This window comes from Pyrgilauda ruficollis, unplaced genomic scaffold (assembly GCF_017590135.1).
Source record: "Pyrgilauda ruficollis isolate IOZ18807 unplaced genomic scaffold, ASM1759013v1 scaffold24, whole genome shotgun sequence".
NCBI classification, from domain to species: Eukaryota; Metazoa; Chordata; class Aves; order Passeriformes; family Passeridae; genus Pyrgilauda; species Pyrgilauda ruficollis.
In genome coordinates, this window is record NW_024523648.1 from 3386727 (window position 1) to 3447732 (window position 61006).

The window sequence follows — 61006 nt, forward strand, 5'->3', positions numbered from 1 at the left end:
CACATCAGACCTGGAAGATGTTTTGGTATAAACTTGACAGTAGTTTAATCTTTCCATAGTTTTAAAACTTGATGCTGCTCTTTGGGTTACCTGCTTTGCAAAGTATCTCTTCCACTGCTGAGAAACTGGCCTGAGTGCATTTATTGATTTGTCTCCTTGTATACTACATGGACACTTCACAGCAAACACTGGTTAAAGTTTTACTTTGCTTTGTTACTGGGTCCGTTGTATTTCCACAACCTGTTGGGTTTCGTAGGTGTTGTTGACATGTTGATTTATGAACTTCCTGTTTTTAACTGTTCTATACAGGAGACTCTGCCTGGTTATGAGGTGCTGAGGGGAAAAGAGCATCACGCTTGGCTGCTCACATTGCCCATTTCACTGTAAATAATGGAGACCAAGGAGGAGAAGAAGGAACGGCGACAAGGCTATTTTGCTCGGTAAGCTTACAGGGCTTATTTCAATGCTGATTAAAATACAGAACTCCTTATTCTGCCTTTTAGACAAGGCTTTGTGATTTTTCAAGTATGTATAAAAATGAAACCCGTGCTGCAGTACGTATCCAGCAAGTGCTTTCCTTGCTGTATCCCTGATGTTTAAGTGGAGATTTTTTTCTTTTGAGTAGTAAAAGATAGTTGAATTATAATTCTAATTTGTAATATTAAACTATTCTTGTCTATTCAGTTGCAAATTGCATTTGAGCTTCTGGCATCAAGTTCCTGGACAGCGTTGATGAAACCAAGCATATCTGAAACATATGTGTGTCTAAACATGAAGTTTATTTTCACATAAAGCACAGATTAAGTAGTGTTATCTCACTGGGTAAGGCTAGCTAAGAAAGAGTAAGCTGTCTAAACCATATTATCTTTACAAATAAAAGCAATGTTTTTTTTCAATAGTTTTTATCATTTTGAATTAATGATTGGTGATTTTTAAGAAATAAATGACGTTGCTTTCCTAATAACTTGTCTTTGTTAATTTAGCAAGTCTCTAAAGAACTCTGAGCTCTGATGTACAAGAAGAACCAAAGCTGACTTACTCTTGGGAGGGGATAGGAAATAGGTTTAAAAAGCATCTTTGCCACAAGGGTGTTTTCTGTTCTGTTGAAGAGGAGAGTGGTATCCTCTCTCCACTCAGTACTAAATAACTGTAGCCTTCGTGCATTACGAGCTAGATCTAGAGACATGCCTGTCACAACATTTAGAAGTATTGTGGGGAGAAGTGGCTGCTGCTTTATTGCTGTTCAGGTTCTATGTAATGGTGGCTAAAGATTGGAGGAAGTTTTAGTCATGTGTTAATGTCTGGTGACTTGCTTTCTATTTGGAGAAATGCAGTTATGTTGATGTTGGCAGAATGTTGCAGTTTGGTATTCTGAGAAGGGGAAATGGATAGTGGCACCTAAAACAGAGGAGGCATTATAAAGGATAAAGCAGAAGTAGCTAAAGGGATTGGACTAAGGAACAAGAAATTTTGTGTTAAAGAAGACTCAGTCTTTGAGACAGATGTCTGAGTAAGATGCTTTAGTGTTGAGAATGTTTTGTGTTCTTCTAAGTGCTGTCTGCTAAAAAAGTGGAAATCCTCAAGAGGCTTTCAGGAAAATCCTTGACAATTATATTTAATCTGCTTTCCTCTTGTGAATGTTCTCTTTTAAAAATTCACAGGGGCAGCATGTCTTGTATGAGCATAGGACATTGAGCAAGGTTGAAAAAAGATGGGAAATCAATCTGTAGTCTTAGCACTTAGCTGCTGTGTAACTTTGGGGAGATTACCTCTCTCTTTCCCTCCCAGCTTGCATCTTTTTTTTTTATATAGGTTGCAGGCCTTGGTTCTTCTTGTACATCAGAGCTCAGAGTTCTTTAGAGACTTGCTAAATTAACAAAGACAAGTTATTAGGAAAGTAATGTCACTTACTTCTTAAAAATCACCAATCATAAATTCCAAATGATAAAAATTATTGAAAAAACATTGCTTTTACTTACAAAGATGATATGGTTTAGCCAGCTTACTCTTTCTTAGCTAGCTAGGGGTGGTGCTCAGTGTTGGAGTGGTTGTGCTTGCAATTCTTGGAAGGGAGGTTTGAGAATCCCAAAATATGTGCTGACAAACCAGCTCCTGAATTGCAAGATCAAAATGAACATGAAATTGTCTGCATCTCTGTCCCCCAAATTTAGCATTGCTTTCAAATTTGTACTTTAAAATATTTGAAATTCCTCTGTTGAAGACACAGTCAGCCATCATATTTTTCCACTACAGATAGTTATGGTCCTAGTGCCTCTGTTTTCCCAGGTCTTCCCTCCTCCTTGTGGCAAGTGAAGCTGAAATAAAACTTTCCCCATCCATTTTTGCTTCTTACCAAATGCAATTTTACCCACTGTGTTTTGTGGTAAAGAGCTTATTTTTCACCTTGGTTGTCAGGAAACAAAAAAAGTTATTTTTTCAAACAAAATAGAAATGTCTTCACAATTTTTAAACAGTGATTTAGATTCCTTGTGTAGATGAAATGTTACGGCTCGTAGGAGTTTAACGGCAAGAAGTGAAAGTATAAGAGTAACATGAGCATAAATTTCTCTTATGCAATAGGTCCTTATTTAACTGTTACTCCTACTTAAACACTATTCTGTGTAGTTAAGTTTTCTTGCCTTATTTTCCCAAGCATGTTTTCAGGCTTTTCTGTTGCCTTCTGTGTCACTGGCTCCCAAATGGAGCAGTATCTGTGCTGTTATTCAGCAAGTCCAAAAATAAATGGCACAGTGTAATGGGTGTACAGTGGCACATCTCTGTATATTGACTCTGCTGTGACATTTGGTGCTTTTTATTGTGATTATGTATCCATGAACCCAGATAAAACCTATTTCCCTCTGCCTGTGCATCTTCCCTCTCACAGAATGGAGAGTTTTGTTTTCCCTTGGCCATTGTGTAGGCTTGAGTACAGGGGTACTTTCACCTCATAAAATGAGTAGCCATCAAATTTTTAACTTAATTTAGAAAGAAACTACCAGAAAGAGTGTTGTGTATCACATGGAAAGAATTGCCTTGGATCTAAATTGGTAGTCTTGGAAGGCTGAATGTACTGCTTGAAAGTGGAATTGGTTTGCATGTGCTGTTGCGTACTGCTGGATATATTTTGCATGTACTATTATGTGATACTGGATATCTTTGGACAAGCAGTTAGAAGATATGAGAAATCATAAGGGAAGAGTATTAATAGATTTTTGAAAGAATGAGAAAAGGGGCTCTCTCAGGTTCAAATTTTCTGTGTCTCAGCATTCATCACAGCAAGTTGCTGAGCATTTTCTATGCTTTGTACAATCCTTTGTCAAGTAGCTGTCTGTGCTGTCTTAGGGAAAATAAATAAGTGTGCTTTACTTGAAAAAATGCTGCTTTTCAACAAGTTGACCAAAATACTTGCATTAATTTTATTAATTGTTATGTCTTCAACTTGTGGTGACTTAATCTGAACAATCTGTGTGGAGATGAACTGTAAAAACCATACTTATGTTGAATGATTTCTTAATAGTTTCCAAGGGAATTATGAATTTTAGTTTTCAGTTTCTTTTTGGTCAGCACTGAGAGCTGGATTTCTGAAGCCAAAAATGAAGCACTTGTATTAGGGAAAATATTGTCGCTGGGATTTGGGTGCCTTTGTGTTTATTGAGTGTACATTGGTCTTGCTACCATCATTTTGTTGAGAAAACCACATAAATGTCTAGGACATGCTCCAAAGGCCATCCCAGTAGGCAGAGACTCCCTTTAGCTCCAGGTTTTTAATACTTTCTCAGAATCTGAAGCCAGTTGTATAGCTCGATGCTCACCTCCTCTTTCCTTATGATGCCAATATCTAAGGGAAATAAAGGAATTCACAGCATGTTTTAAGTTGATTTAGGTTCTTGGCTTAGATACCTAAATTTACATCCATACAGATGAAGGTTTGTACATTAAACCCAAGATTTAAAGAAGATAAATATAAGTGTTTACTGCAGTTGCTGTTTACTTGTTCCCAACTCCAATTTACAACTTTTTTCCCCTTCTAATTATTTTTAATATTTAAATAAAACCATACAACAAATGATGTACAGCTTTTGAGTCCCATAGCTGGTTATGACCTAACCATAACTTTTCTTTTAAGTATTTACAACAATTCCAACAGTAGGAATCATTGATACATAACTACTGAGCTGTAAACAGCTAGATTCTGGAAAGCTTAGCTGGGGAAGGCATTATGTGTAATTGTCATGTTGTTATGGTTTTTCCCTGATCCTTGCTCTTGGCAGGATGTTGGCTTGTGCAGACCCTTGGTCTGACACGCTGTGGTCATTCCCTTGGTCAGTCTTTTGCATATTGCAAGCTGTCAGATTTATAAGCATCTCATTTAGACTTTTCCTGTCTTCTGTTTTATTCCCATATTTAGTAATTGTGCCTTTCATATTTTTTATTCTTGTGGCTATTAAGACACAGTAGGATGATGAAATAAAAATGCAGTAAGCACAGAGGGACTGTGTGGAAAAGGGTCATTCATCAGTGGTGGCCATAAAAGAGTAAAACCTAGATAAGATATATATATATATATATATATGCATGCACAAAGTTACTTCCTTGAGGGGATCTCATGTGTGTGAGACGTTTTCATAAGTTTTTCTGTTAGATGTTGTTCTTGTTGGCCAGACTCATTATATTTACGTAACAGATTTCAAGTGTTGGGTGCTCTTCAACTCACTATTCCTCCAACAGCTGCCTCCTTGCAATTGTTCTAATTCTGCTGAGCCAATGTGTTGATGTTTATTCAGGCTTCCTGTAGCACCCATATTTTATTTTTTGCTTTCAGGAGGAAAAGTTTTCCACACATTGTTTTTAAACCATCATGGAGGTTTATCTTGGGTGTGAAGAATAGTCAAGCCAAGATCCTGGAGATGCTTAAATCTTTTTTAAATGGCTCTAGGAAACAATACATCATTTCAGTTCATCTGTACAATGAAAATATCTTAACTCTGCTTCCAGATATATAAACATTACCTCATAATTGAGTTACTGAAACTGAATAACAGTATTGCTTTTTATTCATATTGTTTCAGGCAATATCACGTATGCCTGAGGCATTCTATTTTGTAAAAAAAGGATGAATATATCACTACTTCAGATTTCTGGGGTGCAGTTGTTATTATTTGCTCTGTTATTTAGGGTGTATGTATGTGCAGGATAGTTGATTTGCTATAGTGGATAGCTGAAAAAAACCCATAAAATATTTTCTGAAACATACAGTGCTATGACTTACCTGCCAGGTATTCATGCTTGAGCAGTTTCAGTGTTTTTAGCAAACTTTCTATCTTCTGTGCTGTAGGTCAGTATTTTAGCTGCCCTTTGAAAGTGTTGTAGTGCAAGATGTTGAAAAATGTCTAGAATTTTGCTGACAGCATCCCTGGGACCTGTTGGGTGGAGCTTTTGGAGATTGGTCAGGTCCTTCAGATGCTTGAGAGACACTTGCTATTCATTGTTTACAAACTTTTTAGTGTATATATGTATATATACATATATATATAAATTTTTCTTTTTGTCATAGGTGTAAATCTGGAGAATGAGAGTTGGGAGGGAAATTGAACCTGCTTTTTCTGAAGTGTTGCCTGGGAAAAGTTGAACAGCTGTTTATCTTGGGAACTGTTTCCTCATCTCACATGGGTGTTGCTTTCTGGATTCCGAGGTTTCTGTGTTAGCAGTCTTGTAATTCTGTGGTGCAGGATAGAATTCAGCAAAAGGGCATGAATCACCATTTTCTGTTTAGTCTTTAAATCACGGAATTATTCCCAATGTGAGTGCTTCCTCTGGGAAACATAAACAAGATAGTGGTTTCTGCAGTCTTGGTTCTTTCCAGTGCTTTCATCCTCAAGAGTAGGATCCTCATTTAGGATTGAAGAAAAATTTTTTTACTGGTAACAGAATTAGTGAAAGTATTTAATGGGGCCCTGATGCTTTCCTCAGTCTTCTTTAAAACTTTCCAGTACCAGAAATGCTGTTTATGGAGATACAAAGCTTGTGTAAGACAGGAAGTGTGGTTAACCTCCTCACCCATTCACTTCCCCCTGCATGTGAAGTAAGGCTTGGGTAACAGTGTGGCCTCTGTATGAAGAGGCTTTTTTAGGACAGAGAAGAAAGGTGGAGTTTTGTGTTTTTCTTGATTTCTTTGAGAGCAGACTAGGCAGAGAAAAGAGTTTAGTTAATCTCCAAATGTACTGTGCCACACCAGTAATATCACAATTTTTCACCTTGCAAGATTCTTGTAAGGTTGGATTGTTAGACAGAAGCGTGCAATGACCTTAAATTTGCTTTTCCAAAGGGACCTTTGGGTGTCTCTTATCAGCCTTTAAAAAGAAACTTATTTAGCCTTCTTTATAGATCATAAGTAGTTACAGGATGGACCTTTTGATGTAGACATCTGTGCAGTTTGGATAAGAGTGGCTGTCAACATAGTTGCAATGTAATTTTTCTTCCTTCTACTTCCCTTCCCTGCAGCCTACAGCTGGGAATGCCAGGCACTGAGGGCTGTGCTGGACATTCCCGGTGGGCCATGCCATTTACCTTTTTGCTCTTGGAGGGATTTAAAGACATGTATTAAAAATTATTAAATTTGTAGGCTTTACAAGGTGCTTTCTGGATAGATGAGATACAGACTTCTTACTGTATCTGATAGAATTACCTTTTTAGATTGCACTGTTTCTGTAGCGTCTGCAGATACGGTCTTGTCCTTTCAGCTTCCCAGGTGTTCTCTTCTGTTCTTAGGTGCTTTATGTGTCTATTGCATAAAGTTCTGCTTAAACCCAGTGAACTGTTTTAAAATTAAGTCTAGCTTAAACACTGGTGGAAATGTAGCGTAATACTTGGCAGAAGTGTGGTTGCATGGTCGATTTTAAAGTGATGCTGTGTAAGATGCTACTGAAAGGAGTTGGTCAACTTCTCCTTTCTAGTTTTGCCATGTCTCTTATGGATGACAGAGCTGCCATCACTGAGCTGCTGCAGCATGAAGGCACCTTCCAGAAGCAGCCACCTAAAGAGATGTCTGATGGTATTGACTTTTTAGTGGTGCTGTTAATTGCCTTCTGCTTATGCCTTGAGAAATAGCAACGGTCTTACCTCCTTTTGTCAGCAGTCCTGGTCAGCTCTCCTGTGCTTTGTACCACGGGTAGTAGGGAGTGGGCTGTACAGTATTTTAAGGAGAACAGTTGGCATTGTGAGCTATATTAGAGTTTGCTGGATTGAAGAAAACACAGGTTGAAAAGAAGATAGACATGCACCCTCAGGGAAAGTGTTTCTGGCTCACAAATAAAATTGCCTGCCTTTGTATCTGTGGTCACTGAGGCTTTTGTCTGTATGATTTTGCCATGTGCCATGCTACATTTTGCCATGCTACATTACCCTTTTTTTTTCTGGTAAGTGTGCTGCATGTTTAAGGGGAAAGGTATGAATGATACCTGCAGGAACATGCTTTTGGAAAGAGGCAGTTTTCCCCCTCTGTCTGAGAGATTGGAAAGCACCATATAGCTAAGGGAATTCTGTTGGTAAGAGAGGAAATACTGTGGGTCCTCTGTGGGTACACTGGATACCTGTCTGCTTGTTCTGTATCTGAAGTACTAGATGCACGTTCTGTAGTTTTTGCTGTATACCTTTAGGCATTGGTGTCCCTGCTCTTGCCTCCCCAAGGAATTGAAGCTTTTTGCCTCTGCTCTGGGGCTTTGAAGAGGCTGTGTGCATATTCCTGGTGGCCTTAAGCTCCCCATGGTAAACTCTCATGCCCTCAGTGTTAATCCAGCTTCCAGACTGTGTTTGGAAGGGATTTCTTCCACCCCACCCTGCGCCTGCCAATCTGATTATGTGGAGGTGACTTGTAAGTGTAGGTTTTTGGTGTTTTTTTCTGTCCTACTCTGTAGTCTGAGCAAGGAGTGTTTCCTAGGATCATCTGAAATTTGAAGATGTATGTTACCTATGCTCTAAGTCTCTCATGTTATTCCACCGATATCTGTGGGATTTCTCCTATTGATTTATGTGAGAGAACATCCCAAGGAAGGTAGCAGGAGTGGTTAGGAATTGGGGGAGGAGGGAGATAATTGTCCTTATGCTGGAAAACCTTTGTAATGTAAATAAGCCATAAATCAGCTCTCTGGATGTCTTAATACATTGAGTATTTTCCTGTGACACAGCAGTTTCTGGCACAGAGAACTTGTCTTGTATAACACTTAATATACTGCTAATAACTTCAGACTTTTGCCACTATTTTTCTGGACTGGCTATTTTTATTTCAGTAGGTGTAAGCTTAACAGCTAGCCAATCACTGGTAAGCTTAGTTTAAATTATATTATGGTTTTGGCATAACAGTGCATTTCTGTAATGGATTTTGACTTTCAGTACTGCTTCTAGAAATAAATGGCTTGAAGGTGTCAATCACATGTTTCAATCAGACAATCTTTAAAAGTCAAATCGCCTCAAGCAGAAGATTTATCTGTATGTTCACTGTCTGTTAGGGAATTAAATGTTAAAAAGAGGATGCTTCTCTTTCCACCTGGACCACAGCAGGTGCTGCATGTTGAAGTTCTGCTTGTGTGAGGCTAAGAAGGATTTATTTGTTGTTACAAATACTGACAAATCTATTTTTTTCCCTTTTTTTTTTTTTTTTGGCAGTCCAAAACTACAGCATATGACTGGTCCCATGGACAGATGCATTTGAGCAATTTTATGCATGTGAGGAACCATACTGTTAGGTGTTACAGAACAGTGAAAGCTGCTTGTAGGAGCTGAGCTGTCCAGGCACGAGTGGTGGGAGCAGGTCCAAAGCACTGTGGCTCCAGGGAGAAGTGCCAGAGCCCCAGAGGGGAGGGGAGGCCAGGCCAGCAGCTGCCTCCCCACCTGCCATAGCAGGGGTAGGACCCAGCATGCCCGGAAGCTTTCCTTCCCAGCCCAGAAGGGAACGGACTGGTGGGCATAATGGCAGGCAGCAGGACACAGTGTCACAGAGCACCTCCCTCATCAGGCTTGGGCTGGCTGGATTTGGTAGGAGCTTGTTGTCCTTGAAAATACCAGGAGGCTGAAGACAGCTCCTGGCCTGCTTGTCCCCAGCAGCCCCCTGCTCTTGTGCAGGAGGAGGCAGCGCTCAGCCTCCGGTGTGCTGCAGCCTAGGTGCTGCTGCAGGGAGCAGAAGGGCTGCCTGCCTCACAGGGTTACATTCAGGAGCACTGTAACTTCCAGGTTTCCTCAGCTTATTGTTCTAGTTAAGCTACTGCCTCAAGTGCGGTGAGACCTCATGGACTTTCAGAGTCCAGAGAACATGGAGATAGAGCAGAGCCCCTTGTGTCTTTCCATCTTCCATCACACTGACAGAGGGCGAGGTTTAATTTTTTCTTCTTCATTTTCCCTGAAGTAATTGCTTCTTCCCCTTCCAGCCATATACATTTTGATAGCAGGTTAAAAGTTTCAGCTGAAGTGAAAATGAAAAAATATAAACTATTCAGGCAAAAATAAATCCGTAAATAATATTTGATATAAAACCCACAGAGGAGTTTTAAGAAGTAGTAATTAATACACACTTTATCTCTTATGAGTGTAATTGAGGACTGACTGCACTAATGTAATGATATGGCTGCTGAAAAATATCAGACCATGTCAAATTCTCATTTTGAGGTATATGCTTGTTAGAAGTTGCATTTGTACATGCCTGCCATGTGACTGTCCCACGCAGACAAGCTCTCCTGTCATGTCATCTTTATACCTGTGGTTAGTGGTCTTTTCACTGCAGTATTAAAAAGGTGGTGCCATATTATTTTGTACAGAAGATGATGCAGACACCTGTTCTGGGGGTAGATTGATCATGATTCTCACTTACAAAATAGCTGTTGTGTGAGACAATATCAGCCATTATTCAAAAGACTGAAACTACAGATTCCCTTTTTATTCCTCCATGACAGCGTGTCTGTGTTTCTTTTCAGAACTTTAATCCATGTAACAGTATTTTAAGTGAACTTGGACGCTTCTTCTGTGCTGCATGCCAGTTCATAGGAAGCCTGTTCAGAAAAGCCATTAAATTGCTCAATATGCAAAATAGGTTGCAAGTTGTCTGAGAACAATGAATGCAAACACAGAAATGAGATACACAGTTGGTTGGTTGAGATTTGTTTTTTAGCAATTACTCTGAAATACTTTAAATAAAAGCTTTTTTCACTCACATTGCTGTGCTTTTTGCTCTAAATTTGTTCCTGAATAGATATGTTTTCAACCTGTTTGTAGGCCTGTGCACAGCATCTCTTATACTGTGATCTCCAGAATCCTTGAGAAATATGTGGTGACATTTGGATAATTTTGGTGTTATTATGAAAGTTAGCATTTAAAGCCATCAGTTTGGCTTCCATTTAGTGTCTGTCTTTAAAAGAAAAAACCTTGGCCTTTTCTATTAATGGTATAAAGTGTGGATTTTTTGTTTGTGTTTTTATTTTTTAAACTACTTTTGTTTACAGCTGTATTAAATTGATAGTTTAATGTCATAGAGGTTGGTGCAGTGATGCAGAGCACCTTGATATTTAAATAGTAATTTGCAAAGTAACTTTCTTAAGAAAAGCAAAGGCTAATGCAAAGACAGGTACTTTAAAGTACCTGATCCAAGTCCCCTCCCTCTCTAAGATATCTCTATTATTGATCATTTAAATAAGAAAACTGTTGAATTTTTGGCTTAACTTTGGTCACTGACTTCTCAACCATAGCCACTTTTGGATCCCCCCAACCATTTTGGTCAGCAGACACTGACAGGTGACTTCACTTACTGAGTTGTGTCAACTTACTCAACATTAAGATCCTTTTTATGGAGAAAACAACACTTTCTTCTCTCTGCTGCTATTGGAGAGGAAAGAACAAAGTCACTGTTTCCTTTTTGCAGCGGGGGAAGCTGCCCATCTTCCAGCCCTTGGAGTACCAATGTTTATGAAAATTTCCTATCATCAAAGCGTCTTTTCTGGATAAGTGGGAAGAATCTGGGCATGGTGTGGTGTGTGCCTGGCTTGGCTTTCTGGCATCCTCTTTTTACTGGTCTCAAGTAACATAACAGAGGCTGTTGCTTGACAAACCCTTCCATCTCCAGTGCCTGCTTGGAGGAGCACTCTTGCCTCTGCTTACAAAAGGCTGCCTTCTTTTGTGTTGACATCATGCTAGCACAGCCAAGTGGGATCTAATGGGGAAGTGATCCAATTTTGAAAAATTTATTCATCTATTGGTATTTTTGCTGGTTATTTTACCCTTAACCTACATAGTTACCCAGATCTGGTCCCTGTGTAGCTGCAACAAATGGCTTTGTGCAAGAATGGGGGCAGTTCCTGGGGCCAGAATCAGGTGAGCAGAGGGAGAGAGCCACTTTCTTCTGCTAACAGAAGTGGCTTAAAGGTGCTTCTTTCAGCTACAGGCTTTGAAACAAGTCTCCTTTTCCTCAAATAGTGTTCAGCCATGGCAGGTTTGCTGTGCTTTTTGCCTCAGTACTGTTGCACTCACCTTTCTTGATTTCTGTAGGGGCCAGGCCTGGATGCTCAAGAATGAGGGGTGGGGGAAAAAAAGGGAATGCCTGCAGGTATCCTTCAAGAGTCTGCCCACATGTGTACAGCCTTCTAACAGTTTGCTATGTAGATTCCTTCTGAGAAAAAAAAAAATAAACAAGCCCCTGAAACCAAAACAAACCAACCAAATCACCAAAACTGAAAGACTGCCTGTCACTGTGTTCTCCGTGGCCCTGCCATGATGAATTTTCATATTGGCTCTTTGTATCTTTTTACATCTTTGGCAAACCATATGTCTAAACGATTGATTTTTATCTGCATTTCACTTTTATCTGAATGTAATTCTTGAAAGAATTTAATTTGGTATCTTTGGTACTTCTCATATAAGAAGTACTAAGATAGCACTCCTCGAGGGTTTTTTTCCTGGAGGTGCGTTCCAGCTACATTACTGCTGCATGATGTGTGGCACACTTCCTGTGGGTTTTGCTGTAAATGACCATTGATTTTCACCTACTGTTTTATTGCTTCCTTGCAGATGTTTATTGCCATTTGAGTCACTGAGCACTACATTTCTTTCTTTTTTTCAGTCAGTTTAATCAATACTAAAGCTGCTTTCTGTTATCAGGAAATTTTGTTACATAGGTGATCTGAGAAAGTGGGTGTGGAGCAACCACTGTATGGAGCAGCACACATCCCCCAGAGCTGTCCATGTACTCTGTTGTTGCCTTTGGGATTGTTCTCAGTTCTTGCATTTTGTTTCCCTATGTTAATTAAATATTAATTTTAAAGAGCCTTCCTCTTTTTTCATGGAATTTGAGTTTTATGAAGAGTGCTCAGTTGAGGCAGGGAGTGAAAAGTTTATCAAAGCTTTGGAGAAACTTGAGATACTTCAGCCAGCTTGATGAGCTTATTGTCCTCATCAAAATAAAAGAAGTTTGCTATGGTGTGACTCCTGTTCAGCTTCTCTGTAGCATCCTCCCTTGCTGTGTAACTGCAGTTCCCTTTTTCTTGGAGTTTCACTCGGCTGATGTGGAGGGGAGTGGTGGGCTGGCATTAAGTGGGGAGAGCAGCTGGGAGCCAGCACTGTCTGGAGGTGACAGGGCAGGACCATCCCTCCCTTGCCAGGGCTTCAGTGCAGGGAGAATGTCTCGTTGTGCTACTTTCAGAAGAATTCCTGGCATGTGTAGGAGCCGTTTGGGGTGATGAATGAACACCACAGTAGGAGAGAGTATCTGGCACTGTCAGCAGAAGAAAGCAGGAGGAGCACGATGGGAGTGTGTTAAAATTCAAGTTGGTATTTGTGACAAAATAGTTCTGTGGTGCTGCTCTGCCTGAATGAGCCTATTAAGTGAACTTCTGGCAAAGTTAAAGGAATCATCTGAAGGGAAAGACTTCATTTTGCCTTCTGCCTAAGGCTGTTCTTTGAGAGCTTGCAGTAACTAAGGTTGTAAGGGAGAGAATCAAATAGATGTCTAAAGCAAGCAAAATGGCTTTCCAGAATCCTTTTCCTATGGAAAAGATTTTATTAAATTCTTGTCATAGCAACCAAGTGCTAAATACATTATAACCTCTTTTGCTAAGTAAACACAAAAGATGGGGATACTTTTGCTTTTGAAAATGGAAAGTTTGTTAAGTTGTGTGAGAACACTGTAGTCTTAAATTTAGGCAAACAAAACTTTCTGACACCTCAAAATGCTCTTTGAGTTTTACCCAGGGAAACAGGGATTATTCCCACCCCCTAAATAAACAGAAAAGCTGTTAGATGAGATATTTAAAATTCCCTAAGTCAGAAAATTGGGGAGGGGAGATTAACATGTTTTACTTAATCTAAGAACTCGTCAGAAAGTGCAGTGTCTTTAAAATTCCAGAACAACTTTACTACAAATCCTCCCCTCCACATTACAAATGATGAAACAGAGGTAGTGACTTGGTTTTTAAGCTAATGGCAGTATTGGGAAAAAAATAGACATACCCTGGATTGTCACTACAGCACTTCACTCTCTGGAGCATGCCAGCTTTCTTGAGCATTGCTGCTGGCTGACCATCTGTGAAGACTGGTGCTGGTACTTGCTGTCAATCAGTAACAGGAGCTCCAATAAAAGTGGAAATTTCCAGCTTTGACCTGTGCTACTAACATCAGAGCTTTTAGGAGTTGTTTTTTGTCCTTTGGAATGACCAGCTTATGGACACTTTTGAGTGTCTACACCCGCCATACTGGAACCACACGGTTGTCCTTGATAACTTTTTCAGACTTGATTTTTTTTTTTTGTAGTTTTTTCCTCTCTGTGGAAGATATAAAGATATAAAGATATTCTTTAAAAATCTGGCAAAAGATGTGTTCTCTCCCTTACATTTACCTTAATAATCTGTTTTGATAGTAAACATACAGCCTTGTGGCTTGCTTGTTTCCAAAACAGGACATGTACCAACCTGAAATGGCTGGTGATCCATGGGGTGTGCTTCCTTGTGGGGTGCATGCTGTTCAGTTTTAGGAAGATTTCTGGGGGTGAATGGCTTTGTATTTGTTTCTGTGCTGAAGTGAAAGCAGCTGCACTGGGAAGGTCTGGGTTAAGTGCTGTGGTCTGCCAAGCAGTCTGACTTCCTTTGGCTTTGCAAGCAGCAATGATTTATTTTGTCTGAGATTTGCTTATTCTTCAGGTTCCATGGGATGGGATGAGAGCAGGGCCATGCCTGGAGCTGGCTGAGTTGTCCTGGCACTGAGCTGGGTGGAGGAGAGATTGGTGATCTGTGCAGGCTGGGAGAGAAAGACTGATTAAGATCAGACCAGTGGGTGACTAATGGAGATTTTTACTGTCAGGTTTCTGTAGGTAGGTAGGGTTTTTTTTTTGACGTGACATTTGATTTATTTAGCTCTTCTGGATGGGTGGAGAAAGGCATGGAGGGTAGAAAGAAACTAGTATATATTATAATCAGTGCAGAGATTTAAATTAAGATTAAATTTATTAATTCTGAAGCAAATAATTGGGGTGCATATCATTTTTATATAAAGGAATCTTAATAGGAGCAAAACAGATTAAGTTGTTTGAAGTGTTTTAACGGTTTTTTTGTGTAATCTTATTGTATGTATGCACAAATAGATTTTTAAAAACGGTATTTGAGGAACACAATCTGTTTATGCTCTGCAGGATGTTAAGATGATTGTATGCCAGATATCAAGGCACATTTTAGAGGATGCACATTGTGGAAAATATCCAAAAAGGAAAACTTCGGCTTGTCAGCTGAAAGATAAAAAGATTTCTTCTCCCTTCCCCCTCCTTTTGTTTCTATTCTTGGAGGGCCACTTTATTAGATGCTTTTGTTTCCAAAGCAAGAGTTGTTCATGGTGTATGATCTTTATTCATCTAATACATCATAAAAAACATGCCTTACTATCACAGGAGTTCTTTAGAGCATCCTATGATAAGAACCTAGTGCTCTTTGACTGATATTATGTATTGAATGAGGTCCTATTGAATTGTCTGTTAGACACCTCTATTGAATAAATGTTAAGCAAAACACAGTGAAATTTCTAGGGAAAAAGTTACTGTTGGATTTCCATGTCTTTATTGTTTCAGTGTCAGAGTTGCTTTACTGGTTGCTTGTAGTTTCTAGTGGAAGTTGGCAGATAAAATCACCCTCTTTTCTCTGAGCAGTTTTCTTTTTCCCCTAACCACCTACCTTGTAAGTGTAATGGGAAATTCAGGCTGTTTTGTTCTAAAAATTAGTTTTTTGCCTTTCATAGGCAGTCAGATGGAGTTGGGTCTGGAAGATGAAGTAGGCCATTTCTTGGAATCTTTCCTAGCTCTTTTCCTGTAAGTCAGTGCCCAAGGTATTAAACAGTCAGTTGCAAATTAATTTAAGTAAGCACTGCTAACCTTGCATTTTTACCTGCCTACTCTGAGATTGTGTCCATTTCAGATCATTAGTCTTTATTGAATTAAATGATCTTTGTATTGTAAAGTTTTGCTTTTGCTGGCAAACTTTGTATTTGGACAAACTTAGAAAATGGATTACTGGTTGTTGCTCAGAAAGCACTTGAGGGGCTGGAAAAGGATCTCTCTGTATAAACTCAGAAGAAATGTTTTGCCTGTCAGAATCAACTAGCTTGAAAAATGTTATCTGGTGTCTAAATGAAATTACAGATGTGTAAGACTTGCTTCATAAACAGGAGTGTTTCTGCAGATAAGATGTTTGTTTATCCTGCCCTCCCTGTTTCTTTATTTTTCTTTCTTCCCCCAGCAGCTTTCTTCGTGGATCACAACATATCCATCAACTGAAACTGAAATCCAAGCATTTTCTGCAGCAACGCTTTATGAATTGACTGTATGCATCTTGTTTTGCCTAAAAGGCTGATTTAATTGCAGAACAAGATCAAACTGAGAGGTTTAATTTTTTTTGTTGTTGTTGTTCAGCTCCCTTTTACTTTCATAACTATTAGGACAAAACTGAATGTTAGATTTGTTCACAGACATCCCCTTAGAAACTGAACAAACCCACTCAAAGTCTTCCAAAGTAGTTGAAAAACAAATAATTCAACAAACTATGTTCTTAAAACCATCGTTCATAGCAGCTCTTGTCATGAAGATTAGGAAATACCTGAGACCTGAGAAAAGAATAGATTAAACTTTCAGCCCCTACCTTCTTTAGGAGGTGATGGGTTTGAAATCTGAGCAGGAGAAGGACTGGCAGCTTGTGTGGGATATACAGGTCAGTGTGAGAGAAGGGTAAGTGGAGGCTGAAGGAGGTACCTCAAGGGAATGGAGTTTAAGATGCAGTAAAGCCTCCAGCTGTGCTCTTCACAGCCCAGTCTCTGCTGCACTGTACCAAGTGTGCATTAATAATGAATTGTCTTGTGTGTATACAGGACTTTGCTTTAGTAAGAGGATGCATAATGTCAAAAAGCATAGTAGGTTTGAGCTTGCCATTATGGCTTTAAGTGCTGTTGAAGGCTTGTTTTGGTTCCTTGATATATTACAGGCAAGGCTTTTCAGGAGCAGTGAATTAGAGGGGTTTTGGTAATTTTTACCAGGCTTTACAAACCTCAGGAAGAAGCATCTTACAAGCAGAGATCACAACCCTAGACAGAGTTGCAGGTACTCTGAGTACTGTCTGGAATGTCATGGATACTTGGTCTTAATTTAGGTTTTTTTCCTAGTGCCAAGGTTAGCACCTTTGGAATTGGATGGTCATGACCTTCAAACAGAGCAGTGGGCAGGAGGAGTAAGCTTGGCACCATCTGAAAATCTGATACATGACATGGTGATGGAGTAGAAATTATGGAGTCCCCATATTCTTGATCACTTGTACCTGAAGTGCCAGTGGCACTGTCCATTCACAGCAGCAGCGGCAGCTGCGTGCTGGGGATGCTGTACATTGTGTAGTGAGGCCCCAGTGTGCTGTAGGAGTGGGAATGCAGCAGGATTAAACAGTGAGGACAAGAACCAGTCAGTTGCATTGCAGTGAGTAAGTTCAGACTCTCCTTTCTGCTTTTCTTTTTTATATCACTAATGGACCAGTTCTGTTTTAGCTCTTCATTCTAAAAATTGCCAGGGGCATCTTTGAAAACTCCAGTTCAAATGAGAATGTTTTAAGGAAAGTACTGACAGAAGCAGTTAGTATTGTCACAAGGACTGTTGACCTCTAGAGAGGTTTTACTCTTTATTCATTTTTTCCCCTGCTAGAAAGGGTTCTTTGTTTCCACTAGTGGCTCTCCTGTTGTTTTGAGATACCACAATCATACTACAGAAAGCTTACTAAACAGAGTTTGTGGTCAAAACAAATAGACTGGGAATCTGAAGACAGAAGTCTCTGCTGCAGTGTGAGTAGAAGTGGGGTGCCAGTGGATGCTTGCTAGTTCTCATGTACTGAAGCAGGTGATTTGGGTATCCTGTGATATGCATACACACAGGAAGGTCCTCGAGTCACTAGAGTCAAAAGTCAGGAATGTGGCTCATTTAGAAGTCTGTAATTGGGTATAACCATGGTAGGAATATGCCATTTCAGCATAGTGGGCTGTGTTGCCATGATTTACACCACAGCTAAATATACACATTGTGCATGCAAAGTGTTTGTAATGTTTTGTGATTACCACAGCAGCCTTTTATAAGGACTGTGGCTTACTAGTTAAAAATAAGCCTCCTTTACATATGCAAATTTTAATCAGTCTAGTATAACAGTCAATTTAAACACTTCATTTCCTATATAGATATAGTTACTTTTATAGTTTCTAAATCCCTGTATGATGTTTCCATATGTAGTCAGGACTGAATCCATAAATTTCATGTACAGTAACTGTCTCTTTCTGGGCAGAGCATGAGCTATTACTGCTAGTTATCTTACAGATCTGTGACTTTGAGTGAATGGGGAGCACAGCATCCTCACTGGATTGGCTGCACAATGTGAATCTTCCTATTTTGGGATGTATGAAAGAAATATGTATACATACATGTGTGACAGACACCATTTGTAACACAAACAATGCAACAATACTGTTGTATTTTGAAGTGTTTCACTGGAAAATGTTGGTCACATGTACTCTGAGAAACTGACCCTTCTCAGTCTAATCATTCTAAACTTGGAACTGGTTTTAGTATTTTATTTTTTTTTTTAAGAAGTGTGTAGCCTGAAATGTGTTTCTAAAATTTGCAATTGCTCTATGTATTTATTTTATGTTGCAGTCTAAAAGAATACATGAAAAGCATATAAACATAAAAGGTGGAAGAAAGAATCTCTGAAATCCCTGCATTATATTAATAACTTACTGTATTAAGTTTTCACTTACGTAAGCTACTGCTGTGAGCTCATGAGACCTTTTCCCATTTGTGGTGACTCACTGGTTGTCTGTATTTTCTATGCATAATTCTTCCTGTGCACAAAGCAAAGTTTTTGGCATCAACAAGACAAATATACTACTCACTCCCTTAGGTACCTTGTAACCAATAAGTTAATGTACTGAAGATAAGGAGCATTAGATAGATTAGCTTTTAATTTTGTATGGTATGAGTCAGTGATTAACTGGGAGCTATTTTAGTGACAGTGACCCTCAACCCATAAAGTCAGTCTTCGCTCTCACTAAGCAAACTCAGTGCCATAGATGGTGATTTAGCAGAAAATTCTGTGTTAGGATTCCTGAAGCATCTTTCTCACTTGATCTGTGCTTTAAAGTCTTCCAAAAAGAAAATGCTCTTGTTGCTATAGTGATAAGTTGGAAGATCTATAGGCAGCTCATTAAGATTTCTCTCAGAAGAAATCTAGGCAGTTGGAAGAAGTTCTGGCACAAGCAGTTTGTGGCCACATTGATAATGTTGCAGAAGGAGCTCCTGGGTGACACTTGGAATACCAGCTAGTGTGGGTTGTGCCAGAATAGCTGTGGAGTAGCATGAGTGGCCTCTAGGAGATAACCTTGGACAAAATGGAAAAAAATAACAAGTTTATATGAGAACAGATGGTTTGTAAAGCAGGAGCAGTGGACTGTGGAATTATTGTTAGCTGTTGTGTTATAGTACATTGTGATCTGAGGTTTTATTTTATACCAAGCTTCATCTGGAAAACATGAATTCCATATCTTATTTTTACATTTAGATGTATGGCCCTTTTAAAAACCACCAGTTTTTCAGTGGTTTGTTTGTTTGTTTTTCTTTGTTCCTTCTCAGTAAGCAACAGGAAAAACTTCATTGTTATTCTTGAGAAGGTATCTTTGAGATTATGATATAATGGAAGAAAGAGTATAAGGTAGGATCATCTAAGTTACCAAGTTACTGATGCCAAGTGTGTGATTTTTAAAGGGTTGTAAGGCAGGAACTCTGATATTAAATTAATTTTTTTAAAAGATCAATTTAGAAAGTGAGCTAACTTGTCTCTAGAGGTTGGCTAAATCTTAATGTGGGTTTCTTTTCTTTATGCACAGTTTGAAAAAGAGAAGGCAAGTCAAACAAACCACCGAGACTGTCTCTGCCAATTCCTCTGGATCTCCTGTTTCCAAAACACCTTCTGAGAAAGATGATGAAAGTAAAGTTATTTTGGAGCAAATCAGTTCCTCTGAAGACAGCTGTAAATTTCCTGGGGAAAAGGAAACTGCTCCAGACAAGGAAAAGAAAAAGAAAAAGTACAATCAACTGAAAGACATCAGACGCACAGAACTTAAGAGATACTATAGTACTGGTGAGTTATGTTAATGCTGTAGTATTTTAAAATATGTTTGTTTTGATAGCTTGCTAATGTATTTCACTCATATTCTGTAGGCCTTCTTAAAAGGATAATTAGCTTTGGACATCCTTTCGATAAAAGCAAATAGAGTTATATAGTTCAAGATATCTGTTACTAACTTAAACCTTGCATTTTCACAAAAATACCTATATCTTGTTTCTCAGTTCTAAAACTCAGTGTTGTTATAGGCAGTAGTTAGTTTACTATTGTATTTTATTTTTGTTATTTTTAAGATTAGTCTTCAATGTTTTATGGGGTTCAGTTTTTATGGAAGGGCTATTACTTTCAATAATTGATGTATACTGTTCAAGACTTCAGTCTTAATTCATATTCATGTTTGTTGAAGTGTGAGGAAGTAAGTAAATAACTACATATTTTTAAACAAGGTGTCAAAGGACTTGTGTGATGGCTTGTTTCCCCCTCACCCCCCCCAGCTGTCTAAGTAACTCAATTAATTATAAATTCCTTTTTAGATTTTTTTTGCAAGTACTTGAGGAAAAAAATTATTTGTACATTAATATATGAGGTGAGTCATATACACATATTCGCATTTCTGAACTGTAATTAGTTAGACACTCATAATTTATTTTACATATGACGTATGAAGTACGTTTCGTTCCAGATTTTGTCTTGGTATTTTGTTGGAATGAATTCTTAGATTTGGAGAACTCTGGTTCCATCTTGTAAGGAATCCTTTCCCAAAGAGAAGGAATGGAACAGAAAACTTTAGCTATCCTCAAAGCAGACTTCTTTACTGCTCACCCAGTGTGTGCACGAATGGCTGACTCCTAAGGAGGAGTCCTCTTTAGGATAAAAACAAAGGAATCTGCACTGAAAATGTTATATGTTGAGTGGTCGTGCAGACTAGCCCACAGCCAAGAGTGCCTTTTATGAGGCCTTGCCATAGGGAAGATAAACCCTGGAGTAATACATCCTGGGGTTTACAGTGATTTATTGATCAGGCTCTAACTTTTGGCAGATCTGAATGTAATGAGATCAATAATTTGAGAACTAAAAGAACTTTCTTCTCTCTGTCTGAAGTTCTGACCACACTGTTCTGGAAATAAAATCTGTAAAAGGAAAACTGGAGAACAGTTAATGAACAAACCTGTAAATTCTTTCTGCTTTGGTAGTATGCTGATATAAAAAAAACCCCAAACACACCAAAATATAAACTTCTGCTGTATTCCTAATAAAGTGCTTCTTCTAGAAACATTTGTTTCTTTGTACCTAGAGTAATTTAGGGGTTTGTGAGGTAGCTGAATTTTGTTTCTCAAGTTTTCCAGGAGTTAAATTTAAAAAATTCTACAACTGTTGGCACTTGGGGTGGCGAGATGGGGGGCAATGGGATCACTCTCTGTCACTGAAGAATGTGGCAGTGCTAGCTAAGAAGGATGTAAAGGTGTCTTTGATGTCTTTGAGCTGTCTTTGACTTGTGATCCAACAGTCAGTAAAAACTCAGGTTTTGCTTATGTCTGTTTCGTAAGTGTTCCCCGGTTTCATGTGGATTGCCATCATTACAGGGTGACTTGAAATGCTACTTATCATCATGTAGGTGTGCAAAGTTTCTGGGTTCTGCAGAAATACAGAAGTTCTGTTGAGAAATTATTTAATGCTGCTGTTGAGCTGAGCACAGACTCAACTGGCAAAATCCAGAGAGATAAAAACTTGCTCCTTGTTTAAATATCTGCTTTACGATTGTTCCCAAAGGCTTTTACCCAACCAGAGCACCAAATTGCAGAAGTGTAAGTTGAGGCAGAACAGAGTTGATTATGAAACAAGTGCAGTAGCTCCATGTGAAACTTTCAAAATGCAGTCTTTTCAGTAGAATTGTTAGTTGCCATGGCACTGGACTACATGGCTCATACTGCCTTCACCCACTGCAGCTGTATCACAGAGTTACCTGCTCAGCTGCTTGTCACTGCTGCTCTCCAGAAAGCAGACACCTTTCCAACATCATGAGTAGTTTCTGAGAGCTGTCTGCACACCCACAGCAGTCTGAAAGAACTGGACTTGTTTAAGTAGTTTGTCTTTTGCCTGCATATGGCATGGCAGAGGACAAGCCCATCTGTCTTGCCAAGCTGAGTTCTGCCAGGTGTACATTCAGCAGTTCTCTGCTGGAAGACGTGTCAGCTGCAGTGGTGGGAAGGTACTGCCAAATCTGTAATGACTTTATCTTTTCATTGTTGATAGACTTTCATATGAAAGTGTCTATTATCCATGCATATACGTCTGTCTTAATTATTTAATGTCAGGGATACATACACCTCATTTCCCTCTCTCCCCTTCCCTGTCTTTTTTTCCCCTCTGACTTGTCCCATTATTTTGGAAGTGCTCTGACTGAAAAGCATGCACTGTCTCTCTGTTAACCATTTTTCTATTTATGTTTTCTGAAGGGTTTGGAAGTTTTGGCGTCTGTTTCTGCCCAACTATCCCGCTTTGACTGATGTCTAGAACATGGTAGGGGGGTTGGAGCTAGATGACCTTTAAGGTCCCTTTCAACTTAAATAGTTCTATAATTGTAACTTTATGAAACTCTGACACAGTAATTACTTCTTTTGTCCTGAAATGCTTTCTGCACTTTATCAAAATGTTTAACTTTCCTCAGAAGGAAAATTTATTAAAAGTAGCACCAGCCTTGCATATTCCCATGATACAACCAAGCTTTGTGGATTAATGGAGGTTTTGTCATTAGATTATTTGAGTCCAGAGAAGTTGTGTCTGTCAGTCTAACAGAATGAAGACCACTGTCCTCTGAATAATCTCCCTTTCATATTTCACAGGATGATAAATCCTTCTTTATTTATTGTTCTAAAAGGTGGGGGAAGGAACATAACATCTCATTATAACTTGTTCCTTGCACACCACATCCCTTCATTAGAGCCTCGTGGATGTGTTTGCCTTTGTCTTTGCAGTGACATCCTGACTCCCAATTTGAATGCTGAGCTTTTTAATAGATTTTAATAGCTTTTTAATAGATTCCTGCAGGCACCAACGCTGTCAGGGGGATTTTGTTGACTCGGTAAATTCCTCTTCTTCGGTGAAAGGACTAACACAGCTTCTGAAGGCTGTACAGAACTGGAAGTGGTTATCCCTGCCAAGCTTTGTATAAAGGATAGTGGTTAAAAGGCTTGGATTATTTGAGGGCGGTGCAGCGAGGAGCTCCTCTCCTGCATCCAGGTGAGGCGTTGTGCTCACGCCGGCAGCCGGCGGGTGGCACCGCCGAGCCGGGCAGGAGGAGGAGGAGGAGGAGGCGGTGCGACTGGAGCATCCTCTAGGAAGGGATCCTCCAGCATCCCTCTCTCAGCTAAGACTGTTCAGTACAGCATATCGGCTTACACTGTGGTGGCACCCTTACAAATAGCCTGATGGTGTACAGGAATGACCATTTGTCTTGAGGCATTGCTAAGTGGCTGAATAGATCCTACTGCCAGAAAGTTTCTCCAGTGTAGCCTCATAGCTTCCTTTCCTCTTAGCACCTGCACTGTTCTTCAGTGGGTCTGTAGTTCCATAACAATTTGCAACACTCAGTCTCCAAATCCCATCCTGTAAGACATTGCCTTGCAGATACAGCCCCTGTTCTCCTGCCTTCAGACAACAGAGATGCTAATACTGCTTGTTGTTTTCCCTGAAGATCAGTGGAAATAACACTCCTTTCTCTACATTTTTGCCATATCTATTGGCTTATGTGGTAATCTGCTTTTTAACTTTGTCTCACTCTTTCTGCTGTTGTTGCTGCAGTAAACAGCTTTCAGACCTTTGGGGGATATGTCTGTCTGGCACAGTACAATGGTTGTGCAGGTGCTCTGGCTGCTCTACTTGGTGCCCAGGATGCTCTCCCCTTCTTCTTGGGATAACCCAGCTGACCTACTTTCGAAGCCTGGCTTCTTGGTTTTGACATGCTGTCTCTGGGAAGCCTGTTTTTACTGAAAGATTAGGAAGCCACAATTTCCTGTCAGGAGTTGCTGAACTAGATGAAAACATTTGTGTTGTGCTACTGAAGACACTGAGGCAGGTAAAAGGTGTGAGCTTCTGAAAGCAAGCAGTGTAACAGTTGTCAAAAATGACATTGAATTTCATCCATGTATTTATTCCAGCATGATATAATGTGTCTTTCTATCAGATGTGCATAATATTCCTAGATTCCACTGATTTTGCTTGAAAACCTAAGCAGGCAACATATGTGAGGAATCGGTCTCCATTAATGAATATGTCTTACAGAAAAGTTTGGTTCTGGTGGTTTGTCCCACATCACAGAGTTACTTTTGTTAACAACATAAAATCCAGTTTTAAAATTCTGCTCTGTAATCATAAAGCCATTCACTGTGTGGTGTTCAATTTCTGCAGGAGTGGGAGGTGAGAGTAACAAAACCCCCTCTTACGGTAGCTCTGATTTACATCAAAACAAGCAGGACTCCTAAACACCATGAGAAGAAAAGTGGTATATGTCCATTTAATGAGAGTATATCACATGTTGAGCAGGAGGTATCTCCCTACGGGCAGAAAGCAGATACCTTTTTTTTTGACTTGTCCTCCCTGCCATCCCTTGAGCAGGGAGTGATGCAAGAGCAGTGCAGTGTGTGTGCAGTTACCAAGCCTCTGGATGTTCTGGGTAAATGACCAAGAACAAATTTTAGTAAAAAAAGCAGAGAGGGCATAACAATTTTCATTACTCATTACGTGCTGAGGTTGGCCCTGACTGGCACAAAAACAGCAGATGCAGCTCCCATGATACCAGAAGTACTTTGTTTCAAAGATGAAAGTTGCTTGCAATGCAATGAAAATTTGCAGAGAATTTAAAAGTAATGAAATGGTGGGACACTTCCTGAGCACACATTGCAAAATAGTTAGGTCATCTGCTAAATAGACTTAATCTGAAGTGGACTTTTCAATACATATTGAATTAAAAATGGAAATTTCCTTTTGTTTATGAGTCCTGGTTTTGTCTTTTGTATTACCTGGTATTACCTGTTCTGTATTACAGAACATTAAGATGCAGTTGAGGACCTAATTCAGGTGCTGCTCATAAAAGAAGAAGAAAGAATTAATAAAATAAAAGAGAAAATCCATATAAATTTTTGCTTGTGGCTAGCTAACTGTAATCAGCCCTAATCTCTGGGGGCTTGATTTGGTCCGCCCTATTCGTGTAGCAAAGTACTTTGTATTCTAAGTAACCCAAGTGATTTACAAAGTGGGCTGCTCAGTGTTGTGTTAAGTTGTTTAATACAGCAGTTATAACAGGATCTAAATTTTCTCAGGTTCTGAGACCTTGCCTTAGTGTTTCTGCTTCAGCCCAAAAATGACTGGATATAAGGAGGGGTTAAAATGCAAATAATATGTTTCTTTCAGAATGGAGATCTCAAATAAAATTGAGGCAGCATAAGAAGCAGTCAATTTGGTTATAAATGCCTGTGTAGAATACTAAGGGGATTGGAATAACATGCATATGAGGGGAAAATGAAGGTACTGACTGGGCAGTGGCTGGTTGGGAAGTTTCAGGAAGCTGAATTATTAGCACTGATTATAGAAACCATGTGGAAAGAATAAAGTGGACAAATGACTGAAAGCCAGCTGCTTTCAGGTGACTTGTTTTGCAATGAGAACAAATGGTCTTGAATCCCAGAGGATCAGTGTTAAGGCCACCAGGTTATATGGAAGCTGTGCTGTTAACAGATGTTTGCTAGAAACAGTTGCACAGAGAAGGGATTCCTTGTCCATAGGCAGCAGAATTCAATCTGAGCAGTAAGTACCAGTAATAATGTTGCTAGCATTTAAGTTCTGAAAATTTGTGTGGAAATCTTAACACTGGGCATGTTCCCCATGTGTGGCATCTGCTTCAAATTCACATCTCCGTGGATAAGCTTTTGTTTGCTGTTAAACTAAGTAAAGATGCAAATAGTTGAAAGCTGATGTTTTGTATGTAATAGGTAGGTATTGCCCATCAACACAACCTTGGCATTATTAGCACCATGCTCAAAGCAAATGAGTGGCACACATGGCACCTAATCTTGAGACAGAAGACCGAGCTTAAGTCTTCTCTTAGAAGGAAATGAAGCTATATGGATATATAAAACCAACTTGTAAACTCACCTGTTGATAGTCAGTAATCTAATGTATGTTTCAAGTAGGAAGCAAGGGAATTGAATGGGAAATTAAAGGACAGAACATGAAAACTGTTCTGGAAAATAAAAAATAAGAGATTTCTTAACTGTGTTAAGAACAAAAGAGAAACTAAAAATAATTTTAGCTCAGTATGTGATACTAGCAGTTGAATTTTCAGTAATTTTCTGGTGCTTCTGACAGCAAGGAAAAAGAAAGGACATAGAAGGAGAATTGATCTATTTATATACTGTGGTGTGATTTTCTCCACTCAGTTAGAAACGGAGGTAAACAGTAGCTTAATAGACACTTTTTTTTTTAATTGACAGAGCTGTTTTTTATATAGGAGTCCTGAGAGTTTACTGATGAATTCATGATAATTGATGTGGGTTTTTTTCATTAAGCCTTTTAAAAATGGTTATACAAAATTTTTATGTTCCTTCCTTAATTTTTAAGTAGTCAATCAAGGCAAATTGCATTGGTAAGCATTACGTTGCTGATGTCATTTACTCGTATTTTGTGAGGCCCTTGAGTTTATATTCTAGAATGTCTCAAGTTTAAGATTGAATGGTAGGTCCCTCTGGTAGGATGACTGAGCGTGTTTAGCTACAAGGGGTCAGTAGCTTTCTGTGTGATTCAGCATTTTATAGGTGAGGGGGGAAAGTGCCCATCACAGGTTACTGATGCTGAGTTACGTGAATTGAGTGGTAACTTGAGTACAGGCAGATTACATGTCTTAAAGGTAGGAGAACAAAGCTTCCAGGATGAATGTCCTGTTAACTATGAAAAATTACTTGAGGCACTTGATGTACTCAAGCGAACTTGAGTTTGCTTTGGATGAAGGAGTTGGACAGGAAGTTCAGGAAAGGAGCCCAAACACAGAGTCAGAATCTGCTCTTCTGGCACTTGGACGTGTTGTCATTAAATGTAGTTTGGGTTTGATTCACAGATTATTTGGAACCTGCCAGTAATTTGACCTTCACTCAAAAATAATGGATTATAATTTGTCCACTGCTAAGAGTCAGACCCAGTCCACTCTGAAGTCATGAGAACAATACAGATACGGAGTGGCACTTCAGATTTTAATAGTACCAACTAAAAAAAAAAATTCTGACAATAAACTTGGAAAATATTATTTTGGAGGCAAAAAAAATCCTACAGTACTTGAAAGTTTTATGCAGATGAGTAAAAGGAATTACTGTGTGACTGCTACTGAACCGCTGTGTCCAAGCCTGATGGTGTGTGTGACTCCAGGGGGAAGAAGTGCTAGAGGGGCAGTAGGACAGCCCATGCCATTCCAGACCAGAGCCCATTTAGTGTAGCATATATTCTCCCACAAGAGCTACATTTGGATGTCTGGGGAAGATTATGAACACAGTGAATTTTGTAAAAGTGTCCACACTCTTGTCCTCTTGTGAGCTGCTTGTAGTTCATGCATTTAGAGTGTTCCACCATATGCTTATCTTGCCTCTCCCTGGGCCTGTGCAGGTTTCTGCAGTATCTTTTGGTGAAGAGTGCACAGGTTTGCTACCATTTTCTTAAAGAGTGAAGCTTGCTTCTGCTGGCTTTGTTGGGTGGCCATGGGTTCTTGTATAAGAAACTGAACTGTCAATCCCTACTCACCATCTCCACGATTCCTGTGATTTTTCTTGGGTGTTTTGTTGTTGTTTTCATGTTGGTTGGTTGGCATTTTTTTCTTTTCTCTCTATAAAATATCCCTCTTTCACAGTTTCCTTTCCAGGCTGAAGATCTTTGGCATTCTTTATGTATAAGCTGTCCATGGGTTTGCTTGTCTTTGTAAGTCTTCTCTGGACCTCCAGGACCCAGGATGCTGAAACAGGGGATGTTTTTACTCTTAATTCAGGCTCTCTGACTTGGTTTACTGTGAGTTCTGTTTAGAATAGCTCAGGGAAGAAGAAAAATGTTGGAGACTAGAGGGAGTTATGAGAAGACTACCTTGGTTATAACTCTCCTTGAGGGAGAAAAAACCCAAGAACCTTATCCTAATTTAATTGTGTGATTGAAATATCATAGCAAAGAGCTTTGACAGGCTCAGCAGACCAGGACATGGAGAGAAACAAGTGGAGATTAGAAATCAGGGATACCTTTTTAACAGTGGTATAAATTATTGAAGCAGAAATTTAAAAAGTGGTATTTCTCTCATGTGGGAAAAAATATCGGGATTTGCTATTTTACAAAGTAAAATTCCACTATAGCAATAACACAAAGTAAGATTTAAGGCAGTGACATCTTGTGATCTATTCTGGAAGGGTCAGACTGTGGACTGACAGGCTGGTGTTTAGTTAGCTAAAACTGATCTCACTGCTGAAAGACCCAGGTGTGTTTCCACGGGCTGCCTGTTTTCCCAAGGCCTGAATTTTCAGTAAGAGTGAGCACTTACGTTCTTCATTATATTTAAACTCAGATGCACTTAACATCTCTGAAAAGTGGTCCCAGAGGAAGAGAGAGAGGCTGTGGAGCAATTGGTCCCATAGCCCATGGTGAGACTGTGACAGGTGTGCGTGTGCAGGAGGTGAAAAGGAAGCGTGTCAGGAGAATTAATAAAAAGAGTTGTCATATTTCTGCCAGGGATAATGAAGGGAAATATGTCTTTGTGGTTAGCAAGTTTGTCACTTCCAGGATCCACTGGCTCATCATGCCTGGGGTAGTCTGGCTTCTCTAGGTTGTGCCAGCTGCCTGCTGAGTCTTGTGCTTGCTGAGCACGGGTGCCCTGTGGAGTTAGCCTTGAGTACCTGCAAGGCACGTGCAGCTTCAGAGGTGATCTTGGTGGTGTATGCTGTGCTGGGATAAAGAGTTGGACTCTCACAGGTCTTTCTCTTCTGTGTTTCCTGGGAGGGCTATCAACCAGGCAGGTTGGATCCTTTGCCTCTTCCCCTACGCAGGCTTCCAGAATCTGTTCCCTGAATGCCTTTGGAGCAGTCCTCTGCAGCACCCACGTGCATCAGCTCTCTTCCCTTCCCAGTGACTCACAGTAGCTCTCTTGGGATTTCTGTCCTCAGGGAACAGGCAGAATATTCTCATTTTAGTTTCAGACATTCTTCTCTAAGACAGGAATATTCATAAGCCAAGTATGTAATGAGCACAATATAGTGCGCTTGAAATCATGTTGCAGATCTTTTGGTCTCCAAGCAGAGGCATGAGGTAGTCATTTTTAGGGTGTCTGCATAACTCAGGCATGGTATCCTCAAGGCAGGCTTTTAATTTCTCTTCTCCACCAAGTTCCCACATTGTGCTTGAAAAGCACTGTTGAAAGTTAATATAAATGCTCTGAAAAGCAGCAGTCTCTTCACGTTCATTTAAATAATAATAAAAAGTTAAGCCAGATTTTTTTTGATTGTGTAACGTCCTTGCTCCCAGCTTTCTCTACTGACATTTCTTAATATCTTCTCAATCTGTTGCGACATCCCTGTTGCAACTTGTTGGGTCACGCTTGGGATTCAACAGTAGCTTGTATAAACTGAGTTGCTCTTTTCTGTGGCTTCTGAGGATCTGCATGATGAAGTGATGACAGTCAGCAGCACATCAGATGCTACCATCTCCAGACACAGGGCATGTGTCCTGTATCTTTAGAATCTTTGTGGTTTTCATCTCTGTTTTTAACCTATGACCTTGTGAACACCATTCAGTAGACAGGACGGTACAGCGCTTGGTTTTAGGAGACATTGTCCTGGTTAACTTACATGGCATAGCCTTCCTTCCCAGGGAAGCTGTGATGTGCTCAAGCAGCAAAATAAATGAAGAAAACCAGCATGTGTAGTGTTAACCGTTTTCTAAAATGTCCATTTTTTCTTTTGTGAGGCCTAAGTGTTTCTTCCTTCGGCCTTACTTTGTTGACAGGCTGATTTTCCTCACTCTGTATTGTCCTTGAGTACTTAAAGTAGGGGATAGTCAGAAATTTTATGGTGATACTTTAGTGAAAGATGCGTTTAGATGCTGACTTGTTCTTGAATAGGATTCACAGGTAATGCTGTAAGACCAGAAAGGAGCTAAAGCCCCTTCTTGGGGATGAAGTAAATAAAGAGGAAATTTAAGTTCCTTAAATATTTGCAGTTTTTCGTGTAGAAGCTGCAGTATGTGAATATTGCTTGAATATCAGTAGTCAAATTTTTACTGAAGTGTGCCTGAAAATACCTAATAGCAGAAGGAGTTACTACCTTTTTTATCAGTTCTTTGAACTGATTATCATTTTTCCTTGAGGTTCTGGATTTTCTGGTGATCTCTTTATTCCTTTGGAAGAATTGCTTGGAAAATAATTAGTGGACAATCAGTTTTTACTGAGAATGGAGAAAAGTTGTTCAAGGCATGGCTATTTCAGAGTCATGTGTCTGGATTTGTACTGTTCAGGGAATTGCTATGTTCCTATGTCAGGAGACGTCTCACTAATGAAGGAGTATAAATGTGGTTGTGATGCATGACAGCTGCCCTTTTGTTTCAAGTGACTTCAGCAGTAGCAAAGGAGGAAGCCAACTGATAGGATTCAGTGGAGTAAAAATATGAAGAAGTAAAGGTTGAGGGCTTGTCAGGATACTCTGGGGAAAGTGGGAAGCATATAAGAAAAACAGATACCTGAGTTGGTGAGAAAGTGTAGGGATGTTTTTATTTCTCTTTTAACACGATAGCAGTACACTACACAAATCTGAGTAGGGAATGTTTCTGTCTTTCTGGTTTACTTCAGGGAGACAAGTGATCAGATGGCCAAAAAAACTTTTTATATGCCCCCTAACTGCTGCAGCTGGCTAAAGGAGGGAATGGGGCTGGGGTGTCTTTCTCAGAGGCTGCTGCAGCTGAAACATCAGAGTGGGTGGAAGGTGTCCCAAACCAAGAATCTGGCCCCTGTGGTGATGGGGTTCACCCACACTTGACAGGAGCTGAAAGACTTTTTAAATAAAACTAGTAATTTTAATGTGAATGCTGTTCAGTTCATCACTTTAGAGTCATGAGAAAAGCCAGAAAGACACTTTAAATCAGAATTACATCATCCTGTGCACAGCTTTGCATATAGCAGAGTTGCTGAAAGTTATTAAAATGTCAGGGTAGAAAGTAGGAATGGAAAAAATTGTTCAGATAAACTCATTTGTCTTCCCCCTCTATTGTCCCAAGTAGGTCTTTCATATTCTTGAGATCTCTGTGTGTAGAATCACTTAAGTGATACTTACTATATTCCATGTCTGTCACCATAATTGGTATCAGGCCTCATTCACTGATAAGGAAGCTACCCCAGGAAGCTCTGTTTACTTAATTGCTTATCAGTACTCTGCTTAGGTTACTCTGAGGGATAACTGTTCTCCCCTGAATTGATTGTGTTTCAGATTCTTTTAAGCTACCTGTAGGTTTTTACTCCTTTGTCCTGGTGCTTCGCCAGACTATATATAATTTTATTTAATATCATTTTATTGCTTCTATAGCAAATCTGTAATAGAGATGTGGGACTGGAATGTCCCAAAACAGCAGTGACATACTGAGCAGCATGGAAAAAATATTAGTGTGTGATGTGGAAAAATGACTAGTTTCATACATGTTTAAGGAAACCCTTTTTTGTGTCACCAGCGTATGTTATTTTTTTTATCATAGCTTAAAATCTGTGTTTGGTTTTACTTCCTCCAACTCAAAAAGGATGTAGTAGGAGAGAAAGGCTAGCAAGAAGAGCAGCCTGTGTGATCAGAGAAATAGGAGAGTCCAAAGTATCACAGTATTAGTCAGTTGGAAAAAGTAATGAACTGAGAAAAGATGCTGGAAATCTGTGACATCATGAATGGCATGCAGAAGGTGAATAATGATTATTTATTTGTTCACCCTTAAAACAGCATTAATTAGGATGTTCAGTGAAGTACGAAGTACAAGAAGGGAAGCACTGCTTTATGAGCACATGTTAGCATGGGGCTCATTGGCATAGAAGTGGTGTGGAGCTCTTGGAAGAACAGAACATTTCAGTGAATGGTGTTACTCTGGGAAATCTGTGACTTGGGGGCTAATCAGGGGAAAGATTTCCCTGCTGACATGCAGCCTAAATCTTTGGTAAGACAGAAATTAATGAGTAAAATGGACTTTTTTTGCCTCTGTTCTCTCAGGCTAATGAGTTTGTTTGCCAGGTGTGGAAAGCGGTCAGTCCTTTGTACCCTGATTTGCTTGGGCATTCCTGCTAGCAGTACCAGACATGAGGTTCAGCCGTCACTGCCAGTGCTGCCACACCTCGCACTCATTTGGGCTGGGCAGCAGCAGTGGTGATGGCATCAGCCTGCAGTGGTGATGGGTCTGTGCTCCATGTGGGCAGCCCAGGAGACTCCTGATGCTCCTTGACCTATTCTATCTACTTACAGAGCTATTTACACAGTTGCAGAGGTGTAATTCTCCTATCATGCGTCAAGGTCTTCTGGGTGATAACTGATTGACCTCTTTATCATACTCCTTCAAAAGTTGGTTTCCAAATTACTCTTAGGTAACTCTTTTTTGTAAGGTTTCCTGTAACACTGCTAAACGAAATGTCAAGAGTCTGCTAAGAAACTGAGATACAAATATATCATTACAGGCAGAAAAATTCCTATTCTAGACCTGTCTGTTTTCAGTAAGCCTGTATTTTCTTGCCTGTTCTCACTTGGCATTCTTCTTCTCACTGCTTATTATTTTACTATTTTTACATAATTCTCAATTTACAAGTTTCCCAAAACCACAGAGAGGTTCAGTCCACCCACTCTGCCTTTTGCCTAAAAATGCGGTGTGAGTGAATTTGCATTAACACCTAGTCACTTCTCATGGGTGTGCAATCCCATCTCCAGTGTACATGCAGTGCAGGAAAATTTGGGATGCAGAACCGTGAGTCATTTCACCACTAAGCAAGTGTTCAAGTTCAAAAAGTAGCCAAAGGCAGTTGTTTAAAGCCTGTGGAGCTCTTCATCTAGTTCTGACTGAAAGAAACGTGGTTCCTGAGGCTTCCATCATGCCTGCATGTGCTCTGGGTGCCTTTGTGGCTATACAAGAGCTGCCTGCCCTCAGATCATGTCAGAAAATGTTTGGCTTTCTGGAGGAGGAATGAGAGAAGATTAGGGGAACTGGAGAGACAGTATATTGTGTGTGTTAAGGTATATTAAGTGTGCTGCTTTGGCAGGCTTGCCAGTCACTCTGCTGTAAACCATTCATGTAGAGCACGATTTGTGACCTTGGCCTCATCACATGAGCAGTACCTGTCAGGTTTAATGGATTCATTACAGTTTTTTCTTCTGAAGGTCTGAAATTTTTATTTCATTATTCTAAATCTTTGTATGCACAATTGAAAACATAGACTAGTTAAGAATTCACACTATTCAAATAATTAGGATGTGGTTTTGAATTGCCCAAACCTGACTAGTAACTACTAGTTAGGCGTAGTGCATGGACAGTGTTCTGAACCCTTTGTTGCTGGGATAGAAAAAAAAACGAGGGCAGTAGCGGGTAGAAGAAAAAAGTATCCAAACACAAAATGTCAGATTTTGGTTTCAGGAAACAAATAAATTCACAGACTGTGACTGCTTCTTTTAGCCTGTAGCTAACCAGACTGTACAACACATATTCTTGCACATAGGTGTGAAAAAAAGTGTCTAATTGTTCAACTTATTTAGGATTTATTAACATTTATTGACAAAAAAGCACAGTATTTTGTTTAATCTAAACTCAACTTGTCTATCAAACTTCATTTTTTCTTGTCTTACAGTTAGAGGTTTTCAGCTATGTCTGCATACTTAGTTCACTCTTCTCTCTTGTACCACGATTGTGTTCAGGACCCTACTAAACAAACAGGTTCACAGTTCTGTCAACCAAGAACTAGAGGATATTATATGTATCCTGTGAATGCAGTATGTATAGGTTATGTAAATGTTATACAGGTTATAGCATTTTCCTGGATAGTATTTCCTAATCTCCAAACTTAGTAGGCAGTGCAATTAGGAGGACCTGGAAAATACTGATATTTCACAGCGGGAGACAGAAGTGTCCTACCTCTCAGGTAGGAAGCTGCAGGGGAGAAAGTTGTCTGTATTGCTATTTTGTGGTCTTTTTGTGCCACAGGGGCATAGTGGTTGCTATTGTGGTCAGCTCTCTATTGTTAAACACAAAGCTTAGGAACAAAAAGTGTTCAGCTAATAGCAAATATTATAAGCTCTCCAGAGAAACTGCTTTTATTGCATATCGTTATTTCTCCCATCTACATACAGACTTAAACTTTTTCCTATTCAGCAGGTGCAAAAGCTCTTTCTCTCTCTCTGCATCTCTCTGGCCTACTTTATTTTTATTCCCACCCATCCAAGTTCTTACTGGTGCATGTCTAGTTAGTGTGAGATTATTGCTCTTAACTGTTTCCTATCTTGTGTACTGTTTCAGAGATAAGTAAGGGTAAAATATCTGAAAACTTGTCTACTTTTTTCAGCTAGACGAAGTCTAGCTGGAAGGTCTACCTTTCTTGTCTTTCTCCAGGGAAGGGTCACAAAAAGTTCATGTAGTTTGCTTACATGTGTGATATGTAGTTGTGATTATAGTTATCCTGGATTAGTTGAAGTGGTATCTCCTGATAGCACAAAACAGTGTGAACTCAGTAGTTGGCAAGGTTTCTTCAGGCAGGATTGTGCCATACTGGCAATTTTATGTAGGTAATGGATAAAGAAAACATCCAGTATTTGTCAGATTTTTTTTGTTTGTCATGTTGTCATTGTGTTTCTCATGGTTTAATACTCTGCCCTGCTGATGCTGCCATTACCTGTTTTTCCACACACTGTTTTCACTTTGATCAGCAGAAGGTGGCATGGCAATGGTGAAAACACAAATGGTCAGAAAAACACAGTAAGAAAGCTAATTAAAAAGTTTCAATATGGGTGTTGTCTCAGAGATGAAGTGTCTGAGACCATTGAGTGATGCTGTGTTTCAAAATGCTGTCAGGGAAAAGCCAGCATCATCCTGATCTTCCCAGTCTCCCGCTGTCCTTCATGCCATGTACACCGTGTGCATGTATTTAAACTGTATTTGTTTTTCTGCCTCTGTTGCCTTATCTGTAGTGTCCCTAACCAATGCACTTCTCATGACTGCATCCCTGGCAGGTGGTGGGTGCGATATGCCAGCAGGAACACCTGGATGCATGTCCAGGGCTCTTGTGAGTCTCTTCTGATCGAGAGAGCAGCACACTGAGGCAGCCCCACAGCATTCATCTTGCTGTGGACATGGGCCAGCAGAAGGCTCAGGTGCAGCACACTGGGCCCCTCCTTGTTTCTTGTGTACATTACAGTGTGGCAGGCGAGTCCTCGCCCTTCCTTTTACTATCTGCCTCTTGCTCTCTGGAAATAGCAAAGGTTACAGCAAAGCCTGAATGCAAGTCAGGAGCCCTGCGCTGCCATTTCCAGTCCTTTCCTCCCTGATCTTCCAGAGCTGCTGGCTTGGACCACAGGAGGAGTCCACCCTGGACAGCGTGTCCCTGCTCCTGGTCCTGGCTGCTGGTTTTGCTGGGCCCAGCCTTGCCTTGTCTTCTTGCCTCTCCCCACTTCATCCAGGCTGCAGCGTCCTGCCAGAGGCAGTGGGGCCTTTCTAAGGGCTTGGGGGCAGGCAGAGCCATGAATTGCCTCCTGGCACCCCATCCCCACTCCTGGAGCTGGGGCTGCATGCTGTCCTCTCCTCCCCCAGGTATGTGGGTCTGGGCTCTGGGTTTGGAGGGGGAGCCCCGTGGGGCTGGGGCTGGCTGGGCAGCTCCATCCTCCCTGAGCCTTGGCTTTACTCACCTGCTGCTGTCGTAAGAATTGGAAATCTCTACCCTGCTCTGGCAGAGAGCTCTGGTGCTGACAGCTCACGAGTGCCTTTTGGGTCCTGCACAGGTTTGGGTTCTGCAGCTGTAGTGAGTTCTGTGTATTGCAGCTGATAGAAAAACTCTCCTGCACAAACTTTCTGCTTTCTCATGCTTGACTGTATACATGCATGCTTTGCAAGACTCTTGGCACACTTTTACCTTCAGAGATTAAAGTAGTGTTTAAATATATTGTACTTGTGAAGTGGTGACTAACCAATATTTGTTGTGGTTGTACCAAGGCAGTAGACATGTGTATATTCACCTGACGGTACAAAGTACTTGTATCCAGCAGCTGAACTGTGTAGGAATCACCTAGAAACCATGGGAGCCATTGTGTATTGCTATGTTATCATATATACATTATTCCTGCAAAGTTCCTGAACGATTACTTAACCTGCTGTGCTTGATGAAGTTTTCTTGCCTTACAATTTAATTTTAAGCCCAAATAGGCATTTTAATGTGTCCTCTTGTTCTTCACAGCTGCAATTTGCACATACTGTAGATCTCTTTCAAAACATGCTGAAAGGTAAACATCTTGACAGTCAATTACTTGAATTTTTTTTGCTCTTTAGATGACAATCAAAACAAAAGCAATGAAAAGAAAGAGAAGAAGATGGTTTCTCAGAAGCCCCATGGTACCATAGAATATACAGTAAGTACTGGTGTGTGGTGTGTTCATGCCTGCTTTTTGAAAGGGAAGTTGTTGAGGTTGAGAGGGGGGCAGTGGCACAAAACTGTGAGCACTAATTCTTTCTCAGTTTGCACTTATCTCAATAGGGATTGCCCCTATTGATACCATTCAAATACCACTGTATGGGGAGAGCTAGGGCCACATCCAGAATCTCTGCTCAACCCAGGATCTCTGCCTCTTGCAGCTGCCAGTTCCATTTTTACTTCTGCATGATGGCTCTCTAATAGAGCAGTGGTTTTGTTATTCTGAAAAATACTCCCATTCTGTAGTGTTGCTTAAGTCATCAAGCAGATGACCTGTGTTGGATGAGATGTTTCTGTAAGCTGGAGCAGGGCAGCAGTGGGCTAGCTCTGCTCTGTCTGTGTGAGCCCTCAGGTCACTAAGTGCATTCCACTCTACCATCCAGAGCCTCTGTGGAAGCTGGTGTCCCAGCTGGGAACTGCACAAATGCCAGACATGCTGTGGCTGCTGGAGGTGTAGTGAACTTTGCAGTGTATGACCTTCCCCGCCTTGCCAGGCCAGTTGTAAATACAGATGTGCTGCTTTAAAGTTTTAAGAGAAAAGGAGAAGGGACATCTGTAACACCTCTACATTTTTTCTACTGTATATTGTGAAAGAATATTTCTGTTCTTTTTTTTTGATACTGGCTATTAAATAGATGTCTGTCAAATCTATCCCTGCAAACAGTCTGTTAAATGGGTTTAGTTTCATGTGTGGTGCTGTGTTCAGTACGGTATCTTAGTCATCAACTCTTTCTTCAGGCTGGAAATCAGGACACCATAAACAGCATAGCATTAAAGTTCAACGTTACCCCAAACAAGCTTGTGGAGCTCAATAAGCTTTTCACACAGACAATTGTGCCAGGCCAGGTAAATATTTTATTTATTTGTTTTTGGGTTTTTTTTTAATACCTGAAACATAATTATTGGCTATGTATTTAGAAGTTTTTTAGTACTTACATGTATCTTTCAGGTACTTGGATACAAGGATAATGGGCACTAATTTAAAATGCTCCCTCAAAGTGAAATTTAGTGGATTATTACTTGGAATTGGTGTGATGGGAAAGCTTTGTAATTACTGTATCTGACTTGTTATTTATGTCTGTCACTAAAGCTTAAAGATCACTCTGAAGCCCAAGAAGATAATACAGCTGTTGCAAGGACGTTTGATTATTGGGAAGTCTGGATAAATGCAATCTATAATGCATTAAAGAATTAGAGAGAGACAGAAATTGAAATGCCTTTGTGCCATTACGCTGGGTATGAGTCAGTCTCCTGTAAAATGAGGAATAAATGGAGACTTTTTAGGAGAGTCCTATATCCTAGAATTTCCAGGACTGGAAATGCAAGTGTGGAGATTGACACTTGGTTCATAAAGAGCAGATCTCTACTTCTGCTTCACAGCCATGAGGAGGTTGTAGTGTCTTGATTTGCAGATAGGGAAACTGAGGCACAGAGAGATGGTGTGACTTGCCTATGAATACCCAGCAGACAAAAGCTGGAATAAGGAAATTATTTTCATTTTTCTGAATGTTTTTAAGGTGTACATTGCAGATATGAGTGATCAGTATTGTGTTGTCCTTCTAATACAACATAGTTAATACCTTTTAAAGCTTTTGCCTCACTGTTTTGAAATGCCTGTTTGTATTTAGATTCTCTTTGTGCCAGATACAAGTGCTGGGAGGCTGTCTTCTAGTCCTGGTGCTCCTGTTTCTCCTTCATCATCAGATGCTGAATATGATAAACTCCCTGTAAGTCAAACATGGTTCACTGGTCTTAAACTCTCAAAACATTTTCTGATTCTGAAGTGGAGAATCAAGGCTGTGTAAATAGGTGTTTTTGAGTTTATGGGCCTTGTGTGTAGTGTCTTGCATTAAATTAGTTTGCTGCACTACAAAATTTAACATTGTCTTAAAAATAGTCCAAATTAAGGGAATTGTGAGTGTGGAAACCCATTACAAGTTCAGTTGGGCCCTAAGTCTATCAAAACTACTAAAAATGGTGTAGTGCATAATCTTTAAAGAATAGAAAGCTAAATATAAAAAATTATTTAATGTTTCCTACTGGAGATTTTTATGCTGCTCTGTAGTCCAGAGCCTTGGTCCTGCACTGGCATCCTTGAACAGGGAGGCTTTTAATTTAGTCTGAGCAGTCAGTTTCTTTCTATTTAAATTGTGGTGGTACCCATATACAGACTTGTCTTTAGACAAGACTGCTGGATTTAATCTTTGTGAAAGGTCTTGGCATGGTTGTCTTTCATTTTCTTTAGAAGGGTGATTGGCCATGAGGATTTTTAGATAGTACCTTTAGGCAGTTTAGCTGCCTTTAGCATCTTTAACATCTGCTGAGATTAAGGAATTAGTCACTTGATCACTAATTGACTAATTTCAATTAGTCAATACTAATCAAAAGTGGGGAGAAGCTTGGAGTGAATAATTGTGTTTAACCTTACCCCTATTCCATCTGCATGGGGAATCACACCAGTGCTCTGTGAGCAGACGTCTTCAGTGTAGATGATGTGTCAGGGCAGGCCCTCTCCCTAATGAGAGTGTGTAATTGAATTTTGATGAATTGACCTGCCTTGGTGTTTTTTAATTTCTTGTCTGTTATTTGTATGGAGTTTCTTGTAAGGTTAAAAGGTTGGGTTTGTTGGTTTTTTTTTCAATACATACTGTATGTATTGAAAATACATATGTATACTGTGGGAAGTGTAAATATATATCTACATATATGACCATTGCTTTTCTTCCTTATGCAAACGGAAAATAATTGTTTGAACCTGGCCTTTTAATTTTCAAAATTCTAGAAGTATATGATTCTGGTCCTGTTGCTCTGCACTGAACTTTTTCTTTTCTAAGGATGCTGATTTGGCAAGAAAGGCTTTCAAACCAGTGGAGAGAGTCCTGTCCTCTACTTCAGAAGAGGATGAGCCTGTGGTTGTCAAATTTTTAAAAATGAATTGTCGTTACTTCACAGATGGTAAGGTAGGTGGAACCTGATTTTTGGGCATTGTTTGAGATTCTCTTTGGATAAGTGAGAGATGAATGTTGGGAGAGTCAAATGTGCTTAATGTTTATAAAGAATGTAAAAGTTACATTGGCTTTATCTATTACTGTTGTGTTTGCTGGTACTGTGATAATATGCTGTATAATTTTGTTCTTTTGCTTGTGTGCTGCTAGATATACAGAGGGAACTACACTTCAGAGTTATGACATGTCAGGATTAGTTGTCCAGTACCATCAAATTGAGCAACAGCTTTATAAAATGAGTACATGCCAGTCTTTTTCATTTATGATGTGAAGATAAATTTTAACTGTTTCCAGAGCAGCATTTCCAAATATGTTTATGTTGCTTCTGCACTTGCTAATGAATGTTGTGCAAGCCTAATAAAAGGATAAATATTACATTATGCAATCTTTTCTTTCTGTTTCTTGTAACATAGGCCATCACTGCAATCCTAAATTATAGCAAGTGTTTTAGAAGCACAGAGCTTGGGTAGTATTATAGCCCTTTTCTCAAGGTTCAAGACACTGTCTTCCTGAACTGGCTACTTTGACATATCTGTCCTTGTTGACTCTGGTTTCAGTTAGCTGTCTGCGTGTTTGGGTTTTCAAGTTTTCTGGAATTTATAACACTGGAGATGCTAATCATTGTAGTTGCAACATTTTTTTTCCCCTTAGTCCTGACTTTTGTAAGATGGATGTGTTTACACCTAGGGTTTCTGGCTTCTTTTTGCATTCAGTGGATGTAGTCTGTATTTATCAATTCTGCAGTTTTACAGTCTGCATTTTGTAGAACGTAATAGGGGACTACTTGATGTCTGGCATGTAATTTAGGGCAGTACTGTCACTTGCTATGTGATGCTTGTTAGGTGTAGGGGATACAGATTGGCAATTTTATGGCTGCAGGATGGAAAAAGTAATTTTCAGCCAGAGCAATCAAAAATGAGATGGCTTCTTTGCCAGTGTAGCTGAAATCCCTTGTTGCCTGGCTTCCTGCAGTGGCTGGGTGGGAAGTCCTACTGATGTATTGTATTCTCACTTCTGGAGGAAGCCTCTGCACTTGTTTTCATTCTGTCATCCAAACACAAACCAAGCTTGAGGAGTGAGTCACACAGGAGAAGCGAATGGGAAATACGAACAGACTTTGCTTTATAAAGGAGCAGGCATTCATGTGCTTATTTGCCAGTGCCAAACCATCAGCTTGATAGAATACCTGCTTTTTAAAAAAGCCCCACAAACCAAGCTTGCAGTCTTTTACCTGTGTGTTCATGAGCCTTCTTTGGCTTGCCTTGCGGATGACCCCATATAATTAATAGTACCTGCAGTGTGGGCCATTCCATTTGATCTCTGTCTCACATTTGTCAGATGTCATGATCTACAAACAGATTCTGAGTTAGTCTGGTGAATTTTGTAGTTCATCTGGAGGAGAGGGTGCAGAAGTAAGACAGTGGAAATCTTTTTAAACCTTGGAAAATGGTCAGTTGCCATGGATTGAGGCTGAATAATGGCTGATGCAGCAGCCTTTAATCAAATCCATTGCTAGAGCACATTTTGAAGAATTAAATGAGTCCTCTGCAGCTGTACAGAATATGCTTGGACCAATCATAGGAGCTGTTTCTAGGTTGGGAAGAAACTTTCTCGTATCAGATCCCTGTATGGAAAAGCTTTTTGCATGTACCTCTGGGAAAGTAGATCAAGGGGGCCTCTGATGTTAGCTTGGCATAGTAACCTGGATGTTTCCATGAGTAAAACTGCGTGCAGTTGTGTTGGTTGCATGTAAATTTATGGATCAAATGAAAGTAGCTGCATCCAGAATAAAATGCTATGTAGTTTTTTTAAAAAATAAATCCACTAATCTCTTTTGTCTGAGATTGATTAATAATCACATTTTTAGCTTGTAGTAGTCAGCACTGAAAGATGAATAATTCAGATGTTCTTCCTTATCAGCCAGGAAGTTGGATGTTACTAAGAATTTTTTTTTTCTCTCCTTAAAATGTCTGACTTGATGCAATTGGAAAGCAAAGTGTTTTGCTAGCAAACACTGCATGACACAGTATAAAGAGGCAGGAAAGTGGTTTTGCTTTTAGGGTAGTAGCCTAAAATCCAACACCCAATGATAAGTGCATTACATGTGATGTGCTGACTCTTTCTTCTCCTGTTTCAGGGCGTCGTTGGAGGAGTCATGATAGTAACTCCAAACAATATCATGTTTGACCCACATAAGTCTGATCCTCTGGTAATTGAGAATGGCTGTGAAGAATATGGGCTCATCTGCCCCATGGAGGAGGTTGTCTCTATAGCTCTCTACAATGACATCTCCCACATGAAGATTAAAGATGCATTGCCATCGTAAGGAGTGTTCTTCCCTGAACTTACGTTTGCAGATTTTCAGTAAGGGTCATGGAAAAGGGGTAGGGAATGGGGGAATAGAGGGGGAAGAGTTTTAGTGAGACAGAGTAAAGTGCCAGCAAAGGAATGATTCACTTGTGCTGTTCTTCAGAACAACAACTTTCTCTTTAGAACACTAAAGTGGCATTAAACACAAATGGGTCACAAATGTGAGAACCCAAGTGCAAAGGAGTACAAACCAGTAATCAATAAAAGCATTTGTAATATGCCACAGTTGGGCTCTGGCACTGACCTGTCTCTAGGGCTCTCTGAGTGGATGTGAAGAGGTTTAAATTTTGACCATTATTGTGTTACAAGGACTGTTCTCAGAGGAGTATTTGAAACTTTTAAAGGTAGCAGCACCTCAGCTGCCATCTTCAGGACTTAAAGAAACACCAGACTGTGGAATACTTGTATCTCATAACCAGAAATGCATTGACAGTTATAATCTATAATACATTATGGACTTTCTGGGGTGGGCTGTTTTCATTTATGCACAGACCAGGCACTGCTACCTATTTGTTCTAAGCAGGAATTTGTTCTTACAGGCAATACCTGTTTGAACAGTGAAATTCACTGAATTTCTCATTTTAAGAAAAACTTTCCAGATACTTGCTACATTCACTTCTGGAGTGTTTAATAACTTCTTAGTAATTTTTAAGTGATGAGGATCTTGTTTTCTAATTCTCCTCAGAATTTTAGCAGTAACAAAGAGCTTAAGTTTTATGCTGATATGCTTATTCAGAATTTTTCATTTTGAAATGTTTTATGATTGTCCTGCTTTAAAAAGAAATATTTGGGGAAGCCTGCATTCAAATAGTATGTTTGAATAATGGAGACAAATAGAAGAGAAAGCTACTAACTGTTTTGCCTGTTACTGTTCTGCAGTAAACGTGTTCAAACAGGATACAGCTTATCTCTGATTTTTTTTTTCTCAAAAATACTTATGTACTGACACTATGGAAGCATGGATGGTTGTAGATGTTGACTCATTGTCAGGTGTGGGAAATTACAATATTAATATGATTTGAATTTAATTCCAGCAGCTAAATACATGTCCTGTGTTTTTTTGTTACGGAACTTCTGATGACTTGCACATTCTTATTACATGTGTTACATTTCTTCACCCACGTGGCATATTCTGCAAAGTGGTTTACTCATTTTATTTTGATATTATACTTTCAGCATTTTTCTCCATTGTCTTTAAAGTCACTTATTTCCAGTAGTGTATGTTTATTTTGGAGGAAGTTATTTTCCGATGAGTTTCACGGTTTAAGTTAAGTTGATGTTTAGTTTTTATTTTCATTTTTTTTCCATTTCCATTTTGCTTTTAACATCGTATGTACATCCATCATTTCCCCTGACAGTGACATACCAAAGGATCTTTGTCCTCTGTACAGGCCAGGAGAATGGGAAGACCTGTCCTCTGAGAAAGATATCAATCCTTTCAGCAAATTCAAATCCCTTAGCAAGGAAAAGAGGCAGCAGAATGGGGATGCATCTGTTGCTCTGGGTGCCAAACAGATAAAGCCTTCAGATAAGGAAAAGTCTGCTGATTTTGAAGTTCTTCAGTCATCAGAGAGTACGGGCTCAATCAAATCCAAGTCTCTGGAGTTTCCCAACAACATCACTGCCACTGAACATTTGGAAAAGCTTGATGCAGATGCATGTACCAAGGACCCTTCCAGGGAAAAAAATGCTTCAGATACCAAAACCAAAGAAAAATCCCTTCTAGGAGAAGGAGAGGATGAGTTCACTGAGCTGGAAAAGACATCATCTCGTATGGATAGAGGGTTGGACAGGAAAATCTCAGTAATGGAAGGCTTGCTGGCTGACCCCAGGGACTTGGGGAGAACTAAGCAGCAGGTAACCAAACCTACTACAGAAGTCCAGGAGCACTTGGCAGTTGATTCTTTGGAAAAAAAGGACAGTGTTGAACCTAAAGCTGACTTAGACTTAGAGCTGTGTGAAAAGCAAGATGTTATTCCAGAAGTAAACAAATGTGTCAGTACCCCTACAGGTAAGGTGGAGACTGAATTGGACACTAAGAAAGAGCTAGAGAAAGATAAACTTATTGAATTTTACCTCAATAAAGATGGAAATGTATCTCAGTCATCTGAAGACTTACACAAGGCTGAAATCCAGAAAGGTGAAAACAATAAAGCAATTGGCATAGACCTTACACTTAGCTGTTCAAAGTCCCAAGCTAATGAAGTCCATACAGTTAAAAGTATGGAGCTTGATTCCTGCTGTGTTGAAAGGAAAGCACCTTCATTAGAAATCAGCTCAGCAGCAGCAGAGGAAAAGGATCTGAAAGAGTCTGTGGACTCTTCATTAGTACCAGCCGTAGACAAGACCTGTCAAGAAACACAGTTAGACAATCAATCAGAAATCAGACTGTGGCTGCTGCAGAAAATTCAAGTGCCAATTGAAGGTAGGTCTCTGGTTATCCTTGTTTCCTCTGAGGCTTGGACAGCATTATGACGGTAACCTTTGAATTGACAGTCTTCTCTAAATTTCTTCTTTCTGCATACCTGGTCTCTTTTTTACTCCTTGTGTATTTCAATTTTATATTACCTGCTGTCTTCAAATTCTTGAAGCTTGTAGTTTGATAAGTAGCTTGTGTTTTCTTTCCACATTCAGTGATCACTGCTTATATAATCTTTACTTCTGTTTGCTGGCTTTAAGGATAGTGAAATGTCATCCAGTTTCAGTATTGGCAGGGACACTTCATGGCCTAGGAATTGTCACTCTGTATTGGTAGCCACTGTTGCTTCATTGAAGTCTGTCAGTTTTGTTTCTGATAGTATCCAAGGTAGTAGAGCATTGCTGTGAAGGGGGACACCGAAGTATTCTTGACAATATTTGCATGTGTCTGGTGTCTCTCATGCTATGGAAACCCTTAAAGAATTGATAAATAGGAATACATGTATAGTCCTACTGAGTGATCACTTTTCTCCTGATTGGTTATTGCATCAGAAATATTGGTTATCATTAGAAGTAATTCAGGCTGTTCCAGGAAAGCACATTCCTGAATGAAATCTCTGTTCAGAGCATGTGCACACATATTACCATTTCTGTGGCAGCCCAGCGCCACTAAGCAGTAGTCTGTCCTGGAGCGTTGATGCTCCTCTCTGGGTAATTTAATGAACCAGTGGACATACCCTTGAGTCAGATCAGGTGGTGGGAGATGATTAAAGTGGAAGTCTCTATTTTAAGAACAGTTGTTCTTAAAATGATTTTCTTCTTTTTTTTTTATAAGGGTTTCTGTTGGTGGTATTTGGCTGTACATGTACTGCTAAAACAAAGAAGGCAACTTCAGTATGACTGAAGCTGTAGTTTAATAAGCAAGTTGGGTTTTTTTTTTTTTGTCATACTAGCAATTTAAGGAGCCTAAACTGGTTCTAGGCTTGGCCTTGTCTTGTGCAGATCAAAGGTGCTTGTATGGCTGTGTGACTGACAGAGCTGAGAAACTGATTGGGCTTTTTGTGTGCGTGCGTGTGTGTGTGCATGCAGGATTACCCTTCAGCCTGGATAGGTTTTCTGGACCCTAACATGTCCCCTTTATTTGCCTGCCTTGTGTTGCAGGCAGCACTTAGCCTGGTCATCTTATCTATTTCTTTACAGGGCTGTTCTGTACACAGCTGCACAGCTGAGGGGGATACAGGCTGTGACAAAATGGGAGTAAATGGACTCAGTTTAGGATGAACGTGGTTTTACTAACCAGTTGTGCGGGTGAAGTGAGGTGTAATTCTGTGTATGGTGCCTCTGAGTATTCCTTTGCACAAGATTATTAATCTTGTCACAGTGTTTTATCTGCTGCAGCATTTGTACTTTCCTGTAAGCAGACCATTTCTTTTGTGTCTTGTTCAGATATGCTTCCTTCAAAAGAGGAGAAGAGCAAGACTCCTCCAATGTTTCTGTGCATTAAAGTAGGCAAGCCCATGAGAAAGTCCTTTGTGTCTCAGAGCACGACCGTGTCTCAACAGTACAGTAAAAAGATAAAGCAACCAGAGTACTGGTTTGCTGTTCCTCGGGAAAGGTAAGCTGCACTCCTGTCAGCACAAACATGTCTGTCTGTTACTTTTTAAATGTGTAGTGCTTTCCAGAGCTGAATCCTACATTACCTACATGGTACAAGTTGTGAAGTGCAGCAGGGATGCTGAGGGGTGTCCTCATTTCGTTGCGTGCCAGCAACATAAAGCAATGTTTGTTGCTGGTCTAATATGGCTCTCAGTGGGAATGAAAAAGGGCTCAGGTGCCACTTGAAGAGGGAAAGAGGGATATATGTACAGCTAACATATGATAAAAGAACTGGGAGATGATCAGGGTTTCAGCTGTAGTCTAGGAAGTGAGGGAAAGGAGAGCAGTGGCTGAAGGTGTCAGTGCTAAAAAAAATAAGTATTTCACATGAGCAAAGGGAATCATGTGGGAAAATGGAGATGCTCCTAACTAAACAGGTGTGAGGATTTCTGTCTTTTGTCCCATTAAAAATAGTCCCTTTGCAGTAAAATTGAGGAACACAAATGTTTTCCTGCAGGTGTGTATTAATGTATAAATAGTACTCTAGAAAAAAGCAAACCAACAAACTAGAGAAGTGGAGGTCTATGATTTTCCACATATATCACTCAAGAATTTTCACTGGCTGTGAAGAATCAAATACATGATTCTTTTGTTGGCAGAAGGCAACTAGAGCAATTCTCTGGTCTGTTGATGAACCAAAATCAGTGATTCTGGTAAATTAGATGCCAGGAAAGAGGAATTTGAACTTGTGATCCATCTCAGAGATGCCTCTTTCAGATGCAGTCAATTTTTTCCAAATAATTTTATTTAATAATTTTAATTTCAAATGTCTATGATGTGTGTTGATTTAAATGTTTATGTTTTTTGTGGCTTGAAAAGGAGTGTTTTGATTGTCTGTAGTAGTGTGGAAGTTGCTGTCTTGGAACTCCTCCTGGAGGAGAGGAAGAGGTTTAATCCAGCTGAAATGTGGTCCTTGGGAGAGCAGCTGGATAGCTTTTGGTTTGCTTGCTTTCTATGATCCCTAGTTTGTGGATTGCTAGTCCTTGGCTCCTCAGGGATTGCAAAAGGGTGGGTTCAGAAAATTCTGGATTGAACTTTGAGTAAATACTTGAAGGAGTTGCAGTGATGCTGTAATACCACACAAGGTCAGTTAGTGCTTTGGGGATAGCGCAGCTAACAGTGAATAAAGCTGCTGAGCTGCCCGAGGTCATCTCTAATCACTGCTGTCTGTAACAGGTAAATCTATCAAGCTTCTAACCACAGACTTGGAAAACAGCTTTTCTGCTTGTCCTTTTATGAGCAGAAACTTTCTGAATGGTGAGCAGACCTAATCCATAGATAAACTGAAGTGTTGACAACTGGTTTGTACTTCAGTTTTTATAATGAGAAAAAAGTAACTTCCGCAGTGAGCTGCTGCAGCAGCACCTGGCTGTGCTGGCTGACACACGAGATCTTTGGTGTCAGGGCTGCTGTTTGGATCTTGATCAAAAGTAGTGGTGAATGATTGGTTGTAAGTTTGGGTCTCTTTAGTGCTATTCATGCCTGTTTTAACACCCCAGAATTGCATGACAGAGCAAGTAGAACTTGGAGCAGAAATTAAATGTGAGACCCATTCCTTTGTATTAATGCCAGGCATGTCTTTGCCTCTTGAACAAGATGGTGTTTTCTCCAAGCTCTTGGATGCTTTCCCAAAGCAAAACACAACACTTCCTACCTTCTGGGGATATTCTTGAATCAGTATTGTGTAGAATATAAACATAAGTGTTGCATCTTGAGAGTGCCATGAACAGTAGGTTGTTTGGGATAGCTTTGCCATGTATTTTAGACAAAATGGGAGATAATTCACTAAGTCTAAAACTACTTGGAATGCAATTTATATTCATGTGTGAAAATATCAAGAATAACACTCTCATCTTGTTGGTCACAAAGCAACATAAATAAAACACTTTCTCCAGTCCAGTCACAGTAGCTTGTGCAGCAGCTTAATGTTTTGTAGTAATTAAAAAAAAAAACAATAAAGCAGAATAAAAAAAGCTGTCCAAATTTGGAGTGAGACTGTGAAAAAATTGGTCTGCATGTCTATATTTAGTGTAAGTTAAATCTTCCTCTGATTTGCTTTTAGTTATATTTTTTCCATGGTCATAATGTTTGCTGTTAAAACAGCTTCTGTCATCCGTTGTGAAAATGTCTCCAACTTCAGCCTGTTCCCATAGCCCACAGCCCCCAGCAGAGCCGCTCTTCCACGTGCTGGCTGCTGTTACTTTCTGGGCCCAGTACTTTTATATATTTTTTTTGTTGAAAGCCTCTGGAAACTTTATTAATACAGAAAGAAGACTTTTAGGCTGATATTCTTTATAAAGGCACTGAATCTTCTGTCTCATTTGCCTTTTGTGCCTGCTGTAGCTGTAGGTGCTCTCTCTCCATGCATGGCTTCCCAGGCACCGAGTGTGTCCCGGCACACGTCGTCCCATGACCAGCACGGTGTGGCTGAGTTAATCAGTGACTGCAGCACGTCTTTCTGCTGCCTACTTGGTCACAGCAGTGCTCACCTCAGCATGCAGAGGGGCATCTTGATTTGCCTTATATACAGATTACTCAGTCTAGGGCAGCTTCTTGCCAGGTTCAGCTGAGCAGAGGGGCACCCATGTTTTGGACACAAATAGAGATTCTGTTTTGCTGGGAAGTTTTGCAATGGGTATAACTTACAGTATTAGAGGGTAAGTCTGTGTGTGCTCTTACTATGTGGATTTATGTTTGAGTGGTATGTAGGTTTCCCACCGTAGTGAATTTTGAGTAGCAGTAGCTCAGTAATTAGGTCACACATTTCCTGAAGACCTTTTACAAGAAAATGCTTTGCACCGAGACACAGATAGTAATGCAGAATTTCTTTGCTTGTAAGTAATAGCACTGACTAGTTCTTTAGTCAAGAAATAAATCTCTTTAATTTTCCACAGTGTAAATTCTGCAAACATGTTTGTTTTATGAATGTATAATTTGCACTGAAGTTGATGTAAAAGACACTGCACTGAGATTGTGCTGCTGAGAGGGCATCCACTTTTTTGCTAGATTTAGAAACCTTTTGAATTAGCCTTTTATAAGGAGAATACTCCTAGACTGCTGATAACAAGATAGCAAACTGTACAGAGGAAATTTATGAAAACCTGTTTGTATCTATAGCTTAATGTCTTATAAAGAGGACTCACAGAAGTCTCTATAAGCTCATAAAAGCATATGAGGGCTTACAATACCTCAGTGCTGAAGATTTGTGAAGAATCATCATTTAGTCAAGCACATTTATAACAAAGTCATAGGATACTTCTGGATTAATGTCTTTCTCTGGGCCAGGAGCATTGGTTGGACTTAGAGCCTTTTGAATATTTTCTTTCTGGAGTTACTAGCTTCAGGTTTCTATAGTTATCTCTTTCCAAGTACTTTGTTTTATTGATGTCTCTCTTAGTGCATGATACACTCATAAGCATGTGATCACCAAAACAGTTATTGAGTTCTAGGATAAATTTTCTCACAGCTGTCTAGTTGACTGTAAGAAAGTTCCTCAAGAAGTGGCTTTTCAATTTAAAAATTGGATCAAATATTTTTAATTTGGTAGCTTGGAAGTACCACTGTAGCATAATGTTAGAATTTTATTAGCAGAGCATCCCATTTCAGAATGACATGACCTCTGTAATCACCTATTTCTATTTTATGCTGCTACTTTTTAAATTTGGATTGTCTGGATTTATCAACTGTCCATTGCAGAGGAAAACTTAGTTATGTACTACTTAAATAAACTGAGCATATACAAATCCATGGGGCCTGACAGGAAATGTTCTGAGTATATTGAGGAAGTTGGTTGATGTTATTACAAAGCTGCTTTCTATCATCTTTTGAAAGGTTGTGTTCAGGGGGGAGTGTTCCTTAATAACTGGAAAGACAAATGCTGCAACTGTTGTCAGAAAAATCACAAGGAAGTATCTGTGGGAGCACAGGGCAGTCAGCTTTACCTCAGTCCCTGGGAAGCAAGTCCTTACAGACACCATTTCCAAGCACACAGATAGAAAGAAGTGATCACGATCAGCTGTCATATATTTACCAAGGACAAATTGCTTTTCTACTGACCAAATAACTTTTCTGTTTGAGATTGCTAGCTCCTTGAGCAAGGAGAGAGCAGGGATTGATACCATCACATTACTAAGGCTTTCAACACAATCTTCCATAGTATCCTTGGAGCCAAATTGGAAAGATATGACCTGGATAGGCAGGTTACTGGTGGTTGTAAAATTGACTGGACCACTGGGCTCAAAGGTAGTTGGTCTGAGTGGCAGTGAGGTACAGGTGGTATTCTTGGGAACTGATACTGCTTCATGCCTTCACTGGTGACATGGACATTGAAACAGAACACACCTGTTTCATTTTGGGGAATGACACAAAATTTGGAGAGTGCTCATAATTGGAGGGCAGGGCTGCTATTCAGCGGGGCCTCAACACAACTGGCTGACAGAAACGTCAGGAAGTTCAGAAAAGGCAAATGCAAAAGTTGTTTACCTGGGATGGAGCAGTTCCTGCAGCAGTAGGTGGGGAAAGGCAGCCTGGGGTGTAGCTCTGCTGAAAAGGAGTTGGGGAAGTTGAAGCAAATTCAGCATGTCAGTGGTGTGTCCTTGCGGTAATGAAGGCTTCACTTCTTGCTGACTCAAGTAGGGAAGTACAGCCAAACAACTTAGGTGGCCATTAATCCCCTCTTCCTTTTAGACACTTGGTTAAAAAATGGAGGGGAGGGGACAAGAAACAAAAAATGTAGGATGGCACCAGACCCTTCTCAGATCATGTGCTGCATGCTTCAGAGGAAATGGTGCTGAGAAAAAAGAGAAAAAAACCACAGAAGACGGACTATGCATGGAGAACTTTTAGAATCACTGTTGGAGATTTTCCAACTCAAATGGACAAGAATGTGCAACCTCCTTTAAATTGGAAGTTAGCTCTGCTATAAGCAGGAGCTGGTGTAGATGATTTCCAGAGATGACTTAAAACATAAATACATTCTGTGATACAAGTGTGCTGCTCTCCTTCATCCACCTGCATAAATGTGCTTTCAAACTGATCTTACCCAGACAGCAAAAACCACTACTTTTATTGTCCTTTCGTAGGGATTTGTAGGAATTAAGAAGCTGTCTTTCCAGAGTAAGACTACTGTATATAAAATACACAGTGCTCAAGTCAGTTGTCTCATTCAATTAAAGCTCAAATTAATTAGCAAAGAGCTAATCAGACTGCTTTTTCTGAAACCTCTGTGAACCATGCTATTTTATTCCTTTTTCATTATTTCCATGAGGAAGCAAAGTAAATTCTTTATTCTTTTTGTAGACTTATTTGAAAAAATCTGGAACTATACTAGTGACCCTAACAAATTGTAACAGTGCTGAAAGAGTATTTTAAGATTATTGTGCATATATATAAATCCAAGTAACTTGAAATATGGTGTTGGGCGGGGGGGGAATGTCTGTATTTCTAAAAGGTTTTTTCTGTTTCCTGTTGATCTAAGAGTTGCTGGATGTAACTTTCTAGTGAAAAGCTGGAGGAAGATCCGATGTCATAAGCACTTACTATCTTTCTATCTGACCTCTTTCCTGTGGGTCTGTTTTTTTTATGGGCAATTCAGCTTCTTGTATAGTGGATCCACTGTTGTATTCCTGTTTGAAAATGCACATGTTTGTTTTAACTTAAGACATAAATTCCTTCTTCAGAAATTGTTTTGTGGTTTGTTATGGATGTTGTCACAGAATATCTTTTTAAAGACAGTGGCTGAGAGCTGACTACATTTATGGAAGGGCATGTGCTGCTGGTACTATATCATTAGCAAAGCTGTCAGTAGCAGCTTATTTTCATAATGCTTAGAGAATGAAGATTGTTTTGTGGCTAGCCTCTATAACTTTTAAAGGGCAGCTAAAACTAGTGTAGACTTCACTGGTGATCTCATTGCTTGTTTCATTGCTGGAGTAAAACTAAATGGGTAAAGTGAATGTTTTACAGATTTAACTTTTGTGACTATGATCTAATATCTATCAATTTGACTTCTTAATATGAATTGTGTGGGACTGGACAAGCCATATTGCTTTAGCATGATTCCTTGGCTTTGCATATAACAAAGAGAGGAGGAAAATACATTGTGGGGAATGCAAGCAGAGAAACCTTGAAGTGGTTCAAGCTGCAAGGTGGAGGGAGCTGTTGCCTTGTGTGGTATGGGAGGGTGGAGGTACAAGGTTATCCTCTTTGTGTAGTGGTCCCTGCTTTGGCATTGGGCAACACCTCTGTGCTGCGTGACAGTGTTGGGTTCATGGACCGCTGAACAGTGGTTGTCTCCTCCTCTTCTCTTCACAGGGTGGATCACTTGTACACATTTTTTGTTCAGTGGTCACCAGAAATATATGGGAAAGATGCCAAAGAACAAGGTTTTGTTGTGGTAGAAAAGGAGGAGCTTGACATGATTGACAACTTCTTTAGTGAACCCACTACTAAAAGCTGGGAGGTGAGTGCCTTCTGCCTTTACATGAAGCATGTGCGTATTGAGTGTGCATCCTCTGCTGAGAATCTCAGCAGTTGTTCTTTGGAGGATTTTATGGTGTTTCCTTAAGGCTTGTATCTGTCTCACAAATGTATTCATATTCCTTCAGTCTTCATTTCTTCTCTCCCTAGAAAGGGCAGGTAAACAACTGGGAGCTCTCTGGTGTGCAACCAGCAGAAGTTGTGTAAATATTTTGACCATGTGATATTAGTCTTTTGCAAAGCTATACAGGAATATGTGGTCAGCATTGCTAAATTCCTAACGTATTTATGTGCTACAAATAAATTCTTCAAAACCTATATATGCATGTAAACATCAACCCAGACTCCTGTGTGCTGGTTGAAATGGATGGGTGTGTGGTGATAGGCCAGACCCTTGCTTCTTGGGTGCACACAGTAGTACTGTTTGAATATTGGGTGTAAGTGGGATAAGTTTATCATTGGACTTTGGCTTTTTCATGTGTGGTCTTCTGCAATCTGTTTTAACCACTTGGCATGCCTATGCTTGTTATCTCCTTCTTCTGCATACAAAGCCTAGTTTCTGAAGGAAATAAGCTTACACACATTTTTTAAAACCACATTTCTCAATGCTTAAACACTTTCTGTGCTAAAGATATGGGATAAATGAAACAGACACATAAATTCCAAAGTGGGAAATATTTTGATGGTGATTAAAAAAGTTATCTGATTATTCATCTTAAACATAAACTTGTTTTCTTTAAATTCTACTACCCTCTTTTTAATTTGTTTGTTTGTTTGAGCATTTTGATCTTCATAGTATGTTCTGTTGAAAAATGGAGCTTAGAAGTGGGACTTGTAATTTTAAATGTAGCAACCTCTATTCCCAAGGAGCTAATATTTTTACAGTTTTATACCTTCTCAATGTTATTGCTTTGTGAGCTGAAATATAAAAATATGGCCTTCCTCGTTTTCCTTAGAGCTGAGTGCAGTCATACATTGCTCTAGATTTTACTGTTCAGTTATTTGCATGCCATTTTCATAAAACCACAGTGAAGGAGAGTCAGTGATCTAAAGACACATGTAGGAGAGATCTGACCACACTGGGAGCTTTCCTCTCATTGTTTTTTTTAGATATTTATTGAAAGGAAGAAAAGCTGGAAACTGCTTTTAAAGGTGTGTCTCTTTCATTTCTAATATATTCCAGCTTCACCAATTTAAAGTAGGTTTGCCAGGAAATCTCTATTGAATAAAGTCCAAATTTGGGCATGATGACTGTGAAAGTTTCACTCTCCCTTGCGGGGAAACAGAAACTCTAATTGTAGAGCAGCATATAAGCAGTTTTATCACAGCATGCTGTGGCCAGTAGCTGTCTGTCACTCCTGGGGCTGAGAACTCTTGCCACAAGAGCAGGGGTAGAGTAGTGGGTACTGAAAAGAAACTGCTAGATGATGAAACAGAGACAAATGCCTTTGAATATTCAAATTGTTTACTGTGCCAGACCGGACCAGGAGGAACCTTTTGTGGAGGTATGTCGAATTGCTCCCATTTGAACAGTGTGGATCTGAGATGGAACTTCTGTCCTGGTAATAAACATGCTCTGTACTCAGGTGAGAGGCATTTCCACCTCAGGTGGCTTCCTTTCTCAGCCATATAAAATCTTTCAAAGACTTTGTAGATCTGGTTTCTGTAGTGGTCAATTCTTTTCATCCATTTCTGCTTTTGTGTGGTCTGTAAATACCTGATCTTACAGATGCCTCTTTCTGCAGTTGTTAACTGAACTTCATTCATATATCCAATTCACAGACTGAATAAATGTGTATGCAGAGAAAGGGGGAGCTTGTCTGTCTCTGGAGCCAATTTGCAATTTTCAACTGTGTTAATAGGTTTTCTCTTGTTACCTAAGTGAGTTTGGTTGTATTTTGCTACGGATACCTCTTGGTTGTTTGCGGTTGTCTGATACTTCTCTCCCATTCCTGGAGTGGGAGAGACTATTCCTAAAAGAAAGTCCTCAAAAGGGGAGTTGTGTATTTTTGATTTAATGTCTAAAAGGTGTTAATTAAAAAATACACAATAATGTTCTGGGATATGGGGAGTGAAGGCAAACCAGTCTGAAGCTGAAAAAAGAACAGTGATACAAGTAGAAAGATTGGGGTTTTTGAACAGTTTGTTGTGGGTGATTTTTAGATTTTTAATTACCTTAATTTTGCAGTGCAAACCTTTCCTGAAATTGACCATATGAAAAATTTTCCAGCACAGGATTATCTGTCGTCTCAGAAGAAGAGGCTGGAGGGTCAGGATGAAGCTGTAGAGCTCTTGCAGTATCGTGGGCAGGAATACCTGTAATGCTCAGCTGTGCAGGGACACATAGTAGTGTTTGTTCTGCAGGCTAGATTTTGCCTTGTGATCCTGCCTTCCTCTCTTTTCCTGACCCCGCACTGGAATGCCAGTGCCCACGTGCCCTGCTCAGCTCCAGGCATCTGCAGGAGAGCATGGACTGCACATGAGTGCATGCAGCAGATGTGTAGCTCTCATCCCGCTGGGGATGCTCGGTGTGACTGAAGGTATTAGGGCTGTGAGAGCTTCTCACCAGCCTGGTCCTCATGCAAAACTTCTGTGCTTTATTGTGTGGTTAACTCCACACCTGGAGTCAGTCTAGCGCATTTGCTTTCTCGCCTGAGGGGCAGGTGTGTGTGGGACCTCCGGGCATCTCTTCCCAGTTGTCTCGACTGTTGACAGCTTCTGCAAGTTCCAGCAGTGATCGTGAAGGCGTGGAGGAATTATGCAAAACTTGATCAGTGCGTAACATGAAAGCCATTTGGAAGCCTTATGGGCAGCGAGGTGCATAGCAGAGCACAGTGGGCTCCGCAGCTGCATCCTGAAATTCCTGCTCCTAGACAAGACCACTGTGGTGATACACATGGCAGGAAAAGACGGTTTAAGGTTTCCTGTTTATTTTGTAGCTAGGCCTCGTTGCTTCCCCTTCTCTTTCTCATCAGCTCCCTTTCAGAGCTTTTGCTGTTGCTTGCTATGTGCCATAGTGGCACTGAGCCCCAGCTAAAGATTTTCCTCATTGGCTTAAGGGTACTTGTGCTTGATAAAATTATCCCATGTGGTGTTTTTTCTCCAAACAGTGTGACATCTGAGGAGTAAGTTTTAAATGAATTGGCTTCAACAGAGAATTGATGGTGTAAGAGCTGTGCTTTAGGTTGGACGCTTGTTCTCTTGCCACAGATCATTACTGTAGAAGAAGCTAAACGACGAAAGAGCGTTTGCAGTTACTACGAAGAAGAAGAAGATGACGATACTTTGCCTATCCTAAAGCATCACAGCGCTCTTCTGGAGAACATGCACATAGAGCAGGTATGGCTGAAAGCCCTCAGGTTTCCTTCTTAGATGTGGTGCTGCCTCTGTTGAATGCGAGAAAGAGAGCAGGCTGGGGCACTGCCTGTGTTGCTTGTGTAACCATTTCCCTCATTGCTGCTCCCTGCCCAGCTTGCCCGGCGCTTGCCCGCGCGGGTGCAGGGCTACCCGTGGCGCCTGGCATACAGCACGCTGGAGCACGGGACCAGCCTGAAGACTCTGTACCGCAAATCGGCCTCTCTCGACAGTCCAGTTCTCCTTGTCATCAAGGACATGGACAACCAGGTAAGGAGCGCTTGTTCCGCGGGGGTGGAGCAGAAAGGGCAGCATTTTGGAAAGTGATCATTATGAAATGCTAGTCATACTATGAACTCATGTCATACCAAAATAAGACATTGGCTTTTATATTTTCTACTGCCTAAACTAGAGTTACCAGAGGAAAGTACTTCAGCACTAATAAAAGTTTTAGAACTGCAGTGCGTGCAGTAGTGCCTTTGGAAATACCTTTCTTAGGTACTTCAGTTAGGGAGCTGTCACAAGCAATGCCTCTCTGGAGGTCTCATTCTTCAGTAGCTGCTAGAGTCAGCAATGCTGCTACCATGGCTGTCATCTGGCTTTTAACTTGCAGGATACAGAAGATGTGGAGGATATAATGAAAATATTGCACATCTGATACATTTCACTAGTTGGTTCTTCTAACATGAAAATCAGCTTAGTTGTTCTTAGAAATTATTTGGACATGTTTGGGGGGTTTTTCTCTTGAATTCTGCACTTTCCACAAAAGTAGTGTAATCATTTTATTCTGACAGATATTTGGAGCGTATGCTACTCATCCCTTCAGGTTTAGTGACCATTACTATGGCACTGGTGAAACATTCCTCTACACTTTCAGTCCACATTTCAAGGTAAGTGGGTGTCCACTTTCTAAAATAAGATTTTTTTGATTCCACTTCTGAAACAGTTATGAGATTTTTATGACAATAGCATGTCTGAGTGTAGAAGAGGTGCCAGATGTTGATGAATGCAGTTAATCATTCATTGCTTCAATGCAATACTTCAAGCAAGTGTGTTTGTAATTATTTGAAGAGAGGACAGTCTGTAAGGGTGAGGAGAAGGTTTTAAGTGAATTGAAGGAGGAAGGACTTAAGGAGTGGACTGTCAAAGACTCACCTTAGAAGGCAATGATATCAAGAACAGGATATAATTTTATGCATTCTTAGGATCACAGTGACCACAAAACAGAGATAAGAGTGCTGCTGAAATACCCCTTGATGCTCATAGCTTACGCACTTTTTCCATATTGAACACATTGTTCCTTTTTAACAGGATACCACTTGATTTAGAGAGGGAAGCATCATTTAAATTAAGGATTAGGGTGCTTTGTTCATAGTTTTAAATATGCACTGATCTTTTACTTTCTACCTTACCTTTTCCTCTTTCAAGGAAAAGATAAGAGGTGACCAAACCTCTTAGCTGCTAAGAGTAGGTACCCAGTAGTTTTGAGATTACAAGAATCCTCAGTCCAAATATGTTCATGTTTTTTCCCCTCCTCAGGTATTTAAATGGAGTGGAGAAAACACCTACTTCATCAACGGCGACACTACCTCTCTGGAGCTTGGAGGTGGAGGGTGAGTGAGTGTTTGGTTTTCAAATCATATAGCCAACTTTTTTTTTTTGTGAAATTTTAAATGGAAATAGGGACAGTTGTAGGTACAAGAAAAACTTTGCAATAAAGTGGCTGAACTTAATTTTAGTAAGCTGTTTAGCAGAGATACCTCAGCAATCTAGTTTCTGTTACAGACTGAGAGCAATTTTGTTTGCTTAGAGTGACTGATGTTAGGCAAGTAGGGTTTGTTGCAGAGTTTGAGTTGTTTTTAGCCAGGAAAAAACCAGATGTTTTGGGTAGATACATCACTCATTGCTAAAGAAGTTTGTCACTGGAAGATAATTTCTAATGGCAATTTTGCCATCAGTTTCAAGGGTTTATCAAGTGGTCCTTACTAAGTTGTTGTTTTTCTGTTGATGCACAGAGCAAGGATACAGACAGGGCATAATCACATCATAGGTTTCAAACGTCAGTCTAAGGCTGTACAACCAACTAAAGCTTACTTGGAGGTTGCACCGTGGGACAGCTGGGCATGGTCTGCAACAGGAGTGGATAACCAGAAGGTGCTCTGCCCACATGCAGACAGCCAGGGAAGGGACCCCAAGGTCTGTGCCCTGGTGTAGCCGCAGCTGGCAGCATGAGCAGCCGGGTGGCCCAGGGCTGCGGGCACTTGCAGGGTCCTGCGTGCTGCCCCACTCGCTGGTGCAAACAAACGCCAGGGGATGGCTCCATCAGCTTCTTGGCGAGTGCTTTGCCAGTACTGAGCTCTTAACATTTGGCCTCAGAGTCACCTAGATTGCTCTGTATCGCTTCTTCGATTGTTTCTACAGGCTCCAGTGCTTTTACTGTTCCATCTAACACCAAATCTGTTCTGTATTTCCCTTTAGTGGCCGGTTTGGTTTATGGTTAGATGCAGATTTGTATCATGGGCGAAGCAACTCCTGCAGCACCTTCAATAATGACATCTTAACTAAGAAAGAAGATTTCATAATACAAGATGTAGAAGTATGGACATTTGAGTGAAACACTGACTGCCTTAAGGACTGGATCCATTAGGCACTTAAAAGCTACCCAGAAGGTGCAGGCTGCCTCACAGTGTTACACGCTTTTTCCTCAAGTTTGTACCAGAGCATGACTACGCAAAAAATCCAACCGAACAACCCAAGAATAAAAGAATTGGTTTTGAGAGGCAGTAAGAGACAGAACAGTAAGAGGTCACTCTGAAGTGTTTTCTACTTCCTCTTCAGCACTCTTCAATTGAAGATACAATGCTTATGAAAATGTTCATGATGTATAAGTTGAAAACTTTTTATGTAACTGTGAAAAAGATCCTGTGGAAGAACTATAACTGTCTAGTACATTCCATGTGTATTTATGTTCAACATGCAAATGCTGACCAAAAATAAAAGGTTACTTTACCAAAATCTACAGCATACTGTTTGCCATGGAAAAGAATCAGAAATAGGTGTACACAGCACTTAAGGGAACATGTTTTTTAAAATTATTTTATTTATTGTTACTGTATAGTAGATTTTTTCTGTAAATGTATTAGCTATGAGGTTTTTTTGTTTAATGTTTCAAATCTCATTTTGATAATTACTGTTGAGGTGAGTTTCTTATGCATTGGCATTTATTCTGAATCAATTTATTTGATTTCTGAAGTTAATTTTTATATTTTTATTTTGTAAATGAGATTTGGTTTTCATTATACCCTAATTAGAGGGTTTGTTTTCCTGGCAGAAACACTTGAGTGCATAATTCTGTTTCATTTTCTTTTCCTGAAATTAGGGAGAGGGTGGATAGTGCTTCTTCTTAACTCTGCTGTCACATTCCTGTTAATGTATAACTATTTTGGCAGTGTATGGAGACACTGGGCAACTGCCCCCTGGTGTAGACTTCATCAGTTCAGTTGCAGTCCACAGAATTGGGATAGCATGCTCTGAGCACCTGCCTGAGTATTATTTGACTGATTATGAAGGAGGTTTCTAAGAGAAATGTTTTTCTGTATCACCACAAAATGGTTCAAAATAAGCCACCCACTGTGCTTTTATAAGCACTTCTCTACAAACTGAAGAATTTGTTAAGGAGAAAATACAGTTGAGATTTAGAGAAGAAAGTTCTTTTCCTTGCAGACCAGGTCATGTTAGTGTAAAACTTGTTTTCCTAATAATTACACATAATTTCCTTTAAAAGACTGCTTCAAGCAGTGGTCTGGTTTAGGATTTGACAGTCAACTAAATATTCTTGTTTGTTTCTAATGAAATTATCAGATACTCCCCCCTCCCGCAGCCAAAGCTGAAAAGAATCTATATTACAAAATCTGTAAAATTTATTTTATGAATAAAATATATTACAAAATTATAAAACATTTGGTAAATGGGGAGAGTGTGAGAGAGGACTGGCAATCTTCACTGTTTGCTAAGGAATTCTGCATTGCCATTAAGCTGTGGTTTTGTTTACACAATCCAGGCCTAACTAATAATACTAAAATGCTGTCCTGCCCTTAGACTTGAATGTTTCATTGTCCTGAGAAAGGCAGGTTTTACAGACAGTAGTGTGCATTAAAACAGTACAATCTAACGTTGGAATATTATTAACTGAGTAGTACAACTCACTTTAGTTACTGTCCTTTCCTTTTTGAATAGATTCAGTAATAATTTAAAAAAAAAAGCCAATTGCTTTTCCTTCAAAAGCATTTCTAAATCTTAATCTTGCACAGAAGTTTCACTGTCTGAAAACCAGTGCTATACACAGTAAGCCTGTAACACGCTGCACATGAGCTTTTCACACTTCCTTTCTTTGTGGTCTAATACAGCCATAAATAAAGTTCTTATTGGTAATGCTTTGAAATATTTTGGACAATGTTAACAGCATAATGCTTTGAAGATACCCAGAATATCTAACACTCTTTGCTCTTTTAAATGGTGGGAGAAGACCACTTAATAGTTTTAAAAAACCCAACCAAACAAACACCCAACAAAAAATCCCCACAACAAACAAAATTAAACCAAGTTCAATATTTTGCATACATTTCACTCTTGCTACCTACAACTTACTCCATTATATTATCCTTGTCAAAGCATATCTAAACGCTGTGGTCTATATTCAAAACAGTGTTGTTCAATCAAAATTCTGTGACCCTTGAAACTATGAATATTGAATATATGTAATGCAGTGCTATCACAATATTTTCAATAAAGGAATTTATGCATTCAGAAACTTGTTACAGGTGCTTGCGCTTTTATTCACAAACTTTAGAACATTTTAAAGATGAAGGGATGCAGCTTAAGTTACAGGTTATGCTGACAAATACCTGTGCCACCTCACAAGAAGAGAATTTCAGCAATACTGTGTTTTACAAACACAGATAAGGAGGGTGGAGATTTTGGTGGGGTTGGATTTGGGGTTTGAGTTTTTTGTATGTGTAGTATGTTGTGTCCTTAAAGAGAGCTGTGTTTTGAATTCACTCTGAGACAGACTCTGACAGAGGGCTAAGAAATGCTAGTAAACAGTTAGCAGTTTACCTGGTAGCTGCTACTCTCAGCTGCAGTGAATGACATGTATACCCTTATCTTTTTTGACCAGCCTCTTCCCAGAAGTCAAAAGTCCACGTGCATCATTTTTATATACACCCTTTTCATATTTCCAAAGTGTCCACATATATTTTTATGTCCAAGCAAAGCAAAGTTGTCTTAAAAGTACCTGGTTCTTGGGTTTTATTGGTTTTCATTGTATACAGCAGCGGCATTAAAAGAAAACAAACTACAATTATGTGTGAAACTGAACAAAT

At 39.9% G+C, this 61006-nt stretch overlaps 1 protein-coding gene across 3 annotated transcripts; it reads left to right on the top strand.

The window, feature by feature from the left end:
* The first annotated feature begins 307 nt into the window (after positions 1-307).
* NCOA7 (nuclear receptor coactivator 7) lies at positions 308-60431 on the top strand. Of its 3 annotated transcripts, none has more exons than XM_041470084.1 (15): positions 308-440; positions 19417-19670; positions 36204-36283; positions 37084-37191; positions 37974-38072; positions 39180-39305; positions 41488-41672; positions 43079-44145; positions 45585-45753; positions 52107-52254; positions 55482-55610; positions 55743-55895; positions 56420-56515; positions 57165-57238; positions 58104-60431. In XM_041470084.1, exons 1-15 carry the CDS (start codon positions 391-393, stop codon positions 58237-58239), a joined length of 2874 nt encoding a protein of 957 aa, XP_041326018.1. In that variant the 5' UTR covers positions 308-390; the 3' UTR covers positions 58240-60431. The 3 variants fall into 3 exon arrangements, with proteins under 3 accessions (XP_041326018.1, XP_041326019.1, XP_041326020.1); XM_041470085.1 differs by having other exon boundaries at positions 43112-44145; XM_041470086.1 differs by lacking the exons at positions 308-440; positions 19417-19670; positions 36204-36283; ... (5 more) ...; positions 45585-45753; positions 52107-52254 and adding an exon at positions 53699-53776.
* The last annotated feature ends 575 nt before the right edge of the window (positions 60432-61006 follow it).

Coding starts and splice junctions, on each gene's coding strand:
- NCOA7 (XM_041470084.1), top strand. CDS start 391: ATGGAGACCAAGGAGGAGAAGAAGGAACGGCGACAAGGCTATTTTGCT. Junction 38,073..39,179: donor CTGAATATGATAAACTCCCT/GTAAGTCAAACA, acceptor TTCTTTTCTAAG/GATGCTGATTTGGCAAGAAA. Junction 39,306..41,487: donor GTTACTTCACAGATGGTAAG/GTAGGTGGAACC, acceptor CTCCTGTTTCAG/GGCGTCGTTGGAGGAGTCAT.